This window comes from Mesoplodon densirostris, chromosome 8, assembly GCF_025265405.1.
Source record: "Mesoplodon densirostris isolate mMesDen1 chromosome 8, mMesDen1 primary haplotype, whole genome shotgun sequence".
In the NCBI taxonomy this organism is placed as follows: Eukaryota; Metazoa; Chordata; class Mammalia; order Artiodactyla; family Ziphiidae; genus Mesoplodon; species Mesoplodon densirostris.
The window spans coordinates 47,436,049-47,508,137 of NC_082668.1; the positions used below are offsets into that span (position 1 = coordinate 47,436,049).

The 72,089-nt window shown below is 35.2% G+C and overlaps 1 protein-coding gene and 1 pseudogene across 1 annotated transcript; one reads left to right on the forward strand and one right to left on the reverse strand.

The window, feature by feature from the left end:
• Nucleotides 1-1,232: 1,232 nt before the first annotated feature.
• Nucleotides 1,233-40,770, reverse strand: COL3A1 (collagen type III alpha 1 chain). Its single transcript, XM_060107076.1, has 51 exons — nt 40,524-40,770; nt 30,234-30,436; nt 29,929-29,979; nt 29,378-29,491; nt 28,047-28,118; nt 26,225-26,278; nt 25,420-25,473; nt 24,606-24,659; nt 23,898-23,951; nt 23,681-23,734; nt 22,968-23,021; nt 22,495-22,539; nt 22,076-22,129; nt 21,583-21,627; nt 20,950-21,003; nt 20,442-20,540; nt 19,844-19,888; nt 19,600-19,698; nt 19,344-19,397; nt 19,114-19,221; nt 18,872-18,925; nt 18,163-18,261; nt 17,782-17,835; nt 17,525-17,623; nt 17,145-17,198; nt 16,981-17,034; nt 16,596-16,649; nt 15,987-16,040; nt 15,613-15,657; nt 14,937-15,035; nt 14,742-14,849; nt 14,050-14,103; nt 12,522-12,575; nt 12,374-12,427; nt 11,602-11,655; nt 10,746-10,853; nt 10,231-10,284; nt 9,895-9,948; nt 9,539-9,700; nt 9,322-9,429; nt 8,255-8,362; nt 7,460-7,513; nt 7,264-7,371; nt 6,730-6,783; nt 6,242-6,349; nt 5,892-5,945; nt 5,689-5,796; nt 4,541-4,820; nt 3,747-3,934; nt 3,123-3,365; nt 1,233-2,364 (listed from the first exon to the last, which is right to left on the reverse strand). The coding sequence occupies exons 1-51, from the start codon at nt 40,600-40,602 to the stop codon at nt 2,218-2,220; spliced, it is 4,374 nt and encodes a 1,457-aa protein (XP_059963059.1). The 5' UTR covers nt 40,603-40,770; the 3' UTR covers nt 1,233-2,217.
• A 5,515-nt stretch (nt 40,771-46,285) lies between these two features.
• Nucleotides 46,286-46,622, forward strand: LOC132494734 (large ribosomal subunit protein eL33-like; annotated as a pseudogene).
• Nucleotides 46,623-72,089: the final 25,467 nt, after the last annotated feature.

The following is a 72,089-nucleotide window of genomic DNA, read 5'->3' on the forward strand; positions in this document are numbered from 1 at the left end:
ATGAACAGCTATGAAGGGAATGCTGACGTTCAGAGCCATCTTCAAAATCACACCCCAGAAGCAGCCTGGTGAAACCAACAAACTGGGCACTGGATGACATTTCTGGCACTACTGGCCAAGTTTCTCTGGAAACCTGGCTATTACTGCCCTCACTACAGCTCTGACTACCACCATTCTCCTTACTTCTGTGCATCATTGTTGAAGTAGGCAGAATAATAGCTCCCAAATGTGTCCACATCCTAAGCCCTGGATCCTGGGAATATGTTATATTACATGGCAAGGCAAAGAGGATTTAAGGTTGCAGATGGAATTAAGGTTGCTAATCAACTAACCTAAAAATGGGGAAATTATCCTGAATTATCTAGTTGGGGGCTGGGCTGATGTAGTTAAAAGAGTCCTTATAAATGAAAGATGAGGCAGGAGAGCCAATGTCAGAGTGATGCAATGTGAGAAAAACTTGACCAAATATTGCTGGCTTTGAATATGTCTAAAACGAAACTGCAAGGAATTTAATTTGTAATGCATAACACAAATAGACTCAGATAGATAGATGATAGATAGATAATATTTCTGAAAATATGCACAAGAAACTGCTAACATTGGTTGCCGCTAGCTTGGAGGATAAGTAGACTAAGAGTCTTGACATTTGACTGATGGAATTTTTATTTTTGAAAGTATTATTATTATTAATTATATAGAGTGAATACATTTCAAACTATAAAGTCAGGTATGCAAGACGATGCTATTTTCATTTGCAGTAAATAAAAGATTAAAAACTTGTTGGTGGAGAAGGGGCTGACCCAAGAGGGAAATGAGGCAGTGTTTAGAGGTGGTAGAGAAAGCCTAAGCTTGCAATTGTTGTTAATATTAATGTCTGTTTTGCCAGACCCTGCTTACTTCCTTCTAAATTACCAGCAATTTCCTCCCTGATTACTACCACTTTGGAGACTTCCTAATTTACTATGTTACTGTTTCCAGGGATTGTGTCATATAGAAGCCCTCAGTTTTCAATATGTCCCAAGGAGTTCCACTAAATATGATCTAAAAATCTGCAAGCTTCCCTATGGCACATTATCTCTGTTCCCAGCATGAGTTATATCATCTCATATTCCTGAAAGTCTTTGCATTATTAAGCCAGAGATCTAGGATTCAATATGCTTTTTTTCAAGAAAAATCACTAGATTGTAAACTTGCATTTTTTAAATCTATGAAAAGTTGACAAAAACCAGGAATGTTTATTATGATATTTTATTATTAGTGTCTGTAAGAAAAAAAAGATCAACAACCACATACAAGCTTACAAAGTTTAATTTCAACACATTCTCTGTTATTGTGACAAAAGCAGCCCCCAAATTTATTTTTTGTTGTTGTTGTTGACTTTTACAGGTTGCAGAGAAAGAGTCCCCGGCAGTGACACACCAGGAAATCTTTTTGACCGGAGACACGTACAGATGGTGTGCATCTGTGTTTTGAACGTAAGGCAACAATTCTGACCTAGAGTTTTAAAAGTGAAAGTACATTAGCACCAGAACATGTCTTTAAAGTCTTGCCAAATATTGGTAATCTTGACCAGCAATGACAAGAAAAAGGAAAAGCACCTTTAAAAGCAGTTGATATTCAAGATTAAAATAACTACGGCTCCAAAAATATTTCTTTAAATTCTTGTACTACACTTTACTCTTTCTTCTAACCAATATTTTAGGAACTTAATCAGTGAAATTTATAAGTTTTGGTATTTTATACAATTTTTTTCATCTTCTGGGGCTTATAGAATTCATCTGTGTTTCTGACCAGGTTGAGGTAGTTGAAACAGGAAGGTCTTTTCTAATTTCATGTTTGACTATTTCATAAGAAAGGTTATCTTTTGATGGTAAGCACTGTCATTGCTCTGCAAATGGGCTAGGATTCAAAGAATGTAACACAGTGTTATTGGAAGAGTGTTGAAGTTTATTTATTATAGCACCACTGAGACATTTTGAAATTGGAATTGGTAAAAAAATAGAACAAAAAGCATTTGAACTGTATTTGGTGTAACAGCAAAAAATATATAAAAAATAAAAAATGTATTCTTTTTTGGTCAAATTACACTTTTTCCAAAAATTTTGGAAATAAATAGCTGGAACTTAGTTGGTCACTTGTACTGGTTGACAAGATTAGAACAAGAGGAACACATATGGAGTGTGAAACATTTTGCTGGGATTTCAGATAGAGTTTGGTTTATAAAAAGCAAACAGAGCCAACGTCCACACCAAATTCTTGATCAGGACCACCAATATCGTAGGGTGCAATATCTACAATAGGTAGTCTGACGGCCTTGCGTGTTCGATATTCGAAGACTGTTTTGCCCCATTCCCCAGTGTGTTTCTGTAAAAAAGAGCAAAAAAAAAAAAAAAAAAAAAAGTAAGTGATCATGACATTACAATTACTTAGACAGTTTCTCTGTTTGACAAAGTTAAAAAAAAATTTTGTTGAAGGGAGTTGCCAACTTGCCATGTATATTATCTTCCATACATCTGAGACCTGCTCCAGTTCAAAGTGATAATTCTCCCAGTTGATAAACCATATTGTTAACCAAAAGCCTTATAGGGCTTCAGGGTAAAGCCAACAAGGAGATTGCCACAGGCAGTCCATTCTCAGAAACCTTGGTTCTGGTCATTGTTACCAGGTATAGATCTGGTTTACTAAGAAGTGGATAGGTCTCTCACATTGGAATCTGTTAATATTAGAAGTGAATTCTCCTTCTGTTCATAAATGATAATAACAAATGATTGATTTAAAGTTAACCTTTAAAATTAAAAAGAGATTTTAGATTGAGTCCATATGATGGCAATTACGTAGAGTGGATAGTAACTGTCTAAATTATCTGGCAAAGTTTATATCATGGATTTAAATTTCAATTGCTTTCACATCAGCTGGTTTTCACCTGGAGGTTGAGAAGATATACTCATTTTTTGTGTGATTTAACCTTCCCTGGAATGGATCGGTAGATTCAATATAACTCACACCAAATGCCATCTTTTGTTCACCCTCATTATTTTTATTCCTTCTTTTCAAAGTAGCATGATTAAATGAGATATGCTAAGCTCATTATGATGCATGCTTATAAAAATGCTGTTACTTACAGTGCAACCATCCTCCAGAACTGAGTAGGTGAATTTGCCATTTCCTTCAGCCTTGAATTCGCCTTCATTTGAGCCCATCAGCCTCAAGGCTTTCTTCACATTCCCACTGGCATGATCCATGTATGCAATGCTATTCTTGCAGTGATATGTGATGTTCTGGGAGGCCTGGCTGGAGAGAAGTCGGAGGAATGCCAGCTGGACATCGAGGACATCTTCAGGAAGTTCAGGATTGCCATAGCTAAACTGTGATAGGGAACAAGTAAGGCTGGTCAAACATTTTAGCTGCAGTTATACATAAGGGATTCATGCAGTGTAGTATGGTCATTGTAATGTAAGTTGTTCATATATTTTATGTATGACTATGTCTTTACTGCATGTATAACATACAATACTAGAGTAAAGAAGGTCTTAAGAATTGAAGGAAAGTTGGTAACTTACGAAGAATAATTTAATCTAGTTTAGCTTTTGAGAGACAAGTTATAAAAGTAGTTACCTGAGTATATAAAATTTTTCACTTTTCTATTTATTAACTAAATTTGTTTTGTGATGAACAAATGGGAGGAACAAAAAAGTCAGCTAAGTAGAGATGGATTAGTTAAAGAAAAATGGTATATATTTTCTTACCTGAAAACCACCATCCATGGATTCTCCAAACCAAACATGTTTCTTCTCAGCAGCAGAATTTGTCCACCAGTTCTTACGTGGAACAGTCAAAGGACTGGCATTTATGCACGTTTCCCCAGTTTCCATGTTACAGTATACTTTAATAGCGTCCATCCTGCAACCTTGGTTAGGATCAACCCAATATTCTCCTGAATAGTCACAAAAAGGACAATGGAATTGGTTATAATATCCAGTAATGGGATTTGGACCAAAATGATTTTGTAAGGCATTCATAATGTTGACTGCTAACGTATTTGTATTTTATGTATTTGTACTTTTATAGTGTAGCAGAATAGAGGAACTTTTAGATTGTTTCTTAATTTGAAAAAATTGATAAGTAGATTTATTATAAAAATTGTTTCAATAAATAAATGTTGCAATAATTAAATTACAAATTATGTCTGCATCAAATTACAAACACAGTGATATACGTTGTTTATCACTCAAACAACTTTGTGATGATATGGAAAGATATGCCAAACTATAATTTGTATTAAAATTTCTATAAAACTGTCTTTAGATTTTCCTACATTTGGCATATTTTGAATTTACATTACAGTTCAAGTACACCTACAAAATTCATGTTTTCTTACTCAGAATACAAGAAGTTTCAATTCAACTAACATTCTTTAAGTACTATCTCTGCTATATAATATTTTCTATTCCCAGTAAAATTTTCCTTTCCCTTAAATTCTAATATAAGCAGTTTTCTCTGTTATCCTGCTGCCATGAGTGTGAAAGATTCCCCAGCGTACCACTCTTGAGTTCAGGATGGCAGAATTTCAGGTCTCTGCAGTTCCGAGCAGGGTTTTTACGAGAACCATCAGGACTAAGGAGGCTTTCTATTTGTCCATTGACTGACTTGAGTGAAGTCATAATCTCGTCGGTGTTGATTTTGAAATCCATTGGTTCATCTCCATAATATGGGGCAAAACCCCCAGATTTTTCACCAGTGGTGACAATCCCACCACAGCATGGACCAGGGGCACCAGGGGGCCCAGGAGGGCCTGGTTGTCCTGGGTGGCCTGGGGAGCCCTAGGAAGGGTAAGAATATACATCACTGAGGGGCACTGGTTGGTATCCACTGAAAAAAATATGTTGCTAACCCCCCAAAATGCATTACAAACAATTAATATATTGTGTCATAGTAATTGTTTCAGCAAAAGTTTATTTGGGTTGTTTTATGATCAAATATTAACCAATTTATAATAACTATAATTCATTGTTATGATACTTAGTGTGTTGCAGTGCGTAAGAAGGATTGGTGTTGGAACACACATTTTACTCTCTCATGTTTCCTTCTGTATAAATGATGTAAGCAATTCTAATGCTGACATGACAGAGGGGTTATGATCAGGAAACTTAGATTCTGATCCCAACTTTGGAATCTAACTTTGTGTTTTGGATCTAACCACTTAACTTATTTGTGTTTTAATTGTGTAACTTGTGGGGATAATAGCTTTTCTTCTGTTTACTCCAAAAGTGTAGGATAAGAATGTATTAAGGATGATGGTATCAGTAGCAAAACAGGAGTCATGGAAGCCATTTGAGAAGTGGAATGTACTTTACACTTGTAAATCATTAAGATTATCATAACTGTGAGATCTCTAATATGAGATCAGTGCTGACAGAGTTCATCTTATTAATTGGGCTATGTCTTTATTCTGATATAACTGTTACCTCATGAACTGTAAGAAAGGTTTTTTCTCCCAGTCATTATAGTGTGATGAGAAAGTCTTCACGTGGGGGAGAATGTCTTAAAGTCATTGCTCAGGTCCTAAATTAGGTTTAGTAATTGCGTGGTGTTTAACTCACTATCTCAGTTTTAAAATATTGCAAAGTGTTTCTGAAAATGTGAAAATTAAAGCAAATTAAATACACATATTTATAAGTGATGTCTTACCTCAGATCCTCTTTCGCCTCTGTTACCTCGAGGCCCTGGTGGTCCAATGGGACCAGGTAGTCCACTTGTCCCATCTTTGCCAGGGGACCCACTGGGTCCAACAGGTCCCTAAGAAATTATCATGATATCACAATGCTAGAATATTTTCTTGCAGTGCTAACATTTTAAAATATGACCTTCCAATATCTTTCTGTGGTACGTACTCTGGGGCCTGCAGGTCCTGGACTACCGACTGCACCTTGGTGACCAGAGGGACCCTGAAAGGAAAGGAAGGTGAATATGAGTGAAGACTTTAAAAAGGCTTAGGAAACTGTATGTTCAAGATCAGATCAAGAAACATGGGGATCGTGATAAAATATGATTTCCTTTTCCTTTAATATCCCCATTGTCTCGTGCCAACTACTATTTCAAATAAGCCCTCAAATCTGTTTCTAATCTCTTTTAGCATAGACTTTCACAGATGAACATTTTTCTACCATTGTTCTCTAAGACTTGCCTATCTCATTAGTTAAAATGCATTGAGGGGATTTTCTAACAAAATGGATCCACTTACTGGGGAACCTGGGGCACCTGGGTTACCAGGGAATCCACGATGTCCTTTGATGCCATTAGCACCACGTTCACCCGTTTCACCTTTGTCACCACGTGGGCCTTGGGGACCCTTCACAAACAAATTTCGAGTTAAGGTCATACACACATACACATTGGAAAATCAAAATAGGATTTATAAGAATTAAGTCCATTTGATAACATTCTACAAGCTAGAAATCCCATCAACAAACACTGCATACTTGGAACGATAAAGATTGTTCTTGTGGTTGTTTTGATCTTGGACTGAGAATTGTATGGAGCCCCAATAATTGATGTGTAATCTCATAGCCCCAAGGAACTTTTAGATCCTAAATTGCTTTCTATATCATCAAAGGAAAGTTTAAATTTGGTTCCATAATTATGTATTTAGTCATCCCTTTTTGCTGAGCATGCCAGAAAATAGAATATTTCCCACACTGTAGAATTAGTTAAAAAAAAAAAAAGACTTACAGGAGGACCTCTTGAACCAACAGGACCTGGAGCACCAGAAGGACCAGCAGGGCCCTAAAATAAAAATAAACAAATGAACACACACAGGGAAGTGTTTATTTATTGATACAGTTTTGTTTTACTTAAACGTTAATAATTTCATTGTGAGGGAATAATGATATGTCTGCTATTATTGAAAGTTAGTATTATTTTCTCCTTAAAAATCCTTTACCTGTTTACAGCTTTACCAGGGGGTCTGAATAGGAAAGCTGAGAAAACCCTGTTAATTCAACCTTATATTGACCAAGTGGATATACACTTAGTGTGATTAATGCCATTTTGAATTTTAATAATGAATTCTTCATTGACTACTGCCAGAAATTCTCATATATCTTTATTACCACAGTTGCCTAAGGACTGACTAGCATAGAAAACTGTGAAACAATTGAGAGTAGATCTTTTGGTTGGCAGAGATGACATTCTATTTTCTACCTAATGAACTCCTTATTGAGGAAAATAGATAAGTAGGGAAAGATGGAGTTCGTGAGAACTCACAGTTTCTCCTCTGTCACCACTCTTTCCAGCTGCACCGACAGGGCCAGGCGGGCCTGGATGACCAGGAGCACCAGGGGGGCCAGGAGAGCCATTTTCACCACGGTCACCCTGTGGACAAGGTCACAGTTCCAAAATCAATCTGATCAGCAGCTATTGTTTTAATTACACAAACCTATTGTACGTGTGCCTGTTATACCTTGCCACCAGGAGCTCCATCTCGGCCTGGCAGACCATCTGATCCAGGGTTTCCCTGATTAAAAAAAAAAAAAAAAAGAGGAAGAAATGAAATCAAATTCTTTGGAACCATTTAAATACCATCTAAGCCCTGCATTCTCAATGGGAAAAATATCATCCTAAAGAGGATAAAAATTGGTTCTTGGGAGTGAAAAATCTTAGATATGACAATGGGTGTGGCCCTTCAAGGAGTGACAATACCTAAACAGACATGCAGTATATCTATGGTACTAAAGTTTCACAGGGTGAGGGAGCGAGCAGTGACTAGGAAAAAAAGTCTAAAAAGGAGCCTTAGGGGAGGAAATAATAAATAAAATCTTGACACACCGTAATTTAAGCTGATAACGGAAATCTACAATTTAAGGAAGGATTAATCACAGATAACATGCAGTATATTTTTACCCAGAAGGAATGTTGTAAATTAGCGTTCTCCCCATCCACAACTTTTTTATTATTTAGCTAAAGATCGTATTCTTTTCCATTAATGATCATTCATTGGGTAAATACTAAAGAACATGAACATTTAAGGCTATTCTAAGTTGTAATAGAAAGAATATCTATTACTAGAGAAAGGAGGACTTTGAAATGCACAATCCTCGGAGAGAGGTTCTCCTTTATGACAAAGAAAGTACATCTTACCACTTTCTTGATAATTTTCTTTTATCATAGAAACTCAATGGCCCAATTTGACCCTTGCTTAAATAAATTATCAAATACTACCCGGCTTATTGTGTATTTTCTAAGAACTAGTACTTACATCTCTTCCAGGTTCACCAGCTGCACCAGCCAGACCAGGAAGACCCTGGGCTCCAGGAGGACCACGTTCTCCATTGAGACCACCAGGTCCTGGTTTCCCACTTTCACCCTGTGTACAAAAGAATAAAATAAATTTGTGTTTTAACTTAAGAAATCAATTAATATGATATTATCAGCTGTCTTTATTTCCCAATTTCTATCGAATTTGTTCCTAAAACTATCCCTGCCATAGGGGAAAAGCTTTGGGGAAGCAAGCTTCTTGTCTTTTCTAACTTGACCAATGAACCTGGATACCAAAAGCCTGAGTAATTACATTGATTATCATATTAGAATACATCCTAATATGAGGTACATAAATAGACATGGCTATTGTAAGAAAAATATAATGATGAGCCATCATGAAACTATAGGTTTATGGTACCCATTAGAATTAGGTTATATTGAACATTTGGCTCTATTTAAAGAATATATACATTTATTGGGAATGTTCATATAAATTGACTAGACTTAAATGTTATATTGTAATTTCACTACAATCGTATATGACATTTAGTTTAAAGAGGTGCTCAAAGTGAAAAAAGTCACGCCCTAATAAAGTACGATTTTATTACCCTATTTTCTAAATAAATATTTAAGATGTTGAGCACTAGGATGTTATAGTAATATCAGTGAAAGAAAGTCAGGAGTATAAAATGAATTGAGTTGACGGATAATTGGTATCAATTAAAGGCTTTCATAGGTCTATAACCTGACATCATTTCCCGCTTCAAGACTGACAGTCAGCAAACTGAAGAATGCTGACAAGTTTCCTAACAGGTATTTGAGATGACAAGATATTTTTCTGTGATATCAATCTATTTGTTTTGATGTTCAAGGCCGGTCTATTATGTGCATTGTTTTTGTGTTCCAGAGACTTTTAATAATATGCATGCTTCCTGAAAATTTGAAAATATCAAGAATTTGCATCTAATTACAGGAAAACTTGATCATTACATACTTGCTATGTTTATGCGATGTCTGAAGACTATCAAAGGAAACAAGAGTCCAGTGAAAGATAGCTATACTCACCTTGGGGCCCTGTGGGCCGAGGTTGCCCCTAGCACCTGGCATGCCTGGTGGGCCTGCAAGACCTCGTGGTCCAATAGTCCCTGCAATTCCAAGTGGGCCTGGAGCTCCCTGTTGTAACAGATAATGAAATCTTTGTTATTCTTTATGTGACTATGTTTTCCTCTGCTGGACTTGTGATTGAAAATAAAACTACTGTCAATTAATAGAGACCACTCACCGGAGGGCCCTGGGAGCCAGGTGGTCCCTTCTCACCTGGTTGGCCAGCATCACCCTTTGGTCCAGACACCCCAGGGCTGCCAGGAGCACCATTACTACCAGCTTGACCTGGGGGACCATCTTTGCCTGGAGGACCGCTGGGGCCTGGGGGGCCTGGGTTACCCTACAAAGAAATGTTTGAAATTTGAATATTTTATAATGAACAAGTAATTTTTTCCCCTCTTTTACCTGCATTCAAATAATTTTACATGGGATTTAATACAAAGAGAAGTAGCAATGGATAAGTTTCTCACCTTATGTATATATGAATGCTCTTTACGGAATATATGGTTAAAAAATACTTTTAAAAGTTCTTACGTTATTGCCAGGAGGACCAGGAAGACCACGACCACCAGGGAAGCCAGCAGCACCCTGTGAAATTATAAATATATTTTTGATGACAAAAATCAAGGAAAATAAATAATTAACCACTAAAAACAAATATAAATTGTAAGAAATGTGGTAGGACTTGCATTCTACTCTGGGATCACTTATGGTTTGTTTTTGCCTCTTGGAATTTACATATAACTCACATATGAATGAGTGATTATAATTTTATACTCTCTTTAGGGATCTAGTGCTTTCAAAGCAGTTTTTATACAGATTGATATTAATTAATGCTTTTCAATAATAGTTAAGAGGATCATTACTTACAGGACCACCAGGACTTCCACGTTCACCTTTGACACCTGGGGGACCAGGAGAACCCTATATGGAAGGGAGATGGAAATGGTTTATAAGAATAGCAACAAAGTCAAAATCTGGGAGAAGTATTAAGCCTTTGTAAGTCAGTAACTCTACTTATCATGATAATCATCTTGTAATACATACAATCATTATGTTGTACATCTTAAACTTACACAATACAATGTTATATGTCAATTATATCTCAGTAGAACTGGGGGAAAAACATTACTACAGAAATAAGAAGCTACATCAAAAAAAAAAAAAAAAACCCCAAAAACAAAACCAGTAACTCTATGAGGACATTAAAATAATTTGACTGAGGTCATATCTAGATTGTTGGAGTCAAGCGTCAAACTCAGAACTGTATTCCTAGGAAAACTGTGCCCTTGTCACTATGTCAAGCTCTCTCAGTATGAAATATTGAAGTATCGACAAATCTAAGTGCTTTCCATTAGAAGGCTTAGAGAAAGAGAACTACTTACAGAAGGCCCAGCACTTCCGGGGGGCCCTGCGATTCCAGGAGGGCCTCCTTCACCTTTCTCACCAGGAGCGCCTCTTTCACCTTTACCACCAGGCTCACCGTTCTGGCCCTGCATTCAGAAACAAAAACAGCCTGTGAGCTTACATCCTTCACAATACACTGGGCTTGTCCTTGTTTTCCTTCAGAAAATAGAATTCATCAGGTGGAGAGCTATTGAAATAAAATTGGAAAAAAAGAGTCTTTGAAGACATGGAAGAAACAAAGACAATGAAAATGTTTCCATGACAGGGACTTCCCTGGTGGTCCAGTGGTTAAGACTCTGAGCTTCCACTGCAGGGGGCATGGGTTCGATCCCTGGTTGGGGAACTAAGATCCCGCATGCCCCATTATGTGCCCCCCCACCACCCAAAAAGAGTTTCTATGATAAAAGAAAATTATCAAGAAAGTGGTAAGATATACATTCTTTGTCATAAAGGAGAACCTCTCTCCAAGGATTGTGCATTTCAAAGCAATCACCAGTAAATGCATTTGAGAAAGACGGGGCTTGGAGCAAATTTTAATTAGTATCATCTAATAATGGAAGAAACTTTCAAATTTTCAGAGTGCTTTAAGTCTAGGGGATCATGTTAGCCTCATTAACCTGGCATAAAGACAGGCCAGGTGTTTTTATCTCCATCTTTTAAACAGTAAGAATAGAGATAATGTGTAAAAAAATAAAGGAGGTGCATAAACGAACCCCCATAAGGAATGAGTGGTGGAGATAGATTAGAATTCAGACTTGACTTATACTTCTGCTATTTTCAGTGAGATAGTGATTCTGGGCTGTGTGATATGTATGTTTTAATGTTCATACTTACAGGAGCACCAGGGAAGCCGGCAGGTCCTGGTGGCCCATGTTCACCTCTCTCACCCTTAAGTGAAAAATATACTCATTAGTCACAGTGAAGACATCTTCCCATTGGGAACACACGTCATCCTCTGTATCATCTTTCCTTTAAGCTAAGAAAAGATAGTGTTAGTGTGCAAAGCTAACTAACATAGCTTAACCTCTGAAGACTTTTCCGTTTCTCAATAAAATTCAAAGTAGACAACACCAGAACCATTGATTCCTTCTGCTTCTGACTGTTATATTATTTGGAAGAAAAATAATTTGAGAATTTTGAAGTGTTTAAAAGACTTATTTGTATAACTTCTAAAAATGTAAGGATTTAAAAAAATAAAAATATGGTAAAAGTTTTGAGAAATCAATCATTAAATTGATTAATTAAAAACATTTACTAAATATCTCTCCTGAGTCTGCAAACCCTGAAGGCAGAGAATTTTAGATCTAGAAGGAGGCTCAGGCAAAGATCCTATAGCTTTAAGAAATACTCATTTACAAATGCATATTACTTGTGCAATTTTTATATTTTTTCCAGAATTATTTAGGAAGGATGGCAAGATTTGAAATGGTCTCTTCTGAATTTTAGATTTAAGAACTTTAACCTTGCCTTGCATGTCATATGATGCCTAAAGACAGCATCCCATCATTGAGACTCAGGACCACAAGCAGAATTGCTGAAGAGGGAAGCACAGGTAGCTGCTGCCTGTGTGGGGTTAAAATTATGTTGAAATGTCTTAAACACTTACAGGGCCACCACGAGGACCAGCTATACCCGGAATTCCAGGGGCACCACTTTCACCCTTAAAAAAGAGAAAAATAATTTATATTGCCCTGCATCCAAACAACAATGACGACAAAAGACATTTTCTGCTTCTAAATAGTGCCAAGTGTTACCTTATCTCCAGGCTGACCAGCTGGACCAGGGGGACCAATGGGACCAGTAGGACCCTAAAGAAAATAGAAATATACTTTAATTTTGAAGACAAAAGCATCATTTTCCTTATTAATCAAAGAGCATATACAAGGACATACTGTTCATCTAATAAACTAGATAATATGATTGCTTTGATAGCTTGAACGATATGCTCTTCACTCAGTGTGTAAATAATGCAGAGTTTAGTAAATATAAGATTTTATGGATTATATAATTCAGTGGCAATTTATAGATTCATTTTTTCTTTCTATTGCAGAAGATAAATAAGATGTGATATAAGATTTCAGTCGTATCTTTTAAAACTAAAGTGCATTGCCTTATTCAATTGTATGATAATTCAAAATATTTCATTTAACCACTTAAAGTATTGTTACACATATTAAAGTTTTCACATTGAAGTTTTCAAATATTAAAGTTTTACTTATATTACATAAATAAAATATTAGATTTAAAAAAATTGTATGATGGCTTACTCATCTAGTCTGTTAAAAGTGAAACATTTATGAATTTTTTTAAGGCAACTACAGTAAAGATAATGTCTATCTAATGGCTTAGTTATTTGCTACAGTCATATCTAGGTGTTTACTAATGTGAATAGAATTGCTTGTAATATGTTTTTTTTCAATTTTTATTTTGAAATAGTTATATAGATTCACGGAAGTTTGCAAAGAAATATACAGGAGAATCCTGTGAATTTTTCTCCCAGCCTCCTTCAGGATTACATCTTACACAACTATGGTATAGTATCAAAACAAAGCAATTGACATTAGTACAACCCATAGAGCTTATTCAGTTTGCACCAGTTATACATGCACTCATTTGTGTGTGTGTGTGTGTGTGCATGTAGTTCTATGACATTTTAATATGCTTAGCCTCACATGACCACCACCACAATCAAGATATTCAAAGGTACAATCATCATAAAAGACTCCCTCATGTCACTTCTTTATAGTTACACCCATCTCCCTCTCCCCTATTCCTCAATTCTGGCAACCATAAAGCTGTTCTATATAATTATGTTATTTCACAAATGTTACATGAATGGAATCATGCAGTACGTCCTTTTGAGATTGACTTCTGTCACTCATCATGATGTCCTTGGTGTTTGTATAAGTTGTTGCATGTATCAGCTTTTTATTGCTAAGTAATATTCCATGGTATGAATGTACCATGGAATCTCAATGTTTTTTAAAATCAAAAAGTTCCTTAATCAGCATTGAATTTTAGTGACTTATTATGACTTCAGCTTATAACATTTATCATACTTTTGAGATTTTTTCCATTCTTAGGTCACTGTTGAACTATTAGTGATAGAGATCAGGAATTTTAACAATCATGTCATTTGGGTCTTCTTATTAATGCCCAGAAGGTGGTAAAGTATGGTCTAACTTATCATGAGGAGTTTTTGGAAAAAATACAAGTTGAGGTGAGGGACTACTCCATATCACATACAGATAAATTCTGTTTCTCCCCAATTCGAGTACTCACCCTTGGACCATCTTTCCCTGGAGCACCATCGACACCTGAACTGCCGGGCTCACCCTGTCAAATAAAAACCAGAGTCATCAGATTAGAGGTATCTTCACTGAAAACATGCCAAGAAGAGGACAAACCCTCAAGATTAGCTGCAATGTATAGTAGATGTTCTGCTTAAAAAGTTGCTTTAGAAATCCATCTCAAATTACACTTACTAGATGGGGGTGTGGTGGGAGGGAGGTCCAGGAGGGAGGGGTTATAGGTATACATAAAGCTGATTCACTTCATTGTACAGCAGAAACTAACCCAACATTGTAAAGCAATTTTACTCCAATTAAAAAAAAAATCGGGCCTCCCTGGTGGCGCAAGTGGTTGAGAGTCCGCCTGCCGATGCAGGGGATACGGGTTCGTGCCCCGGTCTGGGAGGATCCCATATGCCGCGGAGCGGCTGGGCCCGTGAGCCATGGCCACTGAGCCTGCGCGTCCGGAGCCTGCGCGTCCGGAGCCTGTGCTCCGCAACGGGGGAGGCCACAACAGTGAGAGGCCCGCATACCGCAAAAAAAAAAAAAAAAAAAATCTAAAAATAAATAAATAAATAAAATGGTAATATTAATTTTGAAAATAGATTACTTTCCAGAAATGTTGCCTTCCTTTAACCAACAAAGTCTGTTTTATTACATAATTAACAGAGAATAAGTTGGTACCTTATCACCTTTTGGACCAGGGCCTCCAGGACCCCCTCTTTCTCCAGGCATTCCTTGCAGACCAGGTGAACCAGCATTACCAGGTGGCCCAGGGAGACCAGCAGGGCCCTGAAATTAAAGGAGAAATAGTAAATCACAAGAAAGAAATGAAATGCATTTTGTAAAATCTAGGTGAATTGAATTATGTGGAGTTACCTTTCCTCCTTCGGAACCAGGGGGGCCAGTTCCCCCTCTAGGCCCAGGGGGCCCTGCAGGTCCAGTAGGTCCACGTTCACCGGGGGCACCAGAATCACCCTGTAGTAGGAAAATGGAATATCCCTGTTAGGAAAACCAAGGCTAAAAACAAAGCAAAAACACCCTAAATTGTATTGTTTTGATATAGACCACAAGGCTCTTAACTTACATTTTTGAACAATTTAGACAGTTTTATAATTATAAAAGACATTTGATCAACTGAGTGAGAAACGGAAACACAAAATTAGTTAATCTAAACAAGGAAACTTGGATAGCTGGTCTGATGAGCTAGCTTTGACACTATTATTATTATTTTATCACAAAGGCAAATTTTTTAAGTTCCTCTACCAAAACAGGTTTTCTATAGAGAGCCAATGCACTAGAAAAGTTTTCTTTTGAAATTTCACATCCATAGTTGACTCTACAGTGTTTATTCATGTCAGAAAATTTCATTTTCCGGATGATGCAAATTTAATGTATTGGAATGTCTCGGGTTACCCTAAGTGTATTCACCAAACATTTGCAATGTCGTGCTTCTAAAAATAGGAATATTTTGGTTTGCTGTACTAAAACTGTGCCACTAATCAACTGCTCTATAACATGCTGAAGAAATGAGAAAATAAATGGAAATATTTACCTTGCCTCCTGGAGTTCCAGGTGAACCAGCATCACCCTTTGGGCCCTAGGAGATTGGCATTGCATGATTAGGCCTCTATCAGAATATACGTTATATAAGTATAAGCAAAACACACACTTGACTTGCATACTGTATAATTTGTACAATCTTGGGCTGTATACTCTTCCTTGAGTTCCTTTTATTTTATGGTAAAATTCAAACTTTCCATGGAATAGTTATGACTGAATAATTTTTTTGTTTTATTAATGAATATTTCACAACTAATTATTAAAGCTCAGATACCATGGCATGAAAACGCAGAAGTTAATAATTTATTAAGGATTCGTATTTATTATTTTGGTTTCTGAGTTTTGAAAAAATGGCAAGCAACTTACAGGTTCACCAGGTTTTCCATTTTCTCCTGGAGGGCCACTCGTTCCAGGCAAGCCCTACAAAGAATCATATTTGTATTGTGTAATCACTTCAAACATTGCTTATAGAAAAGCTTCTCTCATGTAAGTATGTTTCTGCAAAGTATTCAAAAAATGGTTTTAGCAGTCTTTTTAGGTGTAAAAAATATGTAGCTCTCAAAATCCAACGATAGAGAGGTGATAGTCGTATCTTACAAACCTATGTTCATCTCCCTCAATTCTTTCTGTTGCTGTATATAAAAATGAATTGATGAGTGTGGTGAGATGAATTTAGCTATATACATTTAAATTACAATAAAATAAGTATAAGCATATAGAATTATGTGAACTTTATTTTTTTTAAATTATTAATGCACTCATTCTAGAATAGGCATGGAAGTTATGCCTATTAACATTGCCTATTCTTTTATTTCAAGATAGAAGACAGATCCGCACATTTTAAGCTTAAGATGCATTATAATCTTTTAGTGTCACAAAAAAACTGAACAGCTGATTAACTCAACAAATACAACTATCAAAGGAAAGTACTGATAATAGTAGGTGCCCAATGACATTTAAGTAACAAATTCTTACTTGTAATCCTTGTGGACCAGGACTTCCTGTGTCTCCTTTTTCACCACCTGGTCCCTATGTACAAAAAAATATTGAGATGCTTCATTATAAGATATCCTTTCATATTTAGTTCACACAGTTTTAATTTCATCAGGCCAGTTGCTTAATTAAAAAATTAATGGTGTAAAGGAGGGCAGAGTCTGGCTTGTGGAAGTGATGCAAGGGAGACATGTACAATATAAACTTTACTCAGTATTAGTATTTAGCTAGCTAACTAACTAAACAAGCTTTGTAATTGCTTTGGTGAACTATAATGATATAGTGTCAGAGATTGTATAATTCCCAAAGTCTTCCCTTGGCCCCAGTCCCATCCACTTCCATTTCCAATTTATGTGAGTAAACTTACGGTAGGTCCTGGGGGACCCTGAGGTCCAGTCTCACCATTCTTTCCAGGAGGACCCTGAAAAAAAAAGCAGTTATGGAAGTAGAGATAAAGATAATAGAAGTCATAGAGTTGGAAAGAAATGCTTCTACTAGAAGACTGGAAATGAGTGGATGAAATCTACATACCTGAAGGCCAGGACCTCCAGGACTACCACGTTCTCCATTCTTTCCAGGAGCACCCTAAAGAAGTAGCCAGTATTTACTTATTCCCAAAAGGAAATTATTCATTATAGTGTTCTCTCATGTTTTTGATCTGTCCCCTACACACACATGCATACATCCACAACCGAAAACTACTTTCAAGAACTAGGTTTCCATAAATGGTCCACTCTTTGCCCAGAACTCCAGAAAAAATACTTTAGCTCCCTTCTCACATGGTATTTTGATTTTCATGTACTCTTCTGTGCTTTGAAGTGGAGATCAATTTTTGGCCATCTGCACTCCCATATAGAAAGTAAAAGACCTTTTGTCAAATATTTATTGAAGAAATGAAGGAAGGAACTCACATCATTTCCCTTAGGGCCAGGGAAACCCATGACACCAGGCTGACCTCGGGAACCAGGTGAGCCTGGAGAACCTGGTCGACCACTTTCTCCTTGACTTCCCTAAGGAGAAAAAATTATATTAATAGAGGTTTCATAAAAATCTGATCAAAATATACAATGTACATACCAAGGCTATACAATATACATCAAGCCTAGTCTAAACTGTGCATTTCATTATTCTCTGGACTTGTAAAATGAGATGTTAAAAATGTACTTACGGGAGGCCCTGGTTTCCCATCACTGCCTGGTCCTCCAGGACTACCGGGCATACCCTAAATTGAAGAATTCAGTCAGTCAGCTGATTTTAAAATGATAATTAAAAAAAAAACTAAAAGCACCTATCTGTAAAATTTTGAGCTTTCCACTGACATATGTAGCTTCGTATTTGCACACGTTTTTCTGTTTGTAAATATCTTCGTCAAGCATTCTATTTTCTGTTCTTCAATCTATACTAGCTTAAGTTTTCTTCAGAGAATTTTGTTTTGTTTTCTTTTGAGCCTACAAAATGTATAGTCTGTTTTAAGTTATTTTTGAACGTTCTTCATTTGCTTTTCCTCTTAGTAAATGACAGTGTCAATCAAAGAAGTGTTCCTCTTTACCCTCAATCCTGGACCTCCAGGGAGGCCATCTCGGCCAGGTTCTCCAGAAGCTCCTCTGGGCCCTGCAGGGCCTGGACCACCACGTTCCCCGGGGGGACCCTACATGATGAAATAAATCAACATGTATGTAAAAGGGCCTTCATTGACCTAGACGTTGACAGTAGTTAGGTTGCAACTAGAGAAGTTCTTTTGGTCCCTTAAAGAGAGTTGGGGTGTTGCTGGCATGCTCAGCATAAATCACCGTTACCTATTAGCTTGGGTTGTCCTACCGGAAATATTTTAAGGCAACTTCGATGAACATCACATGCTGAAGAAAGCAATATTTAGTGGGCTTAGCAGTATAGTTTGGTGCATATAAAATCAAATATCTTTGATATTATGAAATCAGATTTGCACTGCACTTCAGAGTTTCCAAAGAACTCTCAGGCATTTTAGTCTAACTTATTCTTGCAATGATACTGAGAAAAATAGTTCCCAATTGACAGATAAATTAAAGAATTCTCATAGAGATTAAATAACGTTAGTTACAAAGCTAAGAGAATGACTGAGCAGGGGATGCAATCATTGTTTTACATTGGGAATTATTATTTTTTTAACTCCAATATATTTCATTCAGACAGTTAGGTGTTAATTAATGGGAAACTGTATAGAAAAATATACCTATGTGTAGCCCCAGCATTTCTGAACATTGAAAACTAAAGCTATCTACCTTTTCTCCTGGAAGGCCATTTGCTCCAGCAGGTCCTCGGAATCCAGGCATACCCTGAAATAGTGAAAGGCAAATATTTAAGTCCAAAGTGTCAAAACTTTTTCATAATTCTCATATTGTGAAATGCTTCAAAACGATATTTGGGATTGAGTACTACTCAAATTAAGAACAAACATGGTTGCCTCACAGTGAAGGTGAAGTTCTATGATTGTTTTCCTTTTCGATGCTCGTGGGAAACGTACCCTTTCTCCTGCAGCTCCGGGAAGTCCGTTCGCACCAGGTTCTCCAGGAGAACCGTCTTTGCCATCCTCACCCTTAAGTCCTGGAATACCTGGAGAACCAGCTTCCCCCTGTGAAAGGAGGTCAATAAAGAAATAATGACTGAATTTCATTGTTAATTTTTTACCTGTTTATTTCCTGATTATGGTATACATTTCTAAGAAAGAATCAAATCTGTTAGGGCAATACTTACACGTTCCCCACGTGGTCCTGGCTCTCCTTTGGCTCCATTCTTACCAGGTTCACCCTAAATGGGACATAATCTTGGTTTAAAAATGTGGAAAATAGACTAACAAAATAATCACCAGTCACACCTGATTCCATTATAAAACCAGAGTGAAATCAATATAAATTCAATGGAACAAGAACAAAGAGCCTGCTATTTCTTTTTTTTACTGTGAGAAATAAGCCACACCTTTCAGACAATACAGGAAAAATAGACAACTTACTGCAGCACCTCGCTGCCCGGGAGCACCATTGGTACCAGAGGGCCCTGGAGGACCGCGGGCTCCTATCAGTCCAGGAGCCCCAGGAATGCCAGCAGGACCCTAGAAACAATCCAAGAACATTAACATTAGGCAAACTTGAACTTCTTTTCTAAATAGCTAACTTAAATGTATTGTCCTGCAAAATGCAGAGGAAGCCAATAATATGTGTGTGGCTGAATGCGGGTGAGTGGTGGGGGCATCTTACCATTTCACCTTTACCACCAGGACTACCATGACTCCCAGGAGGGCCCTAGAGGGGGGGAAAGAGCATATTAATAAGAATGCAAATAGTGCATATATTTTTGAAGTTACTTATATAAGTAAAATAAATTTATTGATGGGTGTTGTACTTTATAGAGATTAAGTGATTCTTCCAACTACAGCACAACACATAAAATGTCACAAAAATGATCATTGTCTGAATAAATTAAAGGTAATATGCACTTGGTCTAAATTATTAAATAAGTACATAGAGAAGAGGTTTTTGGTCTTGTTTCTTTTCCGAATTTTTCTGATTGATGATTAGTTTGGGGCACAGTCTTCAAAGTATCAGATAACTCTCCATCCTCTACTTATTCTGTGTCATATAACCATAAAATTCATAAATTCTAGAAAAATTCAGACTGCGAAACTAATTTCAGTACTAGTCAAAGCAATATTTATCATAGTAGAGTTATTGCAGAGCACTAAGCAACATTTCTTTGCAAAAAAGTAATTTTAATTGATAGCAACATTAGAACATATGTTTTCATGAAATAAAGTGTAGCAATGCTTTCCCTTAATCAGCCATATTTGGTACTTACAGGAGGACCTGGAGCACCAGCATGTCCCTGAGGTCCAGGTTCTCCTCTTTGTCCAGGGGCGCCACTTGAACCAGGAGATCCCGCAGGTCCAACTTCACCCTAAGGGATAAAACCCTAAGTAGTCAGTCTCCCTTGCCACTTCTAATCTCTTGGCCAGTTTGCTAGTCAGTCCTGTTTAAACCCATCTCCCAAAAGCTGAAGTAGTATGATAATTAAAGCAAAGTTTCATTAATCATATAGGCAGAGAAAAATGGTAACTATGTGTGTGACTGTGTTATCTCTGTTTGCAGAAAGAGACTGGGAAGAAAGAAAAGACAACAGAAGAGATCAGAATAGCAAAAGGCCAGGAATAAAACCCCTTCTGGAATCAAGAATAGGGCTTTAAAGATCTATATAGCTCAAAGAAATCCACTTGACTGTTAAAAAAATCACTTTCAAGAAGCAGCCCAATGATTTTCTGTTGTCTCAAAGATATATTTTACATTCTTCTACAGAAATACATGTTTACCTTAGCACCAGGGGAACCAGGGAATCCTGCAGTTCCAGGGGGACCAGGGGGACCCTAAAAAAATAAATAGCATTTCAAGAGCTCTTAATCAAGTAAAAGAAAACTAACACTACTGGTAAATAATAAGTGGGTACATACACAATACAGTGGAAAATTAGACAAAAACAGTATTTATCATCAGAGATGAACATTATGTGGAGAAATAGTGTGGTAAAATAAAAAGAAAATTTGGATCCCCCATGCGTGACAACTTATGCCATGAATTCTGGTGACTTTGTGCAGGTCACTTAGCCTTGAGCTCTCATTTATAAAATAGAGATAGCATTATTATCTATGTTTCAGGACTCTTTTAATTGTCATATCCAATATTGGCCCTTAACTAACATTATAAGCACCATACAGATGTTAGTAACTGGCCAAGTATAATAAGAAGTATCAGAATTTTGTTTATGGGCTTACTGTTTCTAGATTAATTGTTTCTAGATTTTGTTTATGGGATTAGTGTCAGTTTGAATCAGATATTTATGAACAACGTTGAGTTTTAGGTCTACAATCCATGTTATTCCACTACTCCAAAATTCCATAATCTCTCATTACACTAAGCCCATCAGGGTTAGATGAAAAGTTACTTACTGGTTGTCCATCACTTCCTCGAGCTCCATCATTACCTCGAGCCCCCTAAAAAGAGAAGTTGGTCTCAAATATCTTCTTTCTGAAAGGCTGGTCACAAGTAATGTTTTAACTAAAAGTCTGACTCAATTGAGTTGACTTTTCCTCAAGTATATTAAAATCTGCTTAATAATTATACACCTTTAGAGGGAAATTGTTGAAATTCTGATAGGTACAGCAATGATCTAATGTAGAAAGATTGGATTCTGTGTTTTACAGAACTGAAGGCAAATTAATGCATAAATACGCCAAGTTAACACGTTAAAAAAATCCTCAACAGATAATAACTATACAACACTTATTTGTTTGCATAGAGTTATGACTAAAATCTTTATGGAGCTGACTTTAAATGCAATTTTATAGAAAACTTCTTGCAGATTGTCACAGCCTGAAAACTGACTGAGACACTTCTCGGTGACTCGGCTTGTAATTGTGTAATGTCAGTAAGAATACTCACTGCAGATCCAGGAAGTCCTGGTCGCCCTCTCTCACCAGCAGGTCCTCTTGGACCCTACAGAATAAAATGAAAAGTGTGGTCTTATTTTATTTTATTATTTTATTTTTTTTGTGGTACGTGGGCCTCTCACTGTTGTGACCTCTCCCATTGCGGAGCATAGGCTCCGGACGCGCAGGCTCAGCGGCCATGGCTCATGGGCCCAGCCGCTCTGCGGCATGTGGGATCCTCCCGGACCGGGGCACGAACCAGTGTCCCCTGGCAGGCGGACTCTCAACCACTGCGCCACCAGGGAAGCCCCAGTGTGGTCTTATTTTAAACTAGATACATGTGAGAATGGTTGGAGAGTGAGCGAGGCAAGTTTTGCGTTAGGTGGAAGTTAATAGTAAAACTGAAAATTGTATGATAAGAAACAAAATTACCATTGCTCCAGGAGATCCATTTTCACCTGGAAGGCCATTTTCACCCTAGAAACATGTAAAATGCGTCACCATTTTGTATAACAGGAGGAGAAATTTATAACTTTTTCAACACAGCATATTATAAAAAACATATGGAACCAAGAAAAAGATTACACTTTAACAATACCAAATTTTTGTTAGCAAACTTATATGCTATAAATCTCAGTTTTTGCATTTTAAAAACTTGAGGACTAAACAGACGTAATCAATGTGTTACTCAGGGGTGCTCCATCATTTCTAATCTAGACAGTTCAAGTTATCAGCTTTCATGGAAGTTTTAAGAGAACATCTCAATTAGTCGCTGTTATTTAGCTCTTAAAATGCAAAACTCAGGTATGTTTTAGAAAAAGGCAAACCCTAAAATATCAATCTTAAATATAGCTATAATATTTGAATAAATTTATTTATGAAAATATGATTTTGTTGTGATTTACCTTTAATCCAGGAGCACCTTGTTCGCCTTTTTCTCCATTTCGTCCATCAAAGCCCTTTGAAATAGATAAAAGTAGTAAAAATATTAAGATCTGTTAACAATTCAGAACAGTTAAAAACTTTACATTAAATTTTTTTATAGCTAGCTTTACCATATAGCACTATTTTCAACATTGACATGAATAATTTAAAACTCTTTTAAGTGCATTGAAGACCTTGGACATTGATTTTACAGTTAAAAACATGAAATAGTTAGAAAGTACAATTTAGTCCAATTAGGAATTTGCTTTAAATGTAGCATTAGGCAAGTATCAGTTTCATAGATTTTTATGTCTATGAAGTTGATCAATTTTTGGCTCAGCTGGTTTACTCTATCTAATGTTTTGCATAGAATAAGTCATTTGATTCGATCTGTAAATCATATTGACTAAGTCAAGAATAGTTCTCAATAGTATATTTTCATCTTTTCTGACAGTGGCAGTAAGAAACTTACTGTTTTGTAAGTATTTTCCATACACTTAAAATCAGCTTTATTACTTTATGTAAAATAACTAGTTGATTTGGTCAACAAATAAAGTTGATAGACTTAGAAAATCAAAACGACTAGTCAGAACCAATCATTTTTGGCACACACTCAACTGTCCAATAAAATTGATTAGTTAAGTAAACATAGCCAAATGAAACAACTTAGAGTCAATTTAGAAACTGTACTTACTCTATGTCCTTTCATACCAGGGAATCCAGGCATGCCAGCTGGACCTTTGATACCCTAAAAATAAGGAATAAAAAAGATATTAATGAACTTTCAAATAGACTCACAATCCAGTAGTAAAAATGCCTTCCCTTTTTAAGTTTAATTTAATTATATAATAATTTTCAATCTAAGATCATTGTGATTACTCCAACTAATTCACTGCATGCTGAAGACTTACTGGAGGGCCAGGCAGTCCTCGCTCTCCAGGTCGTCCGGGTCTTCCTGATTCCCCCTAGGTGGAGAAATAAAGAATATATGGGAGCTTGTGTAAGAGAAAACTCATTGTAACCAATTAGTGAACTGATTATTTTGCATTTTTCTCACCAAGGACTCATGAAAATGGTTGGACTAAACATGGTTGTGAGAACAGCTTTCCTAGTAAAAGGAATCGGGAGAGCTTCTCCCACCTTGATATAAACTTATAAAAAATGCAGGCATGACTCCAAACAAGTATTATGACCACCTCTCAATCCAGTGGGAAGAATTCGCCATTGGAAATTAAATGGGAAAGAAAGACTGACATGATATTAATTGTGTTTTTAAGTTTTCAAGTTCATAAAGAACTGATACAAATTTCTTTATTACAAGAGACAGAGAGAAGAAGCATCTTCTCTAGTTAAGTGATGTATTCACTGGATGACTCTTCCTGACAGAGTCAAGAAGCACATTTGGGGGTTTTGTTGGTTTGGAATTCAAAAACTGGTATATGTAGCCATGCAAATACTATGTAGATATTCAGAGATTAATATGAGCTAAAAAGTTATTAAGATATCAACAATGTTTTGAGTAAGGTTTTTCTCTTTGAGATTCTAGAACATGGGATATATTATTTAGAATATTCCAACTTGAATTTTGCTGTATCCCCATTCAATTCTTAAAAACTTACATCCTTTCCGGCAGGACCTAATGGACCTATAGCACCAGGAGGTCCTGGAGGACCCTGAAAAAAGGAAATAAAAAAACATATATATCTGTAAATTTTTCTGTTACAATCAATTTATTATTCTAATTATGTGTATTTCTAGAAACAAACTCCTTTTAAAAAATACTATCAATGTTTCTCATCATGAAAATGACACACCAAGTTAATAGTATACCTATATTAAATCCAGTTGTTACTGTTTATTAAACTTATTTTTTATGAAAATCAAAAGTACCATGTATCAGTATTTTATATCACATGTGTGTATTTATAAACCCAAATGCACTTCTACATTTTTTGAGATATTGAAATTTTAAATGTATAGGTATTTTCAAATATTTTGAAATATTAAACTAACTTCACCTTATTTACACAGCATGTTTTCTTGGTGGACTTTGTTAGACTATGCTTATTTCTATGAAATTAATTTTAAAATTATATTTCAGAAGAGTAGACATGCAGGTGAACTGAGTGGCTACAGGATAATTAATCTATATTTAAGAGAAAGAGGATTTGTATTCACACTAGGAAGTGGACTGTGGTGGTGGCTAATTAGCCAGGAAATTCCTAGATTAAAATAGTAAGTGTCTCTAAGATATCTAAGCCATTGAGTCCAAAAGATCTTTGAAACCACTTCAACGATCATAAAAGTACAATTTATTATTTTAAATAAATTTGATCTATATTTTGTAACATTTGCCAGTTATGTTTTAGAAAATGAAGGTGGTTTCTATCTAGAACTGTTAATTTATTAAATATAGATATAATTGTTACTTACTGAAGGACCAGCTTGCCCAGGTTCACCAGGGGGACCTTGGTATCCTGGAGAACCCTAGTGGATAGAATAATACGTAAATTTTTTTTTTTTAAATTTATGGCTGTGTTGGGTCTTCTTTTCTGTGCAAAGGCTTTCTCTAGTTGTGGCAAGCGGGGGCCGCTCTTCATCGCGGTGCGCGGGCCTCTCACTATCGCGGCCTCTCTTGTTGCGGAGCACAGGCTCCAGATGCGCAGGCTCAGTAGTTGTGGCTCATGGGCCCATTTGCTCTGCGGCATGTGGGATCTTCCCAGACCAGGGCTCGAACCCGTGTCCCCTGCATTGGCAGGCAGATGCTCAACCACTGCGCCACCAGGGAAGCCTACGTAAATATTTTTAAACTAACTTAATCTTCATATGATTCATTTACATCTTGAAGACAGTATGAAATCAGAATTTGTGAATGTAGTCAGTGAATTTTATTCTAGTTTATAAATATTGAAACCACAATTTTTCAGGTCAAAATAAAGTTAATTTATTCCATTCTACACACTTAATTCCACTGAAACTGAATTATTTCAGACTTGAAGCCATATGACATGCAAATTAAATATGTGTTTTAATTTTACCAAGGTTTTAATTGCTAATAGTTAAAAGGAACTAAATGTGAAATTCCAACATCTTTGAAGGAATGATAGTTTCTTGGTTTCTACTTCTCTACTTAATTGGGATTATGCTTGCTGGAAAGGCAAAATTACAGCAAGATCTGTATTAACTTGATTCATATAATATGCACGAAGAAGAAATCACCATTAATGGCTATACTTACAGGGGAACCAGGATGACCAGATGCACCAGGGGCACCGGGTGGGCCAGGCGGACCCTGGAACAAAAATTTGAAAGATAAGTACAAAATAAATGCATCTGAAATACACTATATCCAGGCATCAGAGATGTCTCTGTTTGGAATGATACTGACATCTTTAAAAATGAGAACAGCATACCTCATTATGTGATAACTATTCATAGATTAATTAATTTTATTAATTTTAAATGAAAATCTCATCACAAAAACTTCACTCTAAATGAAATTCTCTCAGAGTCAATAAAAATTATTGGTGTTATAAAATGTTGACCTGAGTTCCCCAAAAAGCTCATTCAAAATCTGGAAAAATCTATACAAAATGCTTTGAGAATCTCTGCAACATTAGGGTGATACTTGAACTGATGAAGAAGCATATTTTTGCCTGGCAGCTCAACTCAATGTGGAAAAATATTGATCTGCATACTATAAACCCCAGTTTCTAAAAATAATGATGTAAATCAACTCAAAAGTTCTTAACCATATCACTGAGTTGTGTTGATATGAAGATTTAGTTGCGTATGTAAGATTCATCGTACGTGAGACAACAATAGATTGTAAATGATTTATCATTGTTCAGAAATAAAGGTTAAACTAGAAAATCTTCAGTTTTGTAGCACGCTATTTATAAATACTGTTAATAAATTTATAAAACTAGAGTTTCTTCTTAAATTTTATCTTGTAACTTTTTTTCTGGAATCTTAATAAGTAGTGGATTTTTTAGTTTTTTGGGTTTGTTTTTCTGATTGAAAAATAGGATTCATAATGTGAATGTAGCTGAGTAACAACAGATGTTTACATTTACATAGTTAATACAATTGTCCTTCTGGTTTTAAAATATACACAAAAAAGTCACAGCCTCTAAAACTTTAAAGATGAGTAAAATTCTCTTCTTACAATTTACTTTTTACCAATTAAGGGTCTTTCTTTAATTGATCATTTAGATCTAATAGCTGAAATTTTGTCCTCTCTAACTTTAGAAGTCACAACTATGGGGTCCAATGATCTGGGCAGCAATCTTCCATAATCCCTGGGAATCCAGCTTCATGTCTCATTTACGCATACATACCTGTTTCTGGCAGTAAAATGTAACCTTCCATAGTACTGCTCCTCCTAATGGCTATTCTTCAACAAGGGTCATTTACATGGGGTGCCATGCGTCAAGCACACGTGTCTAGGTTTCAATGCTTTTTTGCTATTTTCTTCTATCAAATCTTCAAGTCATTTACCTTGAAGGGAACCCTTTGCATACAATGTGAACTGATATCATTTACAATAGATGAACTTCAATACTCGATAAATTCTGGAAATATTTGTATTTGATTTCAGGATTTGAGGTGAGAAGAAGTGTGGTATTGGATTCTCATCAAGTGGATTGTCATCTAGAAAGTAGCAGTTGAATAGTGAGCAGACGTTGAAAGAAGGTTTTGAACAACTCAGGTGAGAAAAAGGAAAAGTGGAAGTGAAAAATAACAAAATTTGATTAAAATTAGGAAATATATGAGTGTGAGACCTAAGTATGAAGGCAGGTGTGCCCCTAGAATAGGTGGTTTTGTAAAGAAGGAAGGAGTGGCAAAACAGGCATGAAATAAGAGGCAGTGAAGGAAAAAAATGAGTTAGGAAAGAAGGATCATGATAAACCTACCATTTTCTTTCCCACCTTAACAAAGAATAAGCTATTTTGTACAACTCTGTCATAACACTGTATTACTAGAAGAACAACAATTCAAGATTTAACAGAGTGGAAGGCTAAATTATTCTCTAAATGCTGACAAACACATGTACATACTGGTGGCCCGAGATAGCCTGTGATTCCTCCTCCAGCCTTGACGTCATATGCCTCATACTGGGGAGAATAGTTCTGTAGCAAAGAGACCAGGTAGATAAGATCATGTTGATATATAGATCATAATTCTTTTCAGAAGCATTTAGAAGAAATGCATGCAACATCTGTTCACTGATAGAAAGTTTTCTGCATGTCAGAGAGTGTGGTATGTATTATTTATCTTGCTAATTCTATCTCTCCGTAACTTTAGATATTAGATGTCTTACAGAAATACTTGCCTATGCAATGCACAAATCTTTCAACTGATTGTATGCAATTTGTTTCTATATGCTCTTACTAAAAATATTTCTAAGTGATATCTACAGCCTTAGAAACATAAGATCATAGACGAAGGCTGAAAGAGCCTTGAGATCATATAATCTGACTTTCTTACTTTGAGCAGAAAAAATGATGTCAAATTACTTTCTCAAAAGTTAATGATACAAGTAAAATTGATATCTCCAGTTTTTGGTTAATGTACCTAACAGATACGCCAAAAAGTAAACATCCCTGTAGAAAACAAGCACGAGATTTAATAGAAAGGTTCATGTGTTTATTGGATTGTTTTAGAGATTATTTTATTTTGAATTCTAGGCCTAGGAATGGATTCTGTTTGGTACCAAGATAAGAATAAGTTAGACTATATCCTTTGCTTCCTGTCAAATTGATTTTTGAAAATCTTTTTTTTCAACCCAGAGTGATATTTATGTATGTTTTCTAATTTCTCCTAATTTCATGCAGTAGAAATGTTGTCTTATTTATTTGTTTAGTTATCTGCTTTACATGCAGAGTTAGTGGGTTGCCATGCTTTTCAAGAGGAGCAGGATAAGCTCCGAAGGCTTGGCAAGAGTAGTTGCATAGGCTTGAATAATCCTCTGGACTTGAAGTCATTAAGGAGTGTTCGTAGCTCTTCAGCTGCTTTTGTCCAGACTTTCAGAGGCTTTACCATCAGGATTATAAGGAGAATAGTTACAGCAATTCCTAAATTCTCTAGGTTAATTCTTTGGGGAGTTGATGGCTCATTTTTCAAACCTAATGCTGGGAACTTAGAAGCTGGGAAATTTTGCAAAGATATAGTAGCAATAGCATTAGAATTATGAGGAAAAGTGAATATTTATAAAGCACTTAGAAGAGTGCCTAGCATATATAAGCACTAGATGGAAATTTGTTAAATACATAAAATCAGAGAATAGATATAAGAAACCCACAGAAGTGAGATGTCATATAGACTAAAGAAAAGAAAATGAACCAGGTAGTTTTAAATGGGACACTCTTTTAGTTCTGGAATTTATTACCTGGCTACCAGTAGGGCACGATTCACAGATTCCAGGAGGCCCGGGAGAACCAGGGGAACCTGGCAGTCCTGGAAGGCCAGGATCACCATTTCTCCCAGGAATACCAGGAGGACCCTAAAAAAAATCAGAGATAAAAATAAACAAAACACTGAAAAGTCCTAGTGATTTAGAATCATTATTAAATTGTAGCTTCTATGCTTTATAAGAAATCAACATAAGGGATACGTTTTCTTGGGAATCTATACATTTTTACCCAAATCATGTGAATAATTTCAGTGTAATTTATTCCTTTGTATATTGACCTATATGTTATTTTTCAAACCAATAATAGGGATGAAGACATTAAACAAAGTTGGGGAAATCTGAATCTTTACATGCACAATTATGGATTCTCAGTTTGAGTTATCATGTATCATTATTTAAATATGTGGTACTAAAGGAAATGGATACATGATGAAAGTTCAAATATGGAAAGGTTATTAGAAGGGGAAAAAATAGAAAGCAAACTCATCAAGGAACTAATTTCCTTTCACTGTAGAATGTTTACTTACTGGATCTCCTTTGGGGCCTTGAGGTCCTTGACCGTTAAGAGGACGAGTGGGCTAATAAATGGAAAAGATATAGATTAAACAAGACATAGATAGGAACAATTTTCCCATGAAATGTGTCCCAGTTTCTTATCCTAAATTGCATCCAATCCCTGGTTTTTAACAGGAAGGTTCACCTTTTACTGGTAATACCCATGTGATTATTTGCTGGACATTACTTTCACTTCCTTTCAGGCTCCTATGACATAGGAACTATTAATGTGCTTAAATATGAATCTTGAGTATGTACAGATTTTCTTTAAACTCACAGCTGTTGGAGGCTGTGGGCAAACTGCACAACATTCTCCAAATGGGATCTCGGGGTTGGGACAGTCTAATTCTTGGTCATCACATATTATATCATCACAGAGAACAGATCCTGAGTCACAGACACATATTTGGCATGGTTCTGGTTTCCAGACATCTCTATCCGCATAGGACTGACCAAGATGGGAGCATCCTCCTTCCACAACTGAAAAATAAGAGAGATGGTGTAATATTTTGCACATTCAAAAAAATCCAAAAATTAAATTATGAAGAATATCATGGTCTTCCTCCATAATTTGCTAAGTAGTAAGAGACTGTGTTAAATACCAAATCTGTTTATTAACATCAAATTGGCATACCAAGGTAAATTTTCCTTAGGGCCAGTAGGTATTTTACTTTTGCTTGTAGGGAGAACTTAACACCAGTGGAAATCTGGCAATCACTTAAATATTTATTTATTAATTGTGCAATTGAAAACAAGTTTTTCTATCTAATTTCTATTCTTTGCTTTAACTATAGATGCAAGCATTAAACTATAAAGATGATTTTGTCATTAACTCTGAAGACTTTCTGGATTTTATTAACTTAGTTGAGAAATTCAGGGGAAAACTGAATTCCTCTTGGCAACATAAAATTCTTCCAGATTCCTGGGAAAATCTTAACAAGTCTTATTGTATGTATTGAATATCACTGCTAGCTCTGTTGGGCATTAGTAGGTCAACATAATATGATGTAATATAATATATTGTATACCTCATATGGATGTAAAGAAGTTTCCAAATCACTAAAAAAAATTTTTTAAACAAAAATTGGCAAGGAATAATAGGGAAAAATATGAATCATGACCATGTGTATGTGTGGCTTAAAATGGTCAAAAATTTGCTTCAACCAAAATTTTAGACTTGTTTCCTAATTATATGTAAGATACTGAAATTTCAGCAGCTATTAACAATGAATCAGCTTAGGGGTTGCCAAAATAAAACCAGGTCTCAATTCTTAAAGCATTAGCTGTGGACTGTGCTTAAATACAACTTTAGCTCCCGAGCATTACTATGATAGCTTGCCAGTAATTGAGAAAATAAATTACAAGTTTCTAAACATCTGAAAAAATTTTTGCCAACAACAAATCATATACTTGTTCAGTATTTGTATTTTTGTGAAACAGTGAAATTTTACTTTCTCAGAGCCTGAACTTTTGTCTGTTGAAAGAGGCTTGCTTGGGAGAAGGCAAGTCGTTTAAGAACACTTTTTGGTGCCTTGTGGCCAAGAGGCCTTTGAGAGAGTCCTGAGATTTTTCCACCTGGATACTACATACAGCCATGGATACTACATACAGCCATGGATACTACATACAGCCATGAAGATCACCTCTTCAAGTTCCCGTTTTTATATCCTCTCCATACCTGAAGTAATGCTAAATATTTTGGGTATAGAGGTTTGGCTGATTCAGTAAAAAAAAAGTTCACAGAAAAAGGAGAATTTTAGGGCTTCCCTGGTGGCGCAGTGGTTGAGAGTCCGCCTGCCCATGCAGGGGACACGGGTTCGTGCCCCGGTCCCGGAGGATCCCACACGCCGCGGAGCGGCTAGGCCCGTGAGCCATGGCCGCTGAGCCTGAGCGTCCGGAGCCTGTGCTCCGCAACGGGAGAGGCCACAATGGTGAGAGGCCCGCGTACCGCAAAAAAAGAGAAGAATTTTAGAATCTAGAGACTCTACAGCATACCTCCCCTCCTCATTTCCATCTCTGTGTGCAGATGCAACTTTAATGATCTTGTGCCACACCCCTGATGGATTCAAGAAGTTTAAAAGTCTTTTCTTGTTACAATTACCCAATGTGTTTACAGCTAATAAAAGAAAGTATGATTGTTTCACTGCAATTTTAAGTAGGCAAGAAAGAATCTGCTTATTTTAAAAAGTTATTTTAGTTCCTCCTCCATGTTTGAAACAGATGAGAACATTGGAAAGAAATATTGTCTAAGCTTTGAAAGGAGCGTTCCTTTATACTTTGTGAGCATAAAAGCTGAATGCCAAAATGCTTACCTCATGTGAACGAAGTAGGCCTATTTAAAGGGTGTTTTGAAAGATATGCTTAAGAGAAGTGCAATCTTTTCCATATTATTATGAACAGTAGTAATTTAAAGGATCTAGGCATTAAATTTGTTCTCTAAGCAGAAACGACATATTTAGGAGCTAAGTTCACTGGTTTTCAGAAAAGACCTGAAAATTTTGATGAGATGGAAGGTTGTTTAATAAAATTGTATGACATACACTCTTCAAACTTTACACTGGCTCCCTTTTCTCAAGATGAATTATTTTTTAAAAATTTCTCTAAATTAACGTTATATGAAGTGTCCCAACAGATTAGTTTTAGCTCAAGGTTTTTTCTCATTAATAATGTGGATATCAGCCTTCTCGGCTTCCTTGAAGATATCACTAGTATACAGAATATTGACCATAGGCCAATATATGTTTGAAATTTGCTGAGGGTAGATTTTAAGTGTTTTCACCACACACACACACACACACACACACACACACACGCACACAAACATGTAACTATGTGGATGTATTAATTAATTTGATTGTGGTAATCATCTCACAATGTGTATAGATATCAACTCATCATGTTGTACACCTTAAATATATACAATTTCAGTTGTCATTTATACTTCAATAAAGCTGAGAAAAAAAAAGAAAAAGATATGACCAGTTTTTACTAATACTTCTTTTAGCTCTTTGTTTTTGGGTCAAGAATATCTTTCTATATTTAACGTAGGACCTGTTTTATAAAAATTAGCTGTTGGATACTGATGGCATATTAAAGAGAAATGAAGATAACAGTTAAAACTAGGGTCAAGCATGTTGTATTTTAAATATCTTCTCTTCCTATGTTCTTATTCTGTTTTAAAATTAACATAAAACATTTTCCCTTGTGTATTCATCCTCCTATATTTGTGTCTCATTGAAGGTACTATCACAACCTAGAGATATGGTATTTTACATTCGCTCTGCAAACTTTTAAACAAGTGAGCATAATATTGACATTAAAGTTGTAAACGAATTTTTTAGAATTGGGGTTAAACTCAATGTTACATAAATGAAAATTATTTAGCCTTTTGTTTCCAAATTTTATTAGAAGCCATGTGTGTTATGTTTTTTAAAACATAGAGGTCTCAGTATAAAGGTTGAGTTATTTTGGTGTACTTCTCTTTTTTTTAAAGGTGATGTTGTTCTAAATAAAAGAAGAAAGGTGGAATGCTTGAAAAGTAAGAATTAATGCACTTTTGTTTATTGCCGTAACTTATCTCACATTCATTTGAAAGAAATCTGGCTCTCCTGAAAAGTCAGTTCCTGTAGAAACTTGTAGCTGAAAGTCAGACTTTTCTCTGCAGTTCTGCCTCAGTCACCCTTGTTGAAAGAATGGAGAATTCTATGTAGTTGCCTCTAACTTTGTGTTTTGTGCATGACAAAATATGGTTGACAATATGTTCTCTCAGAAGCTAAACTTATTACACAGATGTCTCACGGTCCTCAGTTTTAGGACCATAGCCTAGTTATATATGAAAAAATCATGGCAGAGTCGAGGAAAAACACGTTTTGTTTTCAAGAGGAATAAAATGCTCTAGTTAGCCACTTGCAGCATTTAGAAATAAAATAGAAAAGGGAATTCAGAAACAGTAGTCATCTCATATTATTCCCTTCTTTTCTTAGATATCTAAATTCAAAGAAGCTTTGATGAAAAAGATAAGATACATACTTTGGTAAATATGTTAAAGAAAAGGTAAATAATCTCATTTTTACTGCTGGACAAGTAATAGATTTCCCAATTATTTCCTTTATTGTTATTGCTTAAACTAAGTCTCCCTGTTCCAATGTGTAATTAATTTTAACCCCCCCTCTCACGTCACTTAGTGTTTCTGTTCCTTAGTACAAAGAACCATCCTGAAATAAATTTCTCTGTGGTCACTCAAACAATGCATTAGACTAAATCATCATCTAAGTTATAAAACAAAATGCAGCTAGTGTATGACATAATCCGCTCTTTGACTCTTTTATTTTCTAGCTCTCTGTTTTGGAACTTTAGAGAAAAATAAAACCAAGTAACATAATTTAATATTTTCAGATGTTCTTAAAAGCTTTCCTTTTTGTTGTTTTGGTTTCCATTCTTCAAATGTTAATTTATGCTGATTTGATAGAATTTTACTGTAGTGACTAAAAAATAATGCAACTTATGTTTGTCTTAATTACATTTTTGGAGTAAAAATAATATGTCTTAAAGCATCCAATCAAATTGTTAATTTAGCTTGAGTGATAAGTTTAATTTTTTTCTCTTCTCTTCTTATTGAATCCCCTTCAGAGAGAAGGTTTTCTTTAACCTGAAAATCTAAAAATAACAGATGTGATATGCAAATTATCATAACATTATTTTCCTGTTACTGTCGAAAGTTGAATATTTTATAAGCGTGAGCAAAAGGAGTTCATATAGCTTCCAACTGAAATATGTTTGGCTTTTAAATGATACTTATGTTTGAAGAACATACATTTTTAATAAATATGTTTTGGCTGCTTATTATTAATCAGAGTATGTTAAAGTATGTTAGATGAATTAACAAAAAGGACTGAAGGAAATATCTGTAGACCTAAGTAGATAGATAATTTCAATTTTAAAATGTTTTGCATGGACAAGGTAGATTCTTCTTATTCTTGTCCCCTACAAAAAAAAAAAAAACCCAAACCAAGAAATTTTATGAATCATCATTTCTAGATGTTTCCTTGTTTTATTCTTTAGAGTTAATGATTTTTATGTCTCCAATTAGAAATTTCCTTTAAGGTGGTTAATATTTTGCCCTGTGAAAAATAAAAATATTAGAGAATTAGAATTAGAAGTATCATATACCTAACAATCAGCAATTACATTATAATATAATCTGATTAGTGATCAATTATAAGAATACTGAGGAAAATATATTCTACTTGTATAATTACAGTTGGCAAACATCTTTAAATTTTATGTTTGATAACCAAAATATTATTCTTACCTTCCTTATCACTAAATCATTAAGTATTTTAATTTCTTCCTTACAGTAATTTTATTTTCCAGTGTTAGTAAAACTAATACTAGGCAGAGTTTGTATCTGTATCTCTTATGCTGCAGGCCCTGTTCTGCAACATGCTTCATATATCTATTTTACTTAAGCTTCCCACAGGCCCTGTGAGGTGGGTGTTGTCATAATCCTCATTTTACAGGTGGGAAATCTGAGATACAGAGACATGAAGTGATTTTCCCAAGGTTTTATATGGTAAGAGGTAAAGCTAATATTTGACCCTAGGAAAGCTGTCTCTAAATTCCATACTCTTAACTACTACACTCTATTCCCTTTCTGCAGTTTCAAGGGCAGGGTAGGATTAAAGAAGTTAACTTCAAAGCTCTGTCCCATTATGGTTTCTAAATCCTGCAAGCTTAAAATCAGAATCTAAAAAGACGGGTTTATTTTTTGTTTTTTGTTTTTTTTTTAAGGAATAACATTTTTCTGCAGAATATCTTTTCAATCTGGCCTCAAAACGAGAAGATAATATCTGGAGTTGAATTCTGTTGTTTATTTTCTCCTGACCTTACGAAAAAGAGTTTAATCTCCAAGACCACCCTAATGACATCCAGACCACCAACAGGATTAACTGGGACTGGGAACTCAGCATACATTTTACTAGATACAGAGAAGCAGGATCCTATCAGCAGCAACAATAAACAGATAAGGCTTATGTATCCAGTGCAAAAAAAACATATTTAGGATGTCTAAGATTGATTTTCAGAAAATATAGTTACTAAATGAGTCATATTAATGAACTTCTAACTTCATTAAAAGCTTCCCTTCTGAATCTGGACATTTATGAACATACCAGGCAGCTCCAGAGTGTTTCTCTGATTTTAATTAACTTGAGAAACACAGTCACTGTTTGCTATCCTCCACACCAAATACTATAGAAAACAAAGTTTTGGAAAAATAAATGCCAATTTACTGAAGCAGTAATTTCTTAATGTGACTTTTCAAAGCAAATTTAATTTTTAATAGGTTCTGAATCCTTTATGTTCAATGTTTACATCTTTGGGGCACTTTAATTTTTGCCCTCTTCTTTGAACTTTTCATTTTGTTCACTAAGATTACATTTTAAACGGCAGTTCTTGACCTCAGTCATGGAAAATACAAGGGTTTTATTAGTTAATCTGAAAGGAATCCGTTTCTGCTGTGTTTTCATTAGGCACAGACAGAAATTCTAGTGTTTAATATAACTCCCCAAACTGCAGTTAACAAATGATTTGTGTAAGAATTGCTATCTTATTTTTTCCGTTGTCATCTTGACGTGAAACAGGCCAAGTTTCCCTTTTGAAAACTCTAGATTTTTTTTACATCATATCACCCCTCTCTTTTCTTTTCTATTTTATTTTTTTCTTTTGAATGTAGAAAACAACAGCACTACACTTTTTTCCAGGAAAAACTGTTTTACGAGAAACAGCCCACTGAGACGGTTCCAGAAAGTTATTGTAGACCTGGAAACTTTACAAATGTTCTTCATGTCCAACAAAGGCAATAACATCTTTCATCTTTAAAATGTTAACTCTTAAGCAATCCACTTTAATCACTTCAAGGTGGTGAGATCATCTGATGTTACAAAATGAAAGAACTGAGCTACATAATCTTTGGAACTCTGCACCAGTCATCCACAAAGGAAACCATGGTGTTTCAGTAGATGGCACTCTTCTCCCTGAGTGACTACTCAAGTTCTAGCATGCAACTCTGTAGGTGTGGAACAGAGACTTTTGTGAGGGCTTTTAGTCTCAACTCTACTCCTAGAAAACTCGTAACAAACGGTTCTTGATTTTTTATAATGAGCCTGTAGATAAGACATCAACCCAAGAATCTGAATTAGTTACAAGCACATAACCACAGTCTTTCTTTTCCAGAATTGTTCCAGTGGCTTTGTTCTTTTCTCTTACAATACAGAGATGTTTAATTTCAGAATTTAATCAGAATATCTATTTACTTAGAGGCCTTTAGGTCATCTGATGTTGAATACTCTAGAGGTGGGGAGGAAATGCAAGGTATCATTAATGAAAAACACAAAATTTTGTACCAATACTTTATTTTCTTGGAATTTATGTTTTTACAGAGCTGAAGATAATTTCTGTTTAAATTTTAGATGAGCCTCCTATTTAAAAAGTAGATTTAGCAATTCAAAGTGTGCTTGATCAGTTACAAATCCCCTCTTAAAGCATAATGGAAATTAGTGTAAAAGAAAATTGACTCTCATAACCTGTGATAAGGAACTGATTTCTCTGAGTCCATTTACAGTGGACTTTAATTCTAAAACAATTAAATGCCCACAGTTCATTATCACAGTGTAATTAGCCGAGTAACTAAATATAAGCTCAAACATTAGAACACTTTTAATTAAAATAAAGTTTATCTCTTTGCCCTAATGAAGCAATATTACTTAGTAATAACTTTTTATCCTTTTATCTATTTAATAAGCAGTAACTAAAATATGTCAAATAGTCCTAAACTCACAAACTTGACAAATATTCACAAAAATAGTTATATATTATATGTGGAATAGTTATATATGGAATTTTCAAAATGGCCATAACATTCAAGCCCATTTCCTAAAAGTCTTTGAATCTTGCTACCATGTGTTTGTGTTTGAGTATATGTGTTTGACAATATTTTATCAGTAATATACCCTTTTTATTAGGAAAGTAGTATTTAATATTTAAAATTCACACATATTATATTTTAAAATCTCATTATAAAGTACGGAATCCAGCTCTGTAACATTTATGTTGGCATTGGTTATGCAAATGGTAACTGTCTGTCAGCCACTAGGTGGCAAGTCTTTGTGCTTAAAATCTGGCATGTTTATAAACTACAGGAAATATAAAATAGAACATGTTTCTCCATTGGTAGAAGAAAATACATGAATTAGATAGAACTTTCACAGATTTGTAAAAAGACCAAAATTCTTTGTGAGGACATGTTTTATGCTCTAGAATATTTGTGTGAGTAGACTAGAAGTTAGTGCTTATTGGAGCTGTTCCGTTTCTGGGATTCTCAGGGCATTTATAAGAAACCCATATCCCAGAACTATATATGACTATTCTCAATGTGTTGTATATTCAACCACCTCCTATAACCTCTCCAAAACTAATCTACCAGCAATTTTTGGTCTTGTTTTATAAAACCTCCAGGGAACATAAGATGTTACTATCTCAAAAAAAACTTAAACATCTTTTTTCATGAGAAACAAAAGCAGTAAACTGAACAAAATCCTTTATAACTTCTTTTGAGCATAAAAGCATACAAATGGATCAGCAAAATTTCATAGTTTTTTATTATATTCTGCAGCTAAAGGGAAAAGGGAAAATAAAAAGAACTTATGTGATATAAAGATCCTGTAGGTATCAAACACTTTTTTCCCCTCTGAAGTGGGATTGAGAAGAAAAATAGCCATAATGATTATAAAAGATTGTAACCACCAGGCAACCACAAATATTTTGTCACTCTTTTGAACTAAACATTAAAGGTTTGTAGTCTTTCCAATAAATGAGAACTTTGTGATTTTTTCCCCAGAAATTAGCAGAATTTAAGGATTTTTAAAAAGGTAAAAGTCTTGATTGAGGTGGAGGTATGGTAGAAGTCATTTGGTATTTTAGCCAAGGAAGGACTAGGGGTTGTGGCATCTTCTGGGAGAATAGAATGGGGAGGAGAAAAGGAGAGGAACAGAGGAAAGAGGATTGAGAATTCAAGGGAAGGAAAGGGGGAGGAGACAAGAGGAGGGAAGAAAGAAAAGAGATGGAGCCACACAGAGGGCACTAGGGGATGAGGGGGGGGTGATAGAGGGAGGGGGGAAGGAGGAGGAGAGATGAGGAGAGATGGTCTTGCCTAGGAAGGGGGTGGGTTGACTAGTGAAGGAATGACAAGGGGGAAGAGGTCTAAAGGAGTCAAAAGGGGTGGAGAGATAAGAAGGTGGAGAAAGGAAGGGAGGAGAGGAAAAAGGAGGAGAGGAAATGAAGGGAACAAGGAACATGGGTGTTTCTTTCTGTTTGTGGCCATGGGCTGAATATAACTGAAGAAAGATCATTGGGTGTTTCCTCCCTACTTACATATACAACCTATAGGACATTAAAGATATTTGACATTAAAAATGAAAAACTGTTTTCAGACACCATGTTTGCAAAAACTATAGGTTTAAATGTAAACATTTTTTAAATTATGTGCACATAGAAATGAATGTGTAATGATTTCTTCTAGTATATTCAAATTTAGCATTTAAAGATCTTATTTCTATGAAAGTTTTAATTCCAATATGTCTGGTATTTTAATGACTCTGAGAAACATATGAATTAAAAGAAATATTTTCACACAGTAAGATAATGAACCAAACATGGTTTTGAGGAAATTAGAACATGAGAACCATCATTTGCACTTATTAGAAAATAGAACAAATCAACTTTTTGAAGTCAAAGAGTACTAATATCTTTACCTTGTTTGCAGAAAAGTCAAACATTCCTGTTGAAAATATTTTCATAAATATTCTCTTTGTCAGTGTAAATGCAGTTAAAGTGTAGAACATGCAGAAAACACTAGGCCCTTAACAATAAATTATTAGAAGATAAGTATTAATCAACCATGTAAGTGCTTGAAACTGAATACAAACAGGAACAATGAAACCCTTTTACAGTTTGAACCCGTTTAAAGAACATTGCAGATATTACCTTGTTGCCATTTTACAAAAATATATTTCAATGGTTCTAATAATGTATAGTGTTTTCCTTTAGACTATCCTTAATGCATGCTATTTTTAAGATGCATTATCATACTGGGTAGACAATGCTTAATGCTCTATCTTTACAAAGAATCCAGCATACAAAGGAGAGCATAAAGGTATTACAAGAGACCAATAACTTCCAGACTGCTTAGGGAAGCATTCCACGATGTTAACAATCCAGGAGGGGAACTTTTTAAAGCCATTTTTAAAAGGTTCCAGTACCATTAACGTGAAAACAAGTTAGTACAAGAACATCTTTATCTTCAACAACCAGAGAACTTTTAAATACAAAACGGACAGTATTCTCTTTAAGCAAATGTAAAAAGCACCACCCTGGTCAGTTCTACATTTCACAGCTGGGAGCTGACAGGGGAAATTAGCTTTTAGGAGACTGGTTTCCCCTTTATACTGATTTGTAAAGAGAAGTAAAGGCAAAAAACCCATAAAGTTTCTTGAAATCGGTACCTACTCACCTTCCTGTTGTGCCAGAATAACAGTGGGATGAAGCAGAGCGAAAAGTAACCAGGTCCCCTTTTGCACAAAGCTCATCATGTCTAAATATCGGACATGAGACTCTTTGTGCAAAAAGGAGAAAAGCAAAGCAGCTCAGAGTAGCACCATCAGTTGTTCCCTGCCCTTCAGCACCGGGCCCGTCATAAAACTCAGCCACTGAGATTCCTGTGCTTTGGCCTTAAATAGGAAAAAGTTTGGCTTCTCTCGCTCTCCAGCCCCTTTCTGAAATATGAGAGCAGCACCCATCCCCTGAGCAGTAAAAGAAATGATTAATATGTCTTTTTCCCTTATGGAAGATACAACACACAACTTAGGAGAAATTGCACATCTGGAGCTTGTGTCTATCTGTGTATGTATAAGTTTGTTTCATATTTTAGTCATACGTGTCTTTGCACAACTTAGGAATATATATCCAAAAGTTCTGCCTTGAGTTTTAATAAAAGACTTAGATGTGGTTATTTTTTTATTTCCCCTTATTAACAACTGCATCATTTTGAGAAATTTCTTGATGCCCTTTTCTTGGGCATGACTAATTTGCCAACCCGATCTTCCTAGAAGACTTTTATATTGGGATTTTGCCAGAATCCACCCTAAGTCAATTTAAATAGGGAACTGTAAAAGATTAACTGGAAGAAAAGCCTCTGTTTGTCCCTTTCATTCATCCACCCACTCTGGGTCCTCCTGGAAATTCAGTTTCAGGCAAATGTCAAAAGATTAAGTATCTAAGATATGTTTGAATGGCACCTTAAAAGTTAGATACTAATCTATAGCTGTTTCTATTTTTCACAAATTTCTTTAGCCAGCCAAAGAGTAATTCCTTGTGAGGGTGCAAATTTTATACTGCTTGTAAAAGCTGAAACGGATTTTTCTAGAGAAACATTTACCCTTCATGTCTTGACTTTGTAAGAAACAGAAAGAGAAAGAGCTTATCACATGAAATATCAAAAGAGTACCAAAAGTTCTCATTTTATCTAGATTGGTATAAATATTAGTATAAATATTTCTCAATTTAGACTTTTGTATGTATAATTTCCAGGCCACCTTAACATAGCTTTTCAATGTATTTCTGGATATGGGGAGTAATTTCTGGGTCATATTTTAAAGAGGGGCAAATACTATTTATAGGTCTTTGATAAATCTTTGCAAGAAAAATGTGCTTGTCCACAGTACCAAGTTATTTCTATTAATCAAGATATTTCTTTATACCCTAATCATCAGTCCATAGTTCCTTCATTCATCTCTCTATTCTACATGAGCTATTCAATTCTAATCAAGGTCACCTGCATTTATTTTATTTTTTCCATGTCAACTTAGCCATGCCCATCTCCACGCATGTATGCGCATGTAAAATTCTCCCCATCTCACACCAATTCATGGAAGTCACTTCTCTAATACCCATTCAAGACTTTCCTCCGTTAAAACTGTTTTCATCTTCTTCTTTCTCTTTCTCCCAATTCATGTTACACAATTTTTTACTCAATTTACATGTTATTTGTATAATTGTAGTTATACATCTATTCTATAAGAGAGGACAGTTGTACACTTGCCTCCCTACAGGCCCAGTTACTAAAAGCACAAAGACGTCCAAATGTAGATGACATCATCTGGTGACAGGAAAAGAAAACTAGTTGGACCAACCTCTTGTACATCTTCTGATTTTAGACCAGAGATACACTACTTGAGGGAAAAAAAGTAACAGTTGAACAATCATGAAAATAAGCTTTGCTATTGGATCATAGTGGAGATGTTGGGGGAAAAGACTGTTATATACATTTTTCTGTCTTTCAATCATCTTCACTTTATATTAAAAAAAAAAACCCTTGTGTTCAAACCAATTCAGAAACATGATTCATTTTTCTCCTGGTGTCTCTGACACTTGCATAAAAAAATTTATATATCTGTATTCATTATCTTATGTACATGATCAATAAAAGTTGAAATTTATTAAATTTATTCATTAGAATTGTTTTCCAATGTGGAAAATTAGATACATTATTTTGTAAATAATGCTTTTTATGCTTTATTTCAGGCATTACATATACAATTTCTATTGTATTTTTGGTTTGTCCTAAAATTCTTAATTTGGTTATCTATTCAAATAAAAGTTTTATACCCATGAGAAAAACTCATGATTGATGTACTCATTTTTAAAAAGTTAGCTGATATTTTGCACAAAAAATAATTGTTGTGTTTTAAGGTATCCATGAGAGATCCAGAGATAAATCTCATACTACAGATTTTCTGATTTGGCATTCTTCACTACCTCAAGCATATCTGGAGGTCCTGCACCAGGATCCTTTGTATTCTATGTCTCAGATCTTATTTTCCTCTTCATGTCAAAATGTTTTCTAATAAGGTGTCTAGATGGATGTGGATCTCAGCTGGTGTCACGACTGGACAAAATACACACAGTGTTGAATTCTATTATGCAGTCCAAGGGCTGATGTCCTCATAGTAATCTAGACACACATTGATTTCTATACCTCCCTGACTTCCCTGATATTAACCAGTTCACACAGACATGTCATTTTGCTCTCTGGATCACATTTAGAGTTTTAACACAAATCTAAACACCTGCACCAACTAAAGCACTGATTAATCTGGTTCTCCTTTAACAAAGAGGGTGACTAAAAAGATGAGGAAAGCAAGGGTGTGGCAGATTATCAAACAAAAATTCAAATCTTTTCCAGTTCAGTGGAAAATGGAGCTTGGGAGAGATGCATAAGCACAGCTGTGATGAACTCAGTAAGCCAGTGAATGTCAGCAGTGCTCTCTACAATAGCGATAAGAAAATCAATTACCTCCATCATGAAAAACACATGGAAGAGAAGTCTCTCCCTCTCTTTCCCTCTCCCGCTCTCTCTCTCTCTCTCTCTCTCTCTCTCGTACTGCTTCATATATAACTTTCTTCTTTAAGCAAAGGAGGTGCATTTTTTAATGGACATTTTCTATATGCTTTCAAATCGCTGTAAAACCATTTAAAATGTATCTGTGGTAAGATTCACTTAAAAATATACTGAATCCACAGCAGAATTGCAGCCTAAAATAGGATAAGTTACAATTGTAAAATACAATGCAAAGTTTCTTTGCTATTCTTAGAGAGGTGGGTCAGTTCACTGACTTTATGTGGTGAAAACATGTTTGGAGAGATGTGTTCCCTTTAAAATAATGTAAACAAATACCAATATGTGTGTAGTAGAGCCAAAATGTGGTTGCAAATGTCATGTTGTATTGAATGACTGGGACACTTCTAACCACAGGTATATCTAAGATTGAGGCAGTGAGATTGGTAGTGGGACATGACAGGCAAATTTCTGAATGATTACTATGATCAGTTCTTCAAGACCCTGTAATTTCCTTTTATTCCCTAAAGTAGGGTTAATTGTCTCCTTATTTTTGTTCCTATAGAACTATATTGATAACCGCTTCTCTTTAACCTAGAAATTTTACTTTTGGACAGGACTCACGTTTCCTTGATGTTTAGTAAAATGAAGTGTGCTACACGTACTCATTTTGGAAACACTAAGTATCTCTATTCTTATCTATTTTTTATATCGTTTGTTGTTAAGCCTGAGGTTCTGCATTTCTCTCCTGGTATTTTTCAACTGAAAATTACCCCAAGATTGAACAGAAAGTTCAATGAGGTTACATGACCTCAAAATTACTCATTGGAATTGGAATTAAATAGCTTGCTTTCCAAAATTTTTTCACCATGTTTTCCACTTGGGTTAGTCACTGATGTGGTAACAATATTTTTATGCAATTTAGGAATTGGGTGAATACATTTTTTTTTTCTGATGAGGGATTGTAAAAAGATGGAGAAAGGATACAGTTGTAGAGTTAATGACCAATTTAAAAAGAAATATTCTGATTTCGGCTCATCATTAATCTTTAAAAAGAAATATTCTGATTTCAGCTCATCATTTAATTTCCAGTGTTGCTGTAATTTAAGAAGTTTTGAGTAAATCCTCATTAGTTTATACTGAATGATGGAGTTCAATCTTAGGGCATGCAAGAGAATTCACATCTGTGTTTGTGTGTCTATATGTGTGTCTGTGTATATGCTTATATAAATATGCAAATATATTTTTAATATATTCACATATACTTTTAAAGCTTGACTAAAATTTGAGCAAGTAAAATTTCCTGGAAACTGCTTTTAAAAAAAATCAATTAATTTATTTATTTATTTTTGGCTGCGTTGGATCTTCGTTGCTGTGCGTGGGCTTTCTCTAGTTGCGGTGAACAGGGGCTCCTGGTTGCAGTGGCTTCTCTTGTTGTGGAGCACGGGCCCTAGGCATGCGGTCTTCAATAGTTGTGGCTCACGGTCTCTAGAGCGCGGGCTCAGTAGTGGTGGCGAACGGGCTTAGTTGCTCCATGGCATGTGGCACCAGGGACAGAACCAGGGACCGGACCAGGGATGGAACCCGTGTCCCCCTCACTGGCAGGTGGATTCTTAACCACTACGTCACCAGGAAAGTCCCCTGGAAACTGCTTTAATGTATGTGTTTGAATTGTGAAAGTTTATGAAGTATTATGATTATGTCCTCCTGGAATGAAGTCTTTATATACTTATGTTTCAATGATATTTATTTGCCATCATAATTATTGTAATTATATTTGAAAATTCACAGAAAATTGGAATCTATCTCATTACCTAACATACGGACTCATTCCAGAACAGTGTGATTACTTTATAAATTTTGTCACAAAGGTGACACAGAGTCCGGGAGTAACATCTTGTAAGAGTTCAGAAGTTCCCTGTTGGGTCTTCAGTTAACTTAATCATTCTCAGGATTGAAGCTCCACTCTGCAAATCCCACCAGACTCTCTATCAAATATAATTTGTCATCTGAGTCATACTTAGGAATTTTCAGCAGTATCCAACACAGCTGCAATAGCTTTTCAAATGAAGCCAATTCTGTCTGAAGATAAAAAGAAAGCCCAAATTACGATCTTCTGATAGAAGCATGAGATAGGCCAAAGCCAAATTTATTGGATTTACATGCTTCAAATGGAGAGTGATTTTAATTCCTCTCAATATTTTTATATTCAGATATTCCATGGGGGCCATATTTAGGGTCTCTTAATCCAAATAATTCTTTAGGACAAAGAAATTTAGAGCCACCTGCTTCTCTCTCACCAAATAAATGGAGGGAAACATGGCCTTTCCAGGTATAACTTATTATGACTGTTACACTGTACAACTAACCCCTCTTCAGATCAGCATTACTGCTCATGTAACAAATATTCTGCTTGATTGTCTGAAGCCTGCATTTTTGTCTATACATTAAATCATGTTTAAAGAAGCTTTATATTTAGGCATGTTATTGGTATATGGAATAATTCCAATATTAGATTCTTGGTGGAATGAAGCTATGGTAAATAGGCTCCTTTTGTTCCAAAGGATGTGAGTGTTGTCCTCGGGAGTCTTAGCTTTCATGTGACAATGTCCATTTTTGTAATTTTGCTTTATATTTATGTTTATTTATATATTTATTTTATTCCTGCCTATAGGTTATTCTTATTTTTTATTCCCATCTCCTTTTAAAAATCATGCACAGCAGCAAACACAGTCCTGTGTAGATCGTAGGTAATAGGTCATAAATGTAAAAAAAGAATGACTGGATTGGAATGAAGTAGTTGAAATATTAGGCATTCTCTTTCTGCCATCTTGGTACGTACGGATGCCTGCTGGGAATAGAATTTCTAAAATGCAGATATGTCTGGAAGGTTGTGGTCCAAGGCCATTTTTGCTGGCTTAAGTGGGATCTCCAGAACAAGAGGGACTACCACCCAGCTTTTCTTAAAACTGAAGATGCTAATGCCTGAAATAAAATTGAATTCTATTTTAGCAAGAAATGTTCTTTTGTATACAAAGCAAAGAACACAGTGACTCCTGGTGGCAAACCAGACAAAACCAAAAAAATGTGGGGAAAAGTCAGTCCACTTGTGCTCATGGAAACAGTGGCATGGTTTGTGCCAAATTCTGAAGCAATCTTCCTGCGAAGGCCACTGGACACAGAATCCACATGATGCTGTGCCCCTTGAGATTTTAGACTTATTGAAAAGTAAATAAATAAAAGTGTGGGGGAAAAGTTAAGTGTTTAATAATATAAGAATTTCTTAAAATTTACAGGACCCATACCAAGAATCTGCCTCTACCTTTCATCATTTCACAGATCTTAGATACATTTCATGTAGTGATTAGGTCAAAACATCTGACTAATGAGAATCAAATGGCTCTCTTTCTCCAATACCTAACATATTTATTTGTATCCATGCCTTTCCTTATGCTGCCTTCCTGTCTGAAACGAGCCTTCCTCTACTCCATATGGTCGAGTCCTACTCAATTTTTAACACCCAACCCAAACATCACCTAATTTAGGAAATCTCTCTGATTCTCCCTGTTGAGATAATTCTCCTCCTCCTCTAATCTTCCTTAGCTTTCCCATGGCTCTTAGTTTCTTTTAATTTATAGTATTTTATCTTTCTTGCTAGACTGAAAGCTACTGAAAGCAAGATTCAGGTTTAATCACTATTTTATACCTAACAGTAACTACTACAGTGCCTTACATAGAGTATGCAATTAATAAATGTCAAGTGTCATGATTTACAATATAAAACACTTAATCCAACAGAATGCATGTGAAGTAATCTATTTCCTTTGTATCCTTTAGAACTCATATAATTTTTAATAAATGAATTATTCCCAGTATTTCCAACACTCTGAAAAAAGGAAGGTCATTCTTTCCAGTGTAGGAAGTCTTTGGATTTATAATTGGTTTTTAAGACTTCCAGATGATATGAATTTATTTCTAAAATAGAAAAAAAAGTAAACAATAGAACTAGTTAGCAAACAAATTGAAAACAGTCAAACTCTGTGTTTACCACAAGTATCACAAGTAAGAGACCACTAAAAAAAACAAACAATTTTTTTTAAATGGAAAGAAACACAGGTAATTTGCCAAGGATGATAAGAAAGAATGACAAGAAAGTCAAAAGTTAATTTCAAAAACAATTTAAATAATTGAGCTAGAAATGTATCACGATTTTCATCTGTTTTATTTTGGAGATAAAAATTTTTAAATGACATATAAATGAGTATCATAAGAAGAAAATACTTCAATGAGAAGTTCTCACACTTTTGAACTGTTTCACTTCCCTTGATTCAGTTTTCTTGCAGTAAAAATTCTAAAAAGGAAAAAAAATAATGTAAAATAATCAAATCATCAAAATACTGACATTTTCCTTCTCTTCCACAATACAGGCACCCCACACATAATGTAAGACAAATGTTGAATGCCTTTTTTCATATTGCTTGCTTTATTGGTTTAAATTCCCTGGAGAAGTATGGAAATGCCAGTTGGGTTAGTTGAGTATGCCAAAGAATATATCGAAGCAGGTAATAGTATTCTTGACAGGACCCCTGTGTGTAGGAGTTGGAATCCAGTTTTTGGTTGTTTGGGTCAAGGTCAGCTCCAAAGTGAGCAGCCTCATTGACCTAGATTCAGCATCAGGGTTGTATCACTCTTGATTGCTGCTTGGTGTGAGCTGAAATGGTCACTCCTAAAATATCAGTTAGGGTATGACAGGCAGTGAGAGGCCAATAGCTAAAGGTTATAGTTGGAGGCATTATGTGATCAAACTGCATAGGATTGTATGAAAATTCCTTGGCACTCTCCATCTCCCAGTTTGAAGTGGTGTACTTCAAATAAAAGTGCGTTTCAAAAAAACATACTTTTATGGTGGGGAAGGGAAGAAATAAGAAAGAAATATGTTTGCTAGTTATTAATTGTGATGAATAACTAATTAAGAAGAAATCCCAAAGTAAAATGTCTCTTGAAATATTTTAAAATATCAGAGAGTTACTCTTTCCTATTCAAAATATAATCAAGAACTGATGGACTCTTTGAAATCATATAGATTTAGCAGAGGAAAAGGGGAGAGGATGCATCTTGAGAGATTTCACTGAAATTAACATCAAGTTGAAGAAGGTAACTTTATATCTGCACTTTTTGCTATAGCAGACACCAGAGCAAAAAATGGCCAGACAGTCAATTGGGACAGCATGACACACCACTGGAAAAAATGATGTCAAGTGCAAAATTACAAGAAAAGTAAAATCATTGTTGAAGCTACGTTAGCATACCCTGCTCAAAATTATATCTGATTCTCTAGACACTTCATTTGGAAGATTCCCCAAAACAAGAGCAGAGAAATTACATAAATGGTTTTCCAGGCCAACCTTTCTGATTTAGTGTGCTGTAAGTTGCTTGTAGTGTTTCTCCAAGTAGGGAATCCAGGAAAATTTCTAGGGGTTGTGGATTTTGGAATCTCACCAAATTGTTAATGATTGCAGCCATACTAGTTAGCAAAAAGAGCTAACCATGGTGTGAGCTCTCTTCCTAGTTGTTATTTCCCAGCACTACATTGGTGTAATTAAATTTTGTTCTCTTTGGCTAAAAAAGGTGAAGAGAACACTTCTCATATCCTCTTCTCAACAGCTTAGAACTTAGGGGAAGTGGGCATCAAGAGTTTGGGATAAAGAAATCTTAAGACACAGAATTTTAAAATATTGAAAAAGAAGGCCAAAATATGGGCCATATTGAATGGGCACACTCCTGAAGTGGCCATTAGTTCAGTTATATTCTCTCATTATTTTCTGGTAGTTATTTACTTATTATGATAATTTACTTGATTACTCATAATTATTATTTTATATTTTCTGCAAGAATGAAAGCTCCATGGGGAAAAGGCTGTGTCTGTTCTGGTGGTCAGTGTTTCTCTGGTACCTTGCGTGTAGTCTCAAAGAGAAGGTACTCACTCAGTAAGTAAGTGCTCAGGAAATGCTGACCGATTCTAAGCTTTCTGGTGATTTCATTATTTTTCTAGTCTAATTTATATAATCTAAATTTAAATTAAAGGCTTCTTAATTCTCAACCTGGAATAGTGGTTTTATAAGAAAATCATCACTTTAGAATAAAAATATCCATCTGTAAAGTTTTATGATATTTTTCTTCATTTCTTTTTTTTTTTTTAAATCCCCAAATAAAATCCCTGCCAAATGAAAGGAATACAAGGAAACTCAAATAATTTGCCAGGGCAAGTTTATTAACATTTTCCCAAAGCATATCTTATTTTAACTGTTTATTTTGGATCACCATCCAAAAGATAATTTTTTTAAACCTTATAAGAAAATGCTTGGCTTATAAATGTTAGTTTGCATAGATAAAGGCAAGGAATGGGGTTGAGTGAGGAAGAGGAATAGTGTCTCCCACAATTAAAATATTCTCAGAAATTGTTTTTGACTGTGTCATTTAAGCACTTAGCCCTAAAGAGTGTTAATGCAGAGAGATTCAATCATCTCAAAATAAAATATGAAAAATATTAAATATCTAATGCCTGATGCAGTTCCTGGCACATAAGGTGCTCAATTATGAATTGGGTTTTCATGTTTTGATTTTATTAGTAGGAAGAAGGTTATTTTCATGAAAAAATAATTGTGGATGATTGTCCATAATTAAAACAATAAAGAAAGCCCTTAATAATAATAAGAAGAAGAATAGCAGTTTTTATTTAATATTTACTATGTGCCAGCCTTATTCTAAGTTTTATTGGTATGCATTTATTTTTATATGTATTTAATATAGTATATAAAAATAGAATATATAAGTAGAATATATAACATGTACATATAATTTATTTAATCTTCACTACAACCCTGTGAGCATGACTAATGCTATACCTGTTTTGCAAATGAGTAAAACGACTTCCCAAAGACCACATGCTTAGTGATCACAGAGCCAAGATTCAAACCCAGGAAATCTGATTCCAGGATCCATTCTTTCAATCCCCACGTATTAAGTTGAATTTAGTAGCCCTAAATGCTTTCAAACAGATCAGAAACTTTATATCTAAATGAGTGTTTTCCTCATCAATGAAAACATCGGAGTAGCTAGGTTTAGTTCATTTTTTTCCCTCTCAATTATATATTTGTTTGAAACATTATTTTCACTTTTTCCACTGGTGAACCTATTGAGAGTAGGTTTAATTTTTTTAACTACTAAAAATGATTTGTTGCAATTTCTGGTGAATAAGTAGGATTAAACAAGTAATATTGTGTGACATTGCATCAAAAAACAAAATGTGAATACAAAGTAATGATTTCAATTTTCCTTCATGTCTCATAAAATGATTGTAAAGACAATCCCACAGATTAGATCCAAAAGTGTTTTTGAAGAAATATATAATGTGAAGATGTAGTCAAAGGTGTATTCTTTCTATTATATTAGTAAAAAGAGAAGAATAGAAAAGAAAAATCTCAGTGCTTCATGTAATTTAAAAGTCAATGGAAGAGTCCTTGAAGTCTATTGTCTTGAATTGGGGTCGTGAATGTACATTGGAATACAGAGGTCTTTGTGTAGAATCTCATTCTTCTACTAAATTATATTTTTGAATCTGATTTTTGTTTTTCTCAGAATCTGTTAGGACAACCCAAGTTTTATTGTAGGCAGTATTAATCTAGGATTAGCCAAGAAAAACCAGAAAGTGAAAAATTAGGCTTTCCCTCCCCTGAGGGCCTGTCCATGTTGTAGACTGTACAAAATGATCCCATCCTGACAGTGCAGAAATGAACACAGTTTCCAACAAAACTTACATATGTGGCAGGGAGCTGTCCCGAAATGACATACTTAGACAAATATTTCCAAAAGGATCATAGGTTTTCCTTTACAACAGTATTTCATAGGCTTTACAACATTTCTCAGCTTGGCCTTCTCTTTATCACTTTCTCTCTTTATCATTTTTTTTAAAAGCTTTATTAATTTTCAGTTTCTTCAAAGAAAATTTTTTATTCAAACAACAATTTTATTTTGATGTACATGTTGTTTCAGTGCTAAGAAGCAATTGAAGAACATGAAAAACAGTTAAGCTGGGGGACATTGTGGATTATTAACAGTTAAATTAAAGCAGATAACTAAATTCCAATTTTTATTTTATTTTATTTTCACTTTAATCATTTGATAGATGTGCTGTTTTCCCTCACTTTATAGATTTGGATTTTCAGGGACATTGTCCGTTTTCTACATTTTTGTCTCCAAATTACTTTCCAACAATTCAGGTAAGTGCCTCTAGGTGTAGAGTATATCTCCTTGAAGATTCTAACAGTTTCTGATCAATTAATTAATTATACTATTCAAATACCTATTGTGTGCAAAGCACTGCACTCAGTTTATTAGGGTATAAACAGAAAAGTAATATGATTCTTAGCCTTAAAGAGATTACATAATTTACTTAAAATTGAACAAATCCATTGGGCACTCTTATAATAAATTCATCTATGAAGTGATAAGTTTAAACATAATTTGACTGAGATTTATTCTAGTTTAAGAATTCGACAATTTTCTAAAAAAATCATAGAGTGCTTATTTTTTCCCCAATTAAAAATATTTCAAATATTTACTCATACTTGTTTCTCCCTCTTGTAATATGTTTTTTATTTCTACAGTAGTTTCTGTTTTCCAAATAGCTCCCACAGAAATAGATGCATCTGTTCTCTGGACTTAACAGTATATCATTCTTTTTCTTAAAACACATTATTGTAAAACACAGGTAAACAGAACCAAACATAAGTTTAAAAAAAATTGCACATGAAGTGTTTTCTGAGCTGTGAGCTACTTAAGCTCTCTCTGGGGCTGTTATATGGATGCTTTTCACTTGAAGTTCATGCTAGAATTTTTTGTACTTTAAAATAAGAGACTATACCTATTCTAGATTAATTCTTTTTTGTTATTTATTTTATTACACTTGAGTTCATTTTGTTTTTAGTTGGAGTAGCCTGATTAATTGATGTATTAATTTTGAATGGGATGCTTCAGAATAAGGCAATAAGCTTACAAACTCTAACTATTAGTAGGTAGCATCTATTTTTTTTCTATTGTATACACTTTAGTGAAATAAGCCTAGAAAAAAGAAAAAAGAAACTTACTTTATCAATCCAACCAAAATGTTTCTTATACCAAGAGATCAAAGAAATTCATATCAAAATATGTAGCATTTTAAAAAAGCATATTAACTGTTTAATAAACATAGGGACTGTTAATATCCACGATCCAGAGATGGGGTGGTTAGCCTTTTTGTGACTGCTTTGTTGAGTCATGGTAAGCATATTCTTCATCTGGCTGTCACGTTGTTTTATTTGTTAGTCATAACAATTGAGTCTGATTCATACTGTCCTGTAGAAAGCTCAAGGCCTTATAAGCATGCATTCTTCTAACATTTCTAATCAAATGTTTCACTCTGACAATAATGTAAGCTGTTTAGTGTAGAGAACAGTGAACATACTTAAAAATAATATGACAAAAATCTCAATATTACTATCTTCCAATTGGACAATTTTACATGATTGGGGCTAATTAGAGCTTTCTTCCTGATTCTGCATAGTTCATGGTAGTGAATTTTGGCAATGTCTCTCATATTATCCTTTGCCAGATAAGTGAAGACATCTTGGTGGGCTGATATTGAAATAAAAGGTGTGAAATCAGTTTAACCAATGGTCCTATGATTAATGGACATAGCAGAAATTTTAATCAAATTTGTAGGTGATAAAAACCACATGTTGCATGGCAATATTAGTATTAAAATTAAAATCTCAGAATTTAGTGATGGTGGGCTGATATCAACATCATAAAATTGTGTAAGAGATAAATGTAAAAGCATCTATTAAAAACTGATTACAGAAGAATATGGTGAAGAGACATGGCTGCATAATAGTAGCTGATGTGACAAAAACCTACCAAAAAAAGTTGGTAGGTTTTAGTCAATCTTAGCAGGGAAATATGGCTGTTAAATTGGTCTATGCCCTTGTTTATGAATTAAATGTATACTTATTTAGTACCTATGGTATGCTAAGCATTATGCCTGGCATGGGGCTAGTGATGAAATAGACCTGATCCACATCTTTAATAAATCTATAAACAGTCTTGTCTGAAAGGTTGACAAGAAACAGTTTCAACTCAGAGTGAAAAATACTATGAAAAAGGTGGTAATGAAACTTGTGAAGGCCATATGATCCAGTTTATAGTAGTCAAGATGAGTTTTCCACAGCAAATGATTTCAAGAATGATATTGCTTCTGCTTCTATCTTCTACAAATCTTACACAAAGAGGCTCATCCAGTTACATCTAAATCCCAACCTTGGCCTGTTCTATAACGATCTTGCTACCCTTCTCCCTCCTCTACACTACCTGGGAAAGACTGAACATGGTACCATTTCTAACTTCCTCAACCATCCAGAAAATTCTTATAAATGTGAAATTGGGCAATGAAAGATTCTGACAACAAAAGGGCTTTCATAATACTTCTTCCCTCTCCTTGATAAGAAATAGAGTTGCATTCAGGTTGTGCATCCCAGTAGCTTTTTTAGGAAAGAAAGTAGGAAAGAGGATAGATAAAAGAAATCTAGGGACTTCCCTGGTGGCACAGTGGTTAAGAATCTGTCTGCCAATGCAGGTGACACAGGTTCAAGCCCTGGTCCGGGAAAATCCCACATGCTGCAGAGCAACTAAGCCCATGCACAACTACTGATGCCCATGCGCTTAGAGCTTGTGCTCAGAAACAACAGGAGCCACCATAATGAGAAGCCTGTGCACCACAAAGAAGAGTAGCCCCACCTCTCCACAACTAGAGAAAGCCACATGCAACAACGAAGACCCAATGCAGCCAAAAAATTAAAAATTAAACCTCAAAACATTCAGAGTTGGAGCAAACACATCTACAAAAGCCATTAGCCCCTGAACAAGCCCTATTCTGTAGTATTGTCAATAATGTTTACCAGTAAGAGAGAGATGTTATATTCTATATTCTATTAAAGGAGTTAGGTAATTTTGTAATGCATTTGAGAAAGAGATCTAAACATCTACTTTTAGAGTAATCTAGGTATTGTTTATCCTAAGATCTCTTTACTTTTTCTTCTTCTTCTTCTCCTTCCCCTCCTCATCCTGGATCATTCCTTCCCAACATCTGCATGGTTTGCTCCCTCATCTTTTGCAGATCTTTGCTCAAATATCACCCAGTGAGTATTTCTTTGACGTCTCATTTAAAATCTCACATCCTTACCATCCCTCTACCTTCTCTTTCCTGCTCTATTTTTCTTCTCACCACTTATGATCCCCTGACATACTATATATTTTACTTACTTTTCTGCTAGTGTCTTTCTAAATGGATTATCAATTCCATGAAGACAGGGCTTTTGTCTCTTCTATTCTTTCCTGCAACGCCAGCACTTAATACTCAAGTACCAAGTACTGGACATGGTAGACCTTCAATAAATATTTGTAAAATAAATGAGTGAATAAATAAACCCTAAACATTTACTTCACCTCTGACCTCTTTCCTGAGTGCCACACAGCCTTAGTCTAGAGATCAGCACTATAGTCCATCTCTTGCCTGGATTCGGGTAATACCCTTCTAGATTCTCATCTTGCTTCCAGTCTTTCTTCTTTTTACATTTATTCTCTATACCATCTCTTGAGAAATTATTCTGAAGTCCAAATCTTATCCTGTCACTCACTAATTTATAATTTCCAATGGATTTCACCACCCTTAGAAGAAAAACCTACATTTTAAGAAGAATCACGTTAGCTTTCCTCATCTCACTTTGCTGTCTCAGGTCCTAACACTCCAGTCTTCATTCTGATCATCCTAAACTACTGGTGTTAGAGTTCCTCTAACTCACCACCTTCTTTCTTACCTCAAGATCTTCACCTACATTCTTCTTGACACACTATTTTCACAACCCATTTTATTAGCGTAGCTCTTATGCATTCTTCAGTGTCAGATGTTCTCGCCCTGGGACGCTTTCCCTAAAGGATAGAAAAGCCAGTTGTTCCTGATAAGTACCACATAGTACTGGAATTTTCTCAAAGCAGTCATCACATGTTATTTATTTATTTATTTATTTATTTATTTATTGCAGTACGCGGGCCTCTCACTGCTGTGGCCTCTCCTGTTGCGGAGCACAGGCTCCGGACGTGCAGGCTCAGTGGCCATGGCTCACGAGCCCAGCCGCTCCGCTGCATGTGGGATCTTCCCGGACCGGGACATGAACCTGTGTCCCTTGCATTGGCAGGTGGACTCTCAAACACTGCACCATCAGGGAAGCCCCACATGTTATTTAAATTGATTATTCTTCTTTGTCCTCTACTGGGGTCTAAGTGCCATGCAGATGGTCATCTCATTTGTTTTGCTCACATCCAGATCCCTAGAGCTTATCATGGTGCCTAGCTTATGGTATGCATTTAGTATTTGTTGCGTGTAAAGAGAGAAAGAATGAATAAGGAAAAATGGAAAGGGAGGAGGTGGGGGGATTAGACTTTATTCTGTATTTAAAAGAAGACAAGCTTAGATTGCCCATGGAGATAAATGTTCTTATCTTAAACATTTTAATTAGATAATAAAAACACATTTAAAATCCAGCAGAAAATGTTTCAGTGTTATCTTTAAATCACTCTCTTATTTAATCCAATATGCTCCCCAGGCCATAACAGGTACTAAATAAATATCTGGTAAATACCACACAAGACTGTTCTTTTTTTCAGCCAGATAAGACATAATCTGTGTGAATATACACAGAATGTTTGTTCAATAAATTTACTGTATTTTAGTGAGAGAATTTAAAATGCCCTCCAGGCCAAGAGCTGGTGCACCCACCCCAGGTCACCATGAGACTAACAGTGACACCATTAAAAGAATTGGATGGGAGACCTCTCAGAGGTCATTTCTGTGCAATGGATTTTTAATCAAGTTCTTCTAAACTAACTGTAATTTATTATCTATATATTCCTCAAAATTGCTATTAAATTGTTCCATCTTCAAACAGCATTAACCCTTGGGCAGACAAGTTCCACAAATTATCAGTCACTGTATTAAATAAATGTTTTCAGTTGTTCTAACACTGCCTATTCAAAGCTTTCCAGGGTGCCCAGTACTTCTAATCTTGCCAGACTTCTCGAACCACTCCAAACCACCAAATGATTAACTTCCCTCTTATTTCCCCTAACTTTGATCAAATTTCTTATCTGCTCTTGCCTTTCAAGGATACTGAGACAAGTATCAAATCCAATCCACCTGGACCTAGAAGCCTCACTGTAGAGAAGGCCAGGTGGATCCTCACACATCCATAGCCTGATAAGAGGCTTTTTGTCTGTCCACTCCTCTCAAATCTGCAGCAATAACCATTCTGAAACAAAGCTAGAAATATAGGTGAAGAAAAAGGGTGGAATCAGTCTGAGCTTGAAACTGCTGTCATCATGTGTATTGATTTTTCCTTGTCAAAATATCATTGCCATCTTTCAGAGCTCTGCTACGGGTTTGGAATCCATCTCTTTGCTGAGTCTGTCATGTGTTATAATTCTCCTCAGACCATGAGCTAATGCTGTAGGGTAGTCCACCACCTGGTCTCAGAGGACTAAACTCTATCTTCATGCTTAAGACAAGAATGCTGATGAGGCTCTCCTATTAAGTAGATCTTAAGTAGAACTTTCTCTTTCATACCATGTTGGCAAAATTAAACACACACTAAAAAACCTAACAACAGTAACAACAAAATTAAAAAATTACAGGGAGTAATTTTACAGGTGAACATTGTGAACATTTTATTCCTTGTTTGTTTCATTGTGCCTTGAATTTTTTTTTCGTCAAAATATACTCAACTCACATTTTAATGTAACGCTTTTCTTCTGGTTCTGCTTACATAAGACACCTATGACTATAACATCCATTTCCTACCTGAATAAAGGAGTAAAATGTGGGAGAGAGGACTTTAAAATTAATGAATATTAACCTAAGAAAATGAGATCTTGTCAAATGTCATTATTTAAAGCCAAATATTGGATATTAATTCTGGTTACTTCCTGATTTTCTGCTTTAACTTCAACTGGCAAAGTGATTCAATAATATGTTGGATATTAATTCACCACAAAATTGTCAATTTACTGCAACGTGATTTCTAGAAATATGAAACGAACAAGTCTTGGTATGTTAAAGTGAGATCTGAGAAGTGAGAGAAAAGAATGTGAAATTAGCATATGGCATAATTTGGAAAAGGAATTGATTAGACTGAAATTTTGAGATGGAAAAAGTACTGAGCAAGTTTGTGATGTAGGTGCAAGCATGCTGGCTAACTTAGGAGTGGAATAGAAGAAAGGAGAATGAGATGTAAGAAAAAGTAGTTAGGCAAACATTATTTTATTTTTATACCTATAATTTGATTATTATCATTAAATTTCTACTCATTCTTCAGTTAATAAGTAATCCTGTATAAGAGTACATTTCCTACCAAAACTCAAATAAAGAATGTGAAAAAATGTTGTCAGTTCAGTTCAGAGTTTTCCTTACATTTACCATTCATACCATTAGGAAGAACATGGGCATGTTGTATTTAATAAAGCCTATATAAACTACTTATTTAAAAAAAAACACTCTCTATTTATGTACCCCATGAAAAATACATACCACTGAAGAGCAAAAAACAATGGGGTGTACATAAACTAATAAAAGTGGTAGGATTTATCTTTTTTCTTTCTTTTTTTCCCTGAATTATGGTAAAATTCCTGAAAAAGAGAGAATTGGACAAGTATACATGTTACTTGTACTTGGGCCCACAGATGCTTTCTCAGAGGTCAGTGAGTTCCCTATGAGATATTATATTATTGTGTTCTCATTTTGATGATACACACAAACACACATGCACACATATGTATACTCTGGATAATACGTTTGGCACTTCTGTAATCAAGTGGTGCCAAACAATAGTCCTTGTCTTTACGTTTGTGTTTACAGCTTTTGGGTGCCAAATAAAACTATACTAATTGAGTTGAGCTAAGAGAACGGTGAAAACAGCAGGAGTCAAATTAATAATTAGTATAGAAATGTTGTATTTTCCCCAAGTTCAAATGCTGTCATGGTTTGATTGATGAATCAGAGTTTCACTGTAGCTTGAAAAGACAAAAATGGTGGGAAAACTTGAGCAGAAAATGAAGTAGAATATAAGGGAGAGAGAATGATACTTCCTTGAGTATATGCTTTTGTATAATTTTGACATTTGAAAGCTCTATTTTTAGTTGGAAAGTTAGGCCATTTATATTTAAAGTTATTATTAAGCATAGTTTTACATTTCTACATATTTTAAATATAAATTAATATAAATGGGAAAGGAAAACAGTAACTCAAAAACTGAAAGAACACTGAAATTAAAGGACCTAATTGTGTTTCAACTGAATACCGTAACCACACTACAGGGACAAATAAACAAACTCAACTAGATGCTGCCTATATGAAACTCAAAATATAGGAAATAATAAATAAGCAAAAATCAGTGTATTAGGAAATAAGAACACCATACAAAATAGAAAAATTAGAAAACCAAAGGTGGTTTTGACATGATCAATAAAATTAATAAAACTCTAGTCAAGATAATTAAGAAAAGGGAAAAAAAAGATACAGAAAAGAAGCCAACTACTCATATCAGGAATGAGAGAGGTAATATTACTACAAATGTTACAGTTATTAAAAAGATAAAGGGGGGTATTATGAACAATTTGTGTCATAACTTTGAAAATTTATATTAAGCAAATAACATGAAAAGCACAAACTACAATGTTTACTCAAGAAGAAACATAACCCGAATGCCATAGGTTTATTTAAAAATATGTAATTGCAGGGTTTCCCTGGTGGCGCAGTGGTTAAGAATCCACCTGCCAATGCAAGGGACACGGGTTTGAGCCTTGGTCCAGGAAGATCCCACATGCCACAGAGCAACTAAGCCTGTGTTTTAGAGCTCCCGAGCCACAACTATTGAGCCCGCGTGCCACAGCTACTGAAGTCCGCACGCCTAGAGCCCATGCTCCTCAACAAGAGAAGCCACCACAATGAGAAGCCCGTGCAACAAAACCAAGAGTAACCCCCACTTGCCGCAGCTAGAGAAAACCTGCGCGCAGCAACAAAGACCCAACACAGCCAAAAATAAATAAATAAATTTATTTTAAAAAATGTAATTGCAGTTAAAAATCTTTGTAGAAAGAAAATCTAGTTCTAGATAAGAGGTGAATTCTAACAGTAAAGAGGTAGCAATATCTATGCTACTCTATCTCATCAAGAAAAATAAACAAGATATTTCCCTACTCATTCTATGAGGCTATTGTTACAATGATCCTAAAACCAGATCAAGATAATACACAAATAGAAAATAGCAAACTACATCCTTTGTGAATATAGATGCAAAAATTTTAAACAAAATGATAGCAAATTGAATCCAACAATACTTTTTACAGGATAATATACTGACCACCTGAGTTTTACCCAAGGAATGAAATGTTTTAGAGTTTGAAAATCAATCAATATTAACAGAGTAGAAAAAAAAAGAAAAAAACACATGATTGTCCCAACAGATGCAGAAAAAGCATATGGCAACATCTAAATCTAGTCCTGATGAAAAACTTTCAGCTTACTTGGAATAGAAAGGTACTTTCTCGATCTGATAAAGTGCTTCTGTGACAAATCTACAGCTAAATTTATACGTAATGAAGAAAGACTGATTACCTTCCCTCTAAGAGAAGCAAGAGGTCAAGACAGTTTACTCTCACCACTTCTATTCAGCATTGTGTAGGAGGTTCCATTAGGTGCAGTAAGACAAGAAAACTAAATGAAAGGCATACAGATTGGACAATGAAAACTGGAACTCACTCTGAGTTTAGCACAGTGCAGGAGACCAGATAAATATACTAAAATTAATTTTATTCTATATGCTAGCCAGACAAAATTGGAAATTGAAACTTAAGTAGATACAATTTACAATAGCACTAAAATATAAAATACTTAAGAGCAAATCTGAAAAATATGGTACAAGGCCTGTACACTCAATATTACAAAACTGATAAAAGATTTCAAAGAAAATCTAAATAAATGGAGATATATGCCTTGTTTACAAATTGGAGCACACAATAATGTTAAGATGTCATTTCTCCTAAAATTGAGCTATAGGTTTAATGCAATCTCAGTCAAAATTACAGCAGGTTTTCTACTGTAGAAACCAGCAAGGTCATTCTAAGTTTTGTACAGAAATACAAATTACCTAGAATAGACAAAACAACTTGGAAAAAAAGATTAAACTTAGATGACCAGGAATATGATTTTAGGATTTATTATAAGTTACAGTAGTCAATACAGTGTGATGATGGTGTGAGGATGAACAGATTGATGAAACAGAATCGCGATTATAGAAATAGACATACATGTACATGGTCAGTTCATCAAGGGTGCAAAGTCAATTTCACAAAGAAAGAATACAATTCTTGTACTGTATGGGAATAATTGAATATCCATTTATAAAAAAAATGGTGAACTTTGATCCATATCTTTCTCTCCTTTTATGTCCAGCCGTACTTGTATTCAGGAGTTGGGGTTAAATAAGAACTTGCTGACGCACACAAATGTTAAAGGGAATTTTCCACTCACATCCTTTCACAGAAACCACAATTAATTGATTCTTTTAATTAATTAATTAAAGTTTATCTGGAAGTTCCCTTACTAGACTCAGGGTCTTTTCTTTTTCTTTCCTTCAAGGCTTATTGAGATATAACTCACCTACAGTACTGTATGAGTTTAAGGTGTACAACATACTGATTTGACCACATACATCAGGAAATGATTACCACAGTAAGTTTAGTGAACATCCATCATCTCATATAGATCATATGAGATATAGATACAAAACTAAAGAAATAGAAAAAAAAATTTTTCCTTGTGATAAGAGCTCTTAGGATATACTCTCAATGACTTTCATATATAACTTATAGCAGTGTTAATTATATTTATCATCTTGTACATTACATCCTTGGTACTTATTTATCTTATAACTGGAAGCTTGTACATTTTGACTGCTTTCATCCAAACCATCTCTGGTAGCCACAACTCTGATCTCTTTTTCTATGAGTTTGTTTGCTTTTGATGTATAATTGACCTACACTGTTAGGTCTTGTTGCAAAACATAGTGATTTGATATTGTTATACATTTCAAAATGATCACCACAATAAGTCTAGTTACCATGTCACCATACAAAGATATTACATAATTATTGACTATATTCCCCACACTGTACATGTCACACCTGTGATTCATTTATTTTGCAACTGGAAGTTTGTACCTCTTAATCTCCCTCACCAATTTCTTTCTCTTTCTCTATATGTAAAATGTATATCTTTCTCTATATATGAAAATAAACTCAAAGTGGTATATTGACCTAAATGTAACACCAAAGACCATAAAAGTGATTTCTCTCACCAAAGAAAATGTGAGAGAAAATTTTTTGAACCTGTGTTGGGTAAATGTTTCTTAGATATAACACCAAAATTACAATGTATCGAAGAAATAATTGATAAATGGAACATCATTAAAATTAAGAACTTTGGCTCTTTGAACAACAATGATGAGAAGCTGAAAAGAGAAACCACACATGGGGAGAAAATATCTGCAAATTACACAACTGGTAAGGAAATTGTATCCAGAACATATATAGAACTCTCAAAATTGAATAAGACAACCAAAACCAAATTAAAAAAGCAAAAGATTTGAACACTTTATCAAAGAATATATATGGATTACAACAAGTACATGAAAATATGCTCAACATCATTAGTCTCTGGAGAAAAGGAAATTAGAACAACAATAAGGTAAGTCTGCACATCTATTAGAAAGTCAAAAGGTAAAGTGTAGATGAGATGTTAAAGTGTTGATGAGGATGTATAACAACGGAAATTCTCATACATGGTTGGTACAAATGTAAAATGGTACAACGGCTTTGAGAAACAATTTTTCAGTTTCTTAAGTTAAAACTATCATATGACCTAGTCATTTCCTTCTTAGCTATTTACTCAATATAAATAAAGCATAAGTTTATACTTGTTCATGCATGTTATTTGTAATAACTGAAAACTGGAAACAATCCATATTTCCAACAGCAGATCAATGGATAACAAATTATAGAATTTGGTATAGAATGGACTACTACTCAGTAATAAAAAGCAGTGAACTATTGAGTCAGTTAGCAGTCTTGATGCATATCAAAATAATCATGCTGGGTGAAAGAAGCCAGACTAAAAAAAAGTATATAATGTATGATTTCACTGTATTAAATTCTATAAAATGCAAATCCATCTATAATGAAATAGAGCAAATAAATGATTTTTTGGGATGGAGGGCATGGGGAAGAGCAGAGAGAGGGATTACAAAGAGACCTAAAGAAATTTTGGGTGTGATTGCTTATTATCTTGATTTTGGTGATAGTTTCATGGGTATATACATATATCAAATCTTATCAATTTTAAACTTTAATCATAAGCATTTTACTGATGTTTATTATTCTTAAGTAAAGCTGTTAAAAAAGAAAGAGTACCACAAATGAAGAAAATAGCAGGGGTGTGGGGAGGGGGGCAGTGATCAGCAGACAATGGATTTCTTGCAAGAGAGAATGTGGATAAACATTATTTATGGATTAAACAAAGTTAAGTACACAGGTGATCTGGGGACAGGATCACACATTGACTAAGGAGAGGGGCCTTTTCCATGGGCACTCTGCTTTAGAGGGCTCACATAAGCAAACACACACAAAACAAATGTACATGTTTGTGTTTATAATATGAAAGCCTAAGAATAAGTTATATCCCTCCCTAAAAGTTTATTAGAAGAATTCATCTTAAAACTCCAATAAAAAAAAAAAACAAAAAAAAACAAATACCTTAAGTGCAATGGGGTTTGGGCAAACCGCACGGTCTGAGGGAATAGTACCCAAAACATTGTCCTCACTTTAGACACCAGCCACAAGTCTGGGGGCTGCAGGACCACCTTCACTTTGGACCAACTGACAAGTTCAGGTATTCCCAGAACCCCACTAGGTTTGAGAATTTGCTAGATAGCTCACAGAACTTGGCACTATATTTACAATTACACTTTTCTTTTTAAAGTGAAAGTATATAAATTAAAATTAACCAAAAGAAGAGACACACAGGGCAAATCAGGGAGGGTTTTGAACATGAAGCTCCTGTTATTCTCAGGGACAAGTTATCCTCCTGGCATTGCAGTGTGACGATACTCAGGGTATTTCAAGCAGAGAAGTTCACGCTAGTCTTTTGGTGTCCAGAATTTTAACTGGGGCTCACATACTACCCACATGGCTGACCTTTAGTCTCCAGTACACCCCTCCCTCCAGAGGTTTGGCTAATACCTTCAGTGTCCAGTTTCTCTTGGAAGTCCAAACTAATATGGTGTGGTCTAAAGCTCCCTTTACAAATTACATTGTTAGGTTGTCTGGTTGCCAAAACCTCTGATAAACAAAGATGTGCTTATCAGCAACACATTCCAGGAGTTTGGAATCACTTCCCAGTAGCTAAGGACAAAGACCAGACCTCTCTCTGGGTAAAGTTAATTCTTCACTATACATTAAGGAATGCATGAGTTTCTGTCACTCAGGATCCAGCCCTTGGCACCAAAGCAAAGCAACCCAATGAGTGTTTACTGTAAGCATCCACAGTCTGTGAACTAACACCATTCTGACCCCTAGGAAACCTCTGTTTCTCTTGCCCAATGTTCAGAAGCTAAAGTCAATGTAGTCTGAATGCTGTGAAAATTTTAGTTTGTGTGATGCCAAAGTTGGAGACTGACAGCGCTTACACATGTCCAGAGGAATTGAGTGGCAGAATTGCTTAAAGAGAAAAAATAAATTCATGTATCATATCCTTCCATTAAAATAGCATGATTACCATAGTTTCTCACATAATGAAGTGTCCTTTCCCAGTAGCGCTGAGATCTACTTTATTTTGCTTTTCTTTTTGCTCCATTTTGAGGTTTTGGTGACACAAATTAGCGTGATATTCATGGGTATTGCTCATGGCAATGAGGGATATTTTGCAATTTTAAATAATTAACATATTACTTTTTGCAACCGTAAACATATTATTTTTATTTTTTCTTTCTGGGGTCTAGCCATACCATACTGGAAGTGTGTTATTTGTCCTTTGAACCAGTAAGTAGATAGACATTAAGTGATATAGCAGTATTTAACTTAATTTACAAAGGTTTATGACAAATTTAACTTCAAATAATTTTGATTTAAATTTTAGATATTTATTGATTATAATTGTATTTTGCTCTAAATTGTAATAGATAATTTTAAGTAATTCAGAAAAATAACTTTTTGGAAAAATACATAAGTATAATTTAGTCATTTTGATTTTTTACATTTACTTTTTAATACAATTATATTTTATTTCATATTTTTAAGATTAAGATTATCATATAATAACATTATGCTAAAATGAAAATAAATAAAAGAAAATGTTATGGACTAAGTGCATAATAATTTATTACATTTCGATTTTATTTTTCCTCCAAGAAAAATGTCAGGTCATCAGCAGAATGCCTACATGCACAATAATAATTGATTTCACTCATCCTTGATATTATTTTGACTTTCAGTAATATACAAACCATAGCTTTACACATATTTCTTTAAATATATTTTTATGAATGCATACTTGTAAGGCACAGGGATAAATCATAATTTAGTAGCAGTTTGTTAACTTGGTTTATAATCTTTAAAAATTGAGCCATATGCTACATGGACCTCTGTTCATTCTCTTGCTCAGGACCTCATAAATGACAGAGTTGAGCATGTTGGTAGAGATGAGAGTCTAGTTGTCTGAGAAATGCCATGGGGAGACTTGGTTCCTGAAGATACAAAGAACAAAGTGATTTGTGGGGCTCTCATGCAGAATAATCAAGATTAGCATGTGTGTGTCCGTGTGCAAAACAACTTCGAGGCCTCCAGGAGGTATGTGTTCGAGAAAACAAGACAATTTTGTTGAAAAACTGATCAGTTGAAAGGGCACATTATTTTGTGTCAAAAATATGAAGGCAACATATAAACAGAAATATGAAGGCAATTTACTCCGAGAAATATACAGTGCTCACCAGAAAGTCATGGATCAAATAAAAAAATAGTATGATTTTGAGCAACTAATGGAGTAAGAAGAGAGAATTACTTTTACCACATCAATATCTAAATGCACATGACAGTTTAAGTGAGCAATTTTTTTTTTTTTTTGCGGTACGCGGGCCTCTCACTGTTGCAGCCTCTCCCATTGCAGAGCACAGCCTCCTAACGCGCAGGCTCCGGACGCACAGGTTCCTGACGCGCAGGCTCCGGACATGTGGGATCTTCCTGGACCGGGGCACGAACCCATGTCCCCTGCATCGGCAGGCGGATTCTTAACCACTGGGCCACCAGGTAAGTCCCGTTTCCTCCGTTTTTTGTTTGTTTGTTTTTTTTTTTCGGTACGCGGGCCTCTCACTGCTGTGGCCTCTCCCGTTGCGGAGCACAGGCTCCGGACGCGCAGACTCAGCGGCAATGGCTCACGGGCCCAGCCGCTCCGCGGCATGTGGGATCCTCCCGGACCGCGGCACAAACCCGCGCCCCCTGCATCGGCAGGCGGACCCCCAACCGCTGCGCAACCAGGGAAGCCCTAAGTCAGCAATTTAAATGAGCCTCTTACACTTTGAAAACAGTTCTTTTGAATCTCATCCTAGACTTTTCCTAGTTTCTTTTGGCCTCTATTTCTCACCCTAATGTTCTAGTTTTTAATTTTGTACACTATCTAGCAAATAGAGGTGAGGGAGCCTGTTGACTAATCTTAGCAAAATATCTCATTTTTGTGATATACACATTACTCTTAAAGGGAGGAAAAATCAATGAAGAGTGAAAAAGTAGAACTGCAGTTGTGGATAATAAAATATTCTGGACAATATCACAATTTCTCCCTCTTTCAGGTTTCTTCCTTAATCTTCAGAATAGATCCTCACGGTGCCTGTGATAAATGCCAATGCAGTTTTAGTTTTACTTTAATTAGTAGTTAGACTATTTATTTCTTACTTTTTGTTTTGTTTTGTTTTGGTTTTATAATTATGTCTTCATGTTATCAAAAGCATGAGGTTATGCATATGCTAATATATGATATGTATTACAGGTAAATGAGTACACGTGAAGAGGTAGATTTGCTTTTGTGGGTGACAATAGGTTGGTAACATAAGAGCTCAGGAGAAGTAATAGATCCATCAAGCCATATCTCTTTGAATGATGTTAATTGTATATGATACATGGAAAGAGTGCTACAAAAGCATTATGTGTACATAGGGAAAACCTTTATATGAGAAAACTGAACTTTTCAATTCCTGAGAGAAATTAGAACAAAACCAGAAGGGGTGAGGATTAGAGAAATTGAGAAGAGGTCATAATTATTTTTCATAAATTCTAGAAATAATATAGAAAAAACAGGAGCTGTATCTGGACATGGATAAGATGTGATCAACAACTTTGGCAGGGATTTTTTCTTAGGTATATAAAGGAAGACTGTACAGTTACAGAGAAAAGACCAATTAAATAAACATAAGTGACTTAATATTTAATTCTGAGCTTAGGCAAAATTTTTGAAATTCCAAATAAATATCTACATTGAGGGAAAAATTCTATCTGTGTCTTTGCAGTTCAGTTCACCAATTTGTACCAATGTTTTCAGCATTATAAATGCAAGGGATTCAGAAAAACTCCTTAATACTCAATTTTCCTGAGGCTATGTTGCATAAACATGTTAACATTATTGTGTTTTTTTAACATGAAATTAAATTTTAAATCAGTGTTATTTTTGACTATGTTCATACCTCAGCTCATACCGATTATGAATATAAGGATATATATACACATGTAAATACAATGGTCACAACAGATTCAAGTCATGCAATGATACTAAGCAAAGTTAGAGAAATAATACCAAGTGACTTAGCTTATTATATTGGAAAGCTGAAACCTACCTATATAAATTCATTTCTACTGAACATTCAAAAATTCAGTCTTATGATCATGGATTCTAACCTGTTCATATTTTGATATGAGTGTTTCCTATTAGATTTTCCTGGATAACAAATGCCAGGGTTCAAAGCACCCTTCACTGTAAGTCTTCGGAATCCCTGGGTTTGAAGGCCGTCTGTGCCATTTTCCAGATAAGTAATGTTAGATAAATCACTGATGGCTCTAATACCCTCGTTTCCTCATCTTCAAAGGGAGGATGGCGACACACTTGTTTGCCCAATTATATCTGGCGATTTGTTGAAACAAGTAGGTACAGCACCTTTAGAGAATTCAAAACAATAAACACACGCGTGATTATAAATTAAATTTGCTATTGCCAATATTTAAAAAACAAGATTGTATGCATTTAACTAGGTAAAGTTCTCTTTTCATGTACAAAATAAAACATTTTAGTAAATTAGGCAAAGTTTTAAAGGAGAGTACTGTAGATTTGGAGGGTTCCTTAGGAATCAGTCATTATTAAAAACTCACTCCGGAATTCCCTGATGGTCCAGTGGTTAGGGCGCCGAGCTTTCACTGCAGGGGCCCCAGGTTTGAGCCCTGGTCGGAGAACTAAGATCCCACAATGTGGAGCTCATGCTATTGAAACTGTTTCTGAGCTACATGCCATTTTTAAGATATGGACATTTCATAACTTTTTCTACAAACTTTGAATTAATTTGTAGGCCTGAATGTATTTCTACCAAGTAACTCATTTAATGAAAATGAATTTTTTTGTAATTATTTTTTTCTGCAAAGAAAGAATATACTAGATATAATGAAATGTGGCCTTAGGAGAAGAAGCAGTTGGTTTTCATTGCTGGGCAAGTTCATAAAACTATATTAATAACCACATGTTTCACATTGAAAACTACCACCTTAAGATGTTCCTTTACACAAATCTGTACAGAATAGCTCTGTGGCAGGCAGCAAAGTAGAGTACCAAAGGTGTCATATCCTAGTTCCCCAGAACCTATGAATATGGTGGTTTCCATGGCAAAAGAATTAAAGAAGCAGATGGAATTCAGGTTGCTAATCAGGGAGATTATCTAAAATAGGGAGATTATCCTGGATTATCTGCATGGGCCCAAGGTAATCACATGGGTTCTTAAACGTGGAAGAGGGAGGCGAAAGAGTTAGTATCACAGTGATATCAGGTGAAAAAGATTCCACCAGCCACTGCTGGCTTTGAAGATGAAAGGAAGCCGCAAATCAAGAAATGCAGGCAGCCTCTAGAAGCTGGAAAGAGCAAGGAAATATTTTCCTCTAGAGCCTCCTGAGATGAATGCAAACTGTCTGGATTTTAGCCTGTGAGACCCATTTTGAACTCCTAACCTCCAGATTTGTAAGCTAATAAATGTGTGTTGTTTTAAGCCACAAAGTTTGTGGTAATTTGTTACAGCAGCAGTAGAAAACTAATAGAATCTCCATACTTTCAATCAATATAAAAGACTGTGGCTTTGCCCACCAGGACATTATCATTATCATCCTGGGCTTTGATGTTACATGAATGAATGAATGGAAAGACAATTTTCCTTAAGTCACAGAATGAACTAGATATTCTCTGTACCTGTCAAGATTAAACTAGTTACCTCAAATTAAAATGTGTGAGCCAAGAAAAAGAGACAAAAATGGCAATTAATTGATATCACTTCAGAAATCTGTTAATTTATTACCTAACGGAGCCTTATACCTAGTGCTGTTGCTTAATAGTTTTGGTGGATCTTGGCAAAGGGTCTTTAGTAAACATGGGAAGAAGTCTTGACTTTTAATGAAAAATAAATCTTGCTGTCACCTCCCAACTGGACAGAGATCTGCTACTGTGACACTTGCAATTTGTTTAGAACTTCCATGATGCTGCTCTTTGCCAAATACATTATTATTATTATTATTATTATTACCACTACTGCTACTTTAATGCCTCAATTACCCATAGAAAGCCATAATGTTTTTCCTTTGAGTTTTTTTATATGAAAGTCAAGAGCACCATTAAAGTTTGTAAAATTCTCCAATTAGCTTATTTAAGTGGTTTATTTTGTAACAGTGTATACATATATATATTATTTTTTTCAGTGTATACATTTTTGAAATATTCTAAAACCTTAGCAAGACAAAGAAAACCATAGGAGGCCCTCCCCACCCACTAGTCATCACCACCAAAGACTGAGTTTTTAACTGACACTCTGAATGGACATATATTAACTTTTCACTCTTTTATCCAGAAGTCATGACTATCACCGCCAATGTGCAATACGTGCTCTGACCACTGTATTCTTGACCTCATATGGCACCTGTCCTCAAATGAAATGGAAGCATTTACAAGGGAACTGGAAATGGTGTGTGTCATTAGGATGTGACAGCCAAGGAGTGTTTTTTTTGGGGGGGGTGGATGGAAATGTTGTTTATTCCAAGAAACATACCCTTTGCTATTGTAGAAATAGCTCTTAAAATTTTTCACATAAAAAGTAGGACATATTGAGAATATCTTTCATATGGGTTGGATATATTTGTATATAGGTCAATTTTTAAACTCATATCCAAAGAAACCAGCAATTTACCAACCCCTCCTGAGATTTATGCCTCAAACAATACTTTCTTAATGAAATATAGTTTAAAAATTTGGAATTTTCTTTGTGTAGAAAACCAGTTGGTCTAGGTAAACTAGAACTGGTGATTAGCTTTCTTTTAAAATTAATTTATGGCAGCACTGGGTCTTTGCTGCACGCTGTCTTTCTCTAGTTGCGGTGAGCGGGAGCTACTCTTCATTGTGGTGCATGGGCTTCTCATTGCAGTGGCTTTTCTTGTTGCAGAGCACGGGCTCTAGGCGCGCGGGCTTCAGTAGTTGTGGTGCACTGGCTTAGTAGCTCTGCTGCATGTGGAGTCATCCCGGACCAGGGCTCGAACACGTGTCCCCTGCATTGGCAGGCAGATTCTTAACCACTGCACCACCAGGGAAGTCCCTGGTGATTAGTTTTTATTGTACTTTTTCATGAAGGATGAGAATTCCAGAACATTCATGTGTATTCTCTTTGATTTGATAATATATCCAGTGTTTGAAGTCTCTCATTACCATTCCCATATCCCCTATTATCAAGTTTACTAGGTAGTAATAAGATTTTAATGAGTTTGGTTACACTTTCTCATTCTATTCTGACTATTGAATTCTATATAATTCACTCTATTCAGCCATATTGAATTATATATAAAGTCGTATATAGTACCTTCTAGTGAAGTAAGATGGGCTATAATGAAGAATGCTAAGAAAAAAAAATGGATTAGAGAAAACCAGCCTCTATGGGGCTATACTAGTGAATATGAGAATAAATTAAATGAAACTTTCCAAAAAGTCAAAAAGAAAGTATAGTATCAGAGTTTGAGGTCTACATTGAAAGAAGTAATATATAACATAAAATATGAATCACTTTTCTTTAACTAACCAGTCTCCTCCCTCTGCCAATAAAATATGTAGATTCAATTTTACTTTTCTAACTCTAATTTCACTTTAGCTCTGGCTGGCCTCATATGCTTACGTTCCATAAAAGGAAAGATTAAAAGAAAGAGTTTACTGTTATTGGGGAACATTTCTGAAAGATTTTCAACCAGTGAAAGATGATTCAGTTCAAAGTTAGAAAGGAAAATATAATAATCAAGAAGCTGGCACTGGTCCACAGGAAAAGATTGTTCATGAGCCCACATGACTGGAACATTTAGACGAGATGGAAGCTGTGGGTGGAAAGCCACTGCTTACATTAAATAAAGTGGGTTTTGGCACTGCTTTAAACTTGATGTCAAATTCCCTGTCTGTACACTTTTGTCTTCCCAGACAGTTTCACCGAGGGCAGCACAGTGAGGGTGGGTGCAGGGGAGCCAATTGCAGCTTTCTCCTTCGGACTTGCCAGCTCCCTGGAGGGGATTGTTAGCAGTCCAGCTGAGTCTCATCACAGCCATGGAAAAAAGCCCTCAGTCGATAGTCTGATCCTGGGAACAAAGTCCTAAGAGACTCAAACGCCTTCTACACTAAAAATCTTACTTTTTTGTTTATATTTTGTGTTGGCACTTTATAGATCTTTAAATTCATACTTCTAAAATCATTTTCTTGAAATCAGTATGTACTCCATTTAATGTTGACATCATATTGAAAAAATACTGTTCACAATTGTGTGTTTGTTAATTTCTTGTCACTGGAAATTAATATAGTATGCACTGAATTTCTTATACCCAAAAGACTTTGGGAAATTTAGACCATATCTAGGTGTTAAACAACTTGCAAGAAAATGTTTTAGTGGGTAATACTTAATTATATCTTGGGAAATAGGATAACTGGGATGTATTTCTTAAAATATCTGCTCTCATTTCAGAATAAAATGCTAATACTTATTTCCTTTACCATTTAGTGAAAATGTTCAGTATAACGAGTAGCAAACCTCATGCCTATAAAATCTGAGATCCTGCATTCCTATTTAGTTGTGTTTCCACCAGTTAGAGTACCTTAAGTTCCCTGTTATCACGAAACTCCAGACAAATGAGCTTCTCTGTTTCAATTTTCAAATTCTAAAATAGAATTTATTCTGA

Coding starts and splice junctions, on each gene's coding strand:
- COL3A1 (XM_060107076.1), bottom strand. CDS start 40,602: ATGATGAGCTTTGTGCAAAAGGGGACCTGGTTACTTTTCGCTCTGCTT. Junction 19,222..19,343: donor CAGGACCACGTGGGGAACGT/GTAAGTATTGCC, acceptor CTCCTTTCACAG/GGGGAAGCTGGTTCTCCAGG. Junction 14,850..14,936: donor CTGGTTCCGAAGGAGGAAAG/GTAACTCCACAT, acceptor CTTTAATTTCAG/GGCCCTGCTGGTCTCCCTGG.